We start from the raw sequence: 72,089 nt of genomic DNA, 5'->3' as shown, positions 1-72,089 counted from the left end.
AATATTTAGCGAGTCATGGAACATAAATCAAAAACATAGATCAAATGCCATGGAAGAGGGATGTTCATTGCAGATGATAAAAATATTGTCTAGTTGAGGTCAAATTTGAGTGTAACAGTGAAGTTACCTCATCATGTACAGCATGTATAAGTGAAATCAAGTTAATTGTTGGATGTTTTTACTGGCCTTATGATTCCGCTGTGACAGTTTTAGAGTCATTCACAGAAAGTCTATGATCAGGAGTGCGCAAATATGAAGATCACAAAATATTAGTTGGAGGCGATTTTACCTGACCGACTATAGACTGGGACATCTACAGATTCACTGCAAGGGATAGACAGACAGACTGTCTCCCAAAGTACTTTTGAACACATTTTCTGAAAACAGTCTTGAGCAGCTAGTTCAGCAGCCAACATGCAATGGAAATATTTTAAACCTTTGAGTTACAAACAGACCTGACATTATCAATGGCATCATTATAGAGATGGATTAGTGATCATGGTATCATAGTAACTATGGTTATTAAAGGTAATAGATTAGTCAAGAAGGCTAGGAGACTATTTCTGCTGGGGAGAGCAAATAAGCAGTTGTTGGCATCCCACTTAGACAATGAATTGACATTATTTAGTTCCAGGATGATGGACATACAGGAATTATGGGCAAAGTTTATACAGATTGTAAACTGAGCTCTGGACAAGTACGTTCCCAGTAAGTGGAAAAATCCCACAATGGTTATGCAAAGAAATTTGGAAAATGCTGAGAAAGCAAAGTCTCGGTTCTAAAGGGAATGCAAAAATGCTAATAGGCTTAAGTTAGCAGAGATTCAGGCATCTTTAAAAAGACTGATGCACAAAGCATACAACAGCTACCACTGTCATACCTCAGTAAATGATCTTGCCGAGAACCTGAGAAAATTCTGGTCCTTCATAAAATCGCTAAGTGGGTCTAAGGCTTATATCCAGTAACTCATTGACCAGTCTGGTGTGGCAGCAGAAGACAACAAAAGGAAAGCTGATTTTTTAAAACTTTGCATTTAAGAAATGGTTCATGCAGGAGAATCTTACATATATACAGTCATTTGACCATCAGACAGACTTCTGTACAGAGGACACAGTAACAGGCATTCCTGGTATAGAGGAACAACTGAAAGAGTCAAAAACATGTATATCACCAAGTCCAGATGGAACCCCAATTCAGTTTTACAAAGCATACTCAATGGCACTGACCCCTTACTTAGCTTGCATTTATTGTGAATCTATTGCCCAGTGTGAAGTCCCAAATGACTGGAAAAAAATGCAGATGATGGGTAAAAGAACAGATTGCAAAATTGCAGACTTTAGCATGAATTTGATGTAGAATTCTTGAACGTATTCTCAGTTCAAATATAGTAATTTGCCTAGACATGGAAAAGCTTCTGTCCACAAATCAGCACAGTTTCTGAAAGCAGCACTCTTGCGAAAATCAGCTTGCCCTTTCATCACTATATTCTGTGAGCTATGGATGAAAGGTAACAGGCAAATTCCATATAAGGTTTCCGAAAAGCATTTGACACGGTACCCGACTATAGGTGTTAATAAAAGTACAAGCATATGAAATAGGTTCGCACATATGTGAGCATCTCAAATATTTCTAAATAATAGAACCCAATATGTCATCCTCAATGGCAAGTGTTCATCAGACAAGGGTATCATTAGGAGTGCACCAGGGAAGTGTGATAGGACCACTATTATTTTCCGTATACATGAATCATCTGGCAGAGAGGATGAACAATAATCTGCAGCTGTTTGCTGATGATGCTGAGGTTATGGGAAGGTATCATCATTGAGTGACTGTAGGAGGATACAAGATGCCTTAGATAAAATTTCTAATTATTGTGATGAATGGCAGCTAGCTCTAAATGTAGAAAAAATTAAGTGAATGTAGATGAGTAGGAAAACAATCCTATGCTATTCAAATACAACAGAGTAGTGTGCTGCTTGACAGTCACATCAATTAAATATCAAAGCATAATGTTGCAGAGCAATAATAAATGGAACAAGCACATTAGGGAAGGTGGAAGGTCACCTTTGGTTTATCGGAAAAATTTTAGGAAATTGTGGTTCATATGTAAAGGAGACCGCATATAGGACACTAGTGAAGCCCACTCTTGAGTACTGCTTGAGTGTTTGGGATCGGTTTAAGGGAAGACATTGAATCATTTCAGAGGCAGGCTGCTAGATTTGTTATCAGTAACTGAACAACAAACAAGTATTATGGAGGTGCATCAGAAACTCAAATGGGAATCCCTCAAATGAAGGTGATGGTCTTTTTGGGGGACATCACTGAGAAAATTTAGAGAACTGGCATTTGAGGCTGATTGCATAATAATTCTACTGCGGACAACATACATTTTACGTAAAGACCACAAAGATATGAGAAATTACGACTCATACAGAGGCATATTGACAGTCATTTTTTCCTCGCTCTATTCGCTACTGGAACAAGAAAGGAAATGACTAGTTGTGGTACAGGGTACCCTTCATCACTTACCATATATTGCTTGCAGAGCATTTATGTAGATGTAGATTTGTTAACAACATTTTTCAATAATATGATAGCCATAATCAGACACTGAATAATTCCAAATGGTTGATTATCACTCAATTCTTGTAATTTTTTCTCTCACCAAAGCATATTCCTGAGCATCAACAGTCAGATAATGGCAGATAGCAAATAGTGCAACAATGTGCCTACTACAAGCAGACTTAACTGATACATCTGTCTTCTCAGTTTTCATTGTTACCAAATACTCTGGTACATGGCAGAATGGCATTTACTTCCCAAAATTTTGTAAGTAGAAGGGGTTTCTTGATGTGCTAGACTTGTTTCTCTGCTGGGTCCACATACTTCACTAGTATGATGGGCACTCAGGACATTAGTGGAAGTGAAGAATTTCTTGGCTTGGTGACATCCAATCTACTCCAGATTCTAACAGTTACTGTATAAGAAGAGAGGGGAGAGAGAAAAGTTTAATGTCTCAATGATGAAGAGCTCAATATAAATGGAGTGCATGCTCAGAATGGAGAAGGAAATGAGAGAAAATCGGCTATATTACTATAATAAAATTGGCAGCAACTGTACTTCAGCAAAACAGCCACAGAGAAATTGAATCTGATAACCAGACTGTGATTTGTAGTCCACTCAATTCACATGCAAGTCTAGTGCCTTAATGACTATGTTTACTCCTTAAGTGAAACTACCTAGTACTCTTGATGACAGATACTCACATTGTGGATGGGAATGTTACATGTGGAAGACTCTTGTCTGATTTTCAATACAAGAAGGTTACATACTAGATGCCTCTCACTTATTTTCATACCACCCGTATGTGTAAAACATGAATACAGTACTCCAACGAACAAACATCCCTCATAGCCTTCCATGTGATACTGGTCTGAACGCCACCACCAACAGCTCTGACACAATCCCATAGTGCTGCTTACTGGCTAGAGTATTGTGTACACACTGTAATGTCAAAAGTGTGCAGTTATAACATATACGAATTGGAGACCGTGCTATTGCTGTCATATAATTTTAAACTATAGGAGATATTTCACTTTATGAATATGGCTGAAATTCACGTCGGCACTACAATATCCACTGTATTAGAGAGGGCAGATATGCAAAATCTATCTAGTCTCCACAAATTAACTATTTCCTTTATTACAGGTCCTCTAATGTGTGACATTTATGGGATGTGTGGATCACTGTTTGGTTTTGCATCAATATGGACAATGACAATGATAGCACAGGACAGATACAATGTAATTGTGAAGGTAAATGTAATAATAACTAGCATGTAAAAGTATATTCTGACATTTTCATTAAAAATTACAGACAATTAACAACTCTTACAGGGATTATCTGCTAAACCAATGACAATTAAAACAGCTCTCATTAGAATAGCACTGATCTGGTTCTTTGCTATTGGATGGACTTTGGCCCCACTCTTTGGGTGGAATAGGTAAGCACGTCAGCAAAATACAAATATCAGATGATATAGTAGAATACAGAAGTTGGGCGAAATAACTTGAATAATCCAGTTTTACTGCATGTCCATTATCTTCTAGGCAGTATTACACTGCTAATATGACACATTGTTTATTATATGTAATCCTGTTCTTAAACTTTCCAAGAATTACCTTGGTTGTTGACAGATCGCTCACGCTTTCTTCATTGTTTCATTTAACACTGAAGCAGTGCACTAACATAAATGAAGTACATGAAAGAACATCTACATTTTCAAAAATTGAAAAGATGCAGCACTATCATTAGCCACAGCCGCATCACTAATTTCCTTTGTCAGCAACCACACACTTGTTTCTGTAAAACTTGAGATTAGACATAATTAAGAGCTTTTGATTTTGTATGGATGCTCATGAATTTGTGGCACATTACTATCAGCAAAGTTCTCTTTCGAATCAATGTGGTATTGATTACAGCCAGTTGTAGGTACAGCTGTCAAATGGAGATCAGGAAAGAACTGTATTCAATTTCCACATCTTTAGGTCCATCACGTAAGTCAGATGAGACTGGAATACTAAGAATGATTCACGTGAAGCATTTGTCAAAAGGTTCTCATAGCGAATGAGCAAGACTGCAAGTGTAGATCTGAGACTAGCATCAAGTTATCTATTTGGATCATAAACTGTCTCAATATGACATGTAGCAACACCTGTCATAGTTTTGAATGACACTAACTATATACTAAATGTATTGTCCAGGAAAGCAAAAGGTTGGGAGTAATGGTGGTTTCTGCAGCAAGCAAATTGTATAGATAATGTGGACACTTACCTTGTGGTATTTCTTGCAGAATATTGGGCTAAATACAACATACTTCACTCACAAGCACTGCGTGAATTCAGAGAAACCTGTGAAAGCTTCACCACCAGAGGACTCTTAACAACTGTAATAAAACTAGCTTTGAGACAACTGGATTTTTCAGTTTTATGTACCACATATTGTGTGTTTTTGCTGGAAATGGTTAGTGTGTAGAAGTTAAATATTCTTCAAACTTTTTCATTATCTTTTAACTGTTTTTTCAAGGAAATTTTGTTAACTAATATTTTTCACAGCATGTGTACAGCAACAATACAGCTGTTGTGCACAACAAAAGAGATCTACAGTATGTTTTAATATTCTTTTTTTCTTAATTATATTTGTAGGTATGTGCCTGAAGGAAACATGACAGCCTGTGGAACTGATTATCTGACAAAAACATGGACAAGCAGAAGCTACATTCTCGTATACTCTGTATTTGTCTATTTTACACCTCTGTTCACTATAATATACTCCTATTACTTTATCGTACAGGTAAGTGATATAATGCATATTTATGCAAAGAATGAACATCTGAAATTTCTAAAGTTACACACTGAACATAGTTTCATGTTTCAACACACATCAAATTAACATTATATTTGCTCCCCTTTCACCGCATGCATACCAGCAGCATTTGAAGCAAAACCTCAACATTACTACGACAGCTGTTCACACACCATTCTGAGAGCTAAAGCACCTTTTACATGGTGCATTTAGTATCTATCATATCTTAAATTGCCCTGTGTATTCAAACTAATGAATCAGATTGCAGTAGTCTGAGTTTTAGACAAATGTGAAACTACTTGTGCCATGGAATGGGCTACTAATGCAATAGTAAAAACCAAAACATGTCTGGTATTCTATTACTTCTAAATTCTGACTCTAATTATGGAAATCACCACTGAAGGAGTAAATGCAGGGAAGCAAAGCTATTTTTCTTTGGTATTATTTACATATCCTTATTCTAACATCTGAATGATTAGTAAATGCAACATAATTTGTAGTGGCACTGATACAAGAAATTAAAAATAAATTGCATCACATACTCAGTTATTATATTTACTTTAACACATGTTATTCCTACTGAATGATCATATTTATATATATATATATTTTTTTTTTTATTTCTAGTTTTATAGTAAATATCATTTCTGTATAACACTCAGGACTTCACTTATGAGCCAATGCCATTGCCAAGACTGACTGTTAAAATTTTATTGCATCTGTCGACATAAGGAAAGAATGGAAACAGTGTAGCCAATGTACACCTATCATAGTGAAGGGAATGTTAAATGTTGAGCTAGCACATACATATAAAGACAGAAGCAAGAAAATAGAGCAAAATGTAGTAACAAGAATCAAATTAGATAATTTCTTTCTGAAAATCAAAGATGAATCCTTGTGTACTTCATACAGTAAAGATACTTGTCTGGTTTCCTTTAGCAAACTTAAGTCAAAGCCTGAATAAGAATCTGATATTATGACTTCCACTTTGCCTAAGCAGTAAACAGAAATTAACAATGCATAGAGTAAAGGAGCCAGGCACACATTATTGGAGTAGAATGAGATTTTCATTCTGCAGCGGAGTGTGCGCTGATATGAAACTTCCTGGCAGATTAAAACTGTGTGCCTGAGTGAGACTCGAACTCGGGACCTTTGCCTTTCGCGGGCAAGTGCTCTACCATCTGAGCTACCGAAGCACGACCCACGCCTGGTACTCACAGCTTTACTTCTGCCAGTATCTCATCTCCTACCTTCCAATCTTTACAGAAGCTCTCTTGGAGTAGATCGTCTGGCATTTTTTGGTTTGATACTCTGTATTTATGATCCTTGTGCAACTTGTGGGGACTCCATAACATAATTTTTGTCCTATTAATATCACTATTTGACTGAATATTAATTGCCATCATCATTCAACTTTGACGGAATTCAACAGATCTTCAAAGTACTCCTTCCAAATCTTTTTGAGCTCATGCATTTCCTCCACAATTCTTCCATTATTATCCATGATCCTCAGGCACTCGCTTCTGTCGTTCCTTTTATTTCTTACCATGGTGTAAAGTACTTTTTTGTTCCCTTCCTGTCCTCTTCTAACATTCTTGTCCATTTTTCCATCCACTTCTTCTTCTCCGCCCTTACTATGGTCTGTGCCGCTTTCTTGCTTTCCTTATATTTTACCATAGCTTCCTCTGTTCGGGTCTGGAACCATTCTCTGAAGGCTTTGTTCTTTCGAAGTACTGCCTCTTTACATATGTTGTTCCACCATGGGGTTTCCTTACTTCTCCTCTTTGTGCTAGTTCTTCCGCACACAGTCTCAGCTGCCTCAACTAGAGCCCTCTTAAAATCTCCCCATTCTTCTTCCACTGTTCTCTGATCTTCCTTTGGCAGCTTCTTCCTGATCAGTGTCTGGTACTGGGTCCTCCGTTCACCCTCTTTCAGCATCCATGTCTTCAACCTTTTCTCATGTATGTCTATTGCCCTCCTATCTTTTTTCTTTCTCAGGGCGGCTACCAACAGCCGATGGTCACTGTCTAAGGCCTCAGATGGAATGACCTTAACATCTGTGAGGCTGCTCATCATCTGCCTATCCACTAGTAACTAACAGCAATGGAGAGCCTAAGGCAGCAGACGATTATAATAGTGGGGAAATTGATGATCTAACTTGGAATGAAGTGGAAGAAGCCATAAAGAGGATGAAAGGGGGCAAGGCACCAGGTTGGGACGAAGTAACAGTGGATATGATACGAGCAGCAGGAGAAGTAGGAACCCAGTGGCTATACAGAGTGCTGAGGGTGGTGTGGAAGGAGGACAGAATTCCTGAGGATTGGAAGAAAGGAATTATAGTCCCGATCTTCAAGAAAGGGGATAAAAGGAGATGTGAGAACTACAGAGGAATCACCCTGCTATGCCACTGTGGAAAAATCTATGAAAAGATCCTGGAGAAGAGAATAAGAAGCAGTATTGAAAGTACACTGCAAGAGGAGCAGTATGATTTCAGACCGGGAAGATCAACAACGGACCTCATATTTGCGGTAAGGCAACTGCAGGAAAGGCACTATGAGTACGGGAAGGACTTAATCATGGCCTTTTTAGATATTGAGAAGGCGTATGACAGTATCTATAGGGACAAGCTCTGGGATGTGCCGAACGCAAAAGGGATAGATGAAGAGATAACACGAAAAGTCAGAAAAATGTATGAGGGAAGTGAGAGTTGTGTGAAAGTGGGGAGGGAACGTACTGCATGGTTCAAGCTGGAAAATGGGCTGCGACAGGGAAGTGCACTTTCGCCTTTATTGTTTATTATTGTTATGGATGAAATCCTACAGCAAGTATCAGATGCAATTAGAGATCATAAAATGAAAGCAGTGTTTTTTGCCGATGACCTGATGTTATGGGGAAATTGCGAGAAGGAGGTGCAAGAGCAGTTGGATGTATGGGAGGCAACGGCAGCACAATATGGAATGCATTTCTCTGCAAAGAAAAGTGAAATAATTGTCACAAAAAGGAAGAAGAATAGGCCAAATGTGGATATAACTTGTGGAGGGGAAAAACTACAAGTGGTAGAGAACTTCAAGTACCTGGGAAGCACGATTGAAAGTAAGGGGGGAAATGCAATGGAAATACATGAAAGGTGCAGAAAAGCAGCGCAGTTCTTCAAATGCATTAGGGGGCTTATTTGGAGCAAGGAGGTGCCACAGAAATCCAAGGGAATTATATACCGAACCTACTTTGTCCCCATATTGGCATACGGAAGTGAGACATGGGTAATGCACAAAAGCGACAAAAGTAGAATACAAGCTAGTGAAATGAAGTTCCAGAGGAGCAGGTTGAGTGTAACAAGACGAGACAGATTGCGAAATGTGTATGTGAGGGAAAGACTAAAGGAGGAACCAGTACAGGACAGGATAGAAAAATCAAGACTGCAGTGGTATGGACACATGAAGAGAATGGATGAGGGAAGAATTCCAAAGAGGATGTTTGATCTGCAACTGGAGGGGAAGAGGCCCAGGGGAAGACCAAGAGATAGATGGGTGAAGGGAGTGAAGGAATGTGTGACGAGAAGAGGAGAGAACTGGACGAAGATGGAAGAGGGGGAATGGTGGAAAGACAGAACACGATGGAGAGGCTTGTGTTCCCGACAGACCCAGCCAGTGGCTGGAAACTGTCCAAGATGATGATGATGATGATGATGATGATTCAACTTTGACGATTTCTGGTGATCCTCTTAATGGTTTATTGCTCACTGTGTAAAGCATTGATTAGTGTCCTTATCTCCAAGCAGAACAGGAATAGAAGTTGAACACACATAAAATACGTTATCTGAAACAACAATACAGTTCTTATTTCTAACCTCTGTAACAAAAATATATAAATTATTCAAAAACAGGCACATATTAAATTACTGAATATACAAACTTCTTTTTCAGCACACTCGTGACACCATATACATTAATCAGTTTCAATTGTAAAACTATTTCTTTTTTTTAGGCTGTAGCTGCCCATGAGAAGAATATGCGAGAGCAGGCCAAGAAGATGAATGTAGCTTCACTACGATCATCAGATGCATCAAATACCAGTGCAGAATGCAAACTTGCAAAGGTAATGTGTCCTGCAGACAATGGAACAATAGAAAAACAGAAATCGTGTAGAAATCATTGCCTGATAAGAAAATTAGTTGATGTAAGTGTAACAATTCAAACTGCTGTGTGAAAATAAGCAAGCAAAGATTTTGTAGCAAATATCATTTACATAAGATGGCTCTGTGCCAAAAGTTGCAGTCGAGATAACATTTACACCACCTTTGTCACAATTTTTGTTGAAAATATGGATACTGTAAAAAAAAAAAAAAAGCCTAAATTTTGGCTGTTCTTTGCAGTTCAGCATTATGAAACTTTGTACAAATTTATGCAAATTTGAAACAAATGTTATAAATATATTTTTTTATAATTTTACCTGCAGGTTGCTCTAATGACAATCTCCCTGTGGTTTTTTGCCTGGACACCATACCTGGTAATAAACTATACTGGCATCTTTGAGGGTGCAAACATCAGTCCTCTGGCAACAATCTGGGGATCATTATTTGCAAAAGCCAATGCTGTCTATAACCCAATTGTATATGGAATAAGGTGAGCTATTTCCTTGACAGTTCATAATAAGAACATATAGAGTGAGTCAACAACAGCTAGATGTAGTTCAGTTTAGATCCATCTATATTTTTAAGTCAAACAGTTGGTCTTTACAGAGTACACACATATACAAGAAGACCTTTACACTGAAATGACCAAGGTTTACTCAATACGAAATGTAGCTGAAGAACAAGGATTAGTGACTGCCTACAAGCTGCAACACTGTGAACTGAAACAACTGTGGGCTTTTAATATCTGAGTAAAAACATGTTTGTGAAGTTGTTGTGACAGATTGAAGAGATTTGAGACATATGATTACTTGATTGAGAACAAGTAGCAATAATGAGGATGTTAATGCACTTTTCAATGTGCTTGGTGTGTTCGCTTCGAACAAATTGTGAATCAACTCAAAGTAATCTCTGTGATTTCCACAATGTCTGCATATAAAAAGTGAAAGACTACTGGTTTACCAATGCCTGTGATGATGTAACTGTAATACTCATACAAGGGACAGTAAAACAGTTTCTGTTCAGAGCCCATACAGTCCAGAACTGGTATGACAATCAGGCAAATCTCTCATGCTTGTTGAGGCAATCATCCTACTGATTTCAATGTTGAACGTATCTGTTGGGTAAAACACTGTGTCCTGCTACATGAAGAAGTCCATAATTGCCTGCTGCATGTCCTCATTGCACAGCAATCATTGATCCATCAAGACCTTTTTTAAAGGACTGAAGGCATGCTAACTGCAAGGGGAGAGATATGGACTATAGGACAGGTGCCCAAATGTCTCCCACATGAGTTGGTGTAACTTATGCATTACAACATTTGTAATATGGGGACATGCATTCTCATGAAATAGTAGCAGCAGGTCTTGTTGCAGAGGTTTTTGACAGGCACACTGCCCCATAAACATTCTTCATTTCCCAACGGATATCTACCAGTGTTTGTCCTTCAGCAGGTTGAACAGAACAACTGTATGTTGGTCCTGTGTGAACACATTTGGTAATAACATTTCCATAGTTCACACTTCTGCATATATCACATGTGCAATGGAAAGACATGAATGTGACACTAATCCCTTACCTACATGTTGGTGATTACAAACCCACATTGGAGTCACGTTATGTTGCATATACACTGCAGCAACACCCTCAAACAGAATCTTTTTTATTGCCTCTTATATTAAATTTTGTCCAGCGTACTCCTCTCCTGAATGTACAGTTAATGTGAAGATCCTGAGCTACATTTCTTTAAAATGGAAGAAATAATATTAAATTATTCTTGTTTAAAATGCTGAGAGTGGCAGTTAAGTTGTGATCTGCAAGGGACTGTGAATCATCCAACACTAAAATGGTACTCCTAATCCAAATTTAAAACTGCGGACTATTATGTGTAAAATAATATTAGCAGGTATAATAAATTTGATATTGCATCTCCGATGCAGAATCCTTAGATTCGGAGTGAAAAAGAGTGTCACAGACCATGCTGAAACTCTTATATAAGAAACAACAATTATCGGAGTGAAAAGACATTGCACTGAATGACAGCAATCAGGAAGGCATTTTTTTGGCGTGTGGTAAGGAGATGGTCAATAACTGTACAGATTGAAAATCTAGTAATAATTCTCTCTCCTCTTCATAATAGCTATCAGTTCTACAGGGCAGTCATATACTCTAACTGTGTGTAAGTTAATAGATAAATCAACATGATTTCTATAGAGTTGTCAAAATTATTTTGTTTGTTTTATTATTTTGGTGCATAGGGTTCACTCAGATAACAAAAACTGAGGCTCAGTTAAAGTATTCAGATGGATATTCAGGGGTAATGACTGTGGGTGCTATGAAATCCAATCAGTCCTGCGTATAAAACTAAAACTGAAACCTTAGCATTGTGAAGGCAGCAAGAAACATGTGGTCTCTCTTCCATTTCTTGGAATGAATTCGTTCAAGTTTATGTGAATATTACAGAAGCATAAATCAAACTGATTAAGGCAAAATTACACACTTTTCAAGATTATCTTGGTCTCTTAATACCTGGTTTCAAAAATATACCATAGGAATCTGGTGCAAATTATGTAGGAGAGGATATTTTCACTAACAGTAAAGCTGTGGAATACTCCTGAAGTACAAAGCTGAGGCAGCATGAAAAGTCTGCTGACACACAACACAAATTAATGCAAACAAAATAGTGACCGACAGCACAAAAATGCTGTTGTGTGCCTCAGACAGGTGGAATGCACTAATCAAGGAGATAGTGAATACTTGGAGTGGGTGGCATAGACCAAGAGTGCTGTTGGAGGAATGTCAGAAAGGGCAACATAAACACACAGCAATACATTGATGTGTGCATGTTTCTCTTTTGCTAATGAAGGCTGTGGCTGAAAGCTTTATGTAAGTTCTTTTAATTGTGCCTGTCTGCAATTTAACATGTCTCCTTTACAGTAAGCAGCAATTGTCTTTTCCTACATTGTTGATACCTGGAGTTTCTGTTGGTTAACCATAAATTTCATGAATATATAACTAAACTGTCAAACTATAAGAGATGTAGCATAAATCTAAACCAAAATAGCAGTTTTTAAGGCACTTTTTTTAATTCATTATTTTTCCCAAGAAGACAGTTTCAAGAGTAGTGGTGGTGAGTGTGGTTTGATGAAATGATACACTCACTATCAGTAGAGCGACATACTGCAATATACCAAAAAACAAAATCATGAACTGAACAGAACACAGCTGTCTAACTATTAAGTTTATTGATAACAGTAGCTTCCCATCCATACGGGCTTTGTAGATGCCAGAATGAAAGATAACCTTTAACAGTATGGATTGTCTGAACTAGTACATTAGGCAACAACCTGCTTCTGTACATTATATAAAATACCAATTTTCATTAAAAGCAGTTTCTTGAAAGATCTGGAACTTCTGCTATTTGACTTGTGTATCAAAATTGAAAAAGTAACACGGAAGGAAAATCAGCTACTAACATCCTTAGCTTATGAAAGAGCATGCTGCTTCTTCATTTCAGGAAATAGGCAGCTGTTTATTCCAGCTTTGCACCTTGAACTGACTTCCACACACTCTCTCTTTGGATTCTGTTGCCCACTGGACAATACAAGATGACTTCTTTAGTTAGCTCATCATACATTCTTTCTAAATGTTTTCATTTATGTTCATACTGTTGCATTTTTGTGTGTTTATTCACCTCTAATTTCATATTTTAATTAATTTGTTTATTCAGTAGAGTGCAACTTTTTGCTTTCAACTGGAAGTTCACTTAGGCAAAAATTGAAATTTTTGTCTTTCGAGGCAGGACCCAGTTTTCACACCTGTAAGGTATTGTAGACAATGCCATTGTTTTACAGAATTTTAGTGATATGCTCCTTTTTGTTTTGGTCTTCAATGTTTGGATTATATTAAATATTGTGAGATTTCAGATGTAACTCATGCCTCATCATAGAGTTACATTGTGACACTTGCTTTCAATTTGTGACCAATGTATATCTATTGTCTAATTATATAGATTCCTTTGAAAGTCACAGCTTTCACCTTTTGTTTTGGTATTTTCATATTATATTTTTAGATACTCTATTCAGTCGGCAAAGTGATGTTTGCAGGTAAACTTAATTTTCCTGAATCATAATTTGATCATCAATAAGAAAGGAAGGTGTACATTTACAGTATTCATTTTGATTTTATGCAAAGCAGTCTTACCACAGAATTCAACAAATATTGTCAATATAAACACCAAATAATGACAGAAAATGCTGAGTAGTATACATTAAAACAGGATTCTATCATTTTAATACACACAAGTGTGGCTCCATCTGCCCCCCCCCCCCTCCCCCCACTCCCTCTCCCCCTTTTTCCAAAGCTGCAAAACCATTACTCAGTCATATTTCTGTCAATTGCATTTTGATAACATGCTATGGATTTTGTTGAATCTCTGTCTACTGCATTTTGATAATATATTATGGATCTGTTGAACCTCTGTCTGATCTTTATGTGCTCTGACATATGCCCAATATGCCTGTAACTTACATTTATACAGTTGAGCATAAACAAATAATTCTTATTAAAATTTTTTATTTTTAACAGTCATCCAAAGTATCGTGCAGCTTTGAAAGAGAAACTTCCATTCCTGATCTGTGGGGATGACGAGCATGGAGATGCTACATCACAAGCATCTGGAGCGACTACAGCTACAACTGTTGCTGAAAAGGCATAAAATAATCTTCCAAGCAACAAAAATTCTCATTTTATAAAATATTCGTACTGATCAAAATTGCTACAAGACAACATTAGTGCCAAAATGATGAAACTACTGTTATTACCACAGAAACATTTTGTCAACAACAATGAACTGATTTCACAAAATAATTATCAAAAATACATGAGTTTTCGAAACAGAAACTTGTGAAAAACTAGACTTTCACCAACTGGAAATAACAGCCAAAGAAAATAAAGTGCTATGACTAGTAATATGTTTTGATCTCTCTCTCTCTCTCTCTCTCTCTCTCTCTCTCTCTCTCTCTCTCTCTCTCAAAACCTTTAACCTAGACATGGTAATGAATACTATTTCTTGCGATACTACAGGAAAATTTATGATGAAGTGACTTAAAATAATAAATCACTAGTTATAAGTAAAATAAACACACATTTATTTATAAGAATTTGACTGAATGAAAACATCTTCAGCCTGTCCAGTTACAGAACAACCATTCCAGCACATATAACTAGCGACATAAACAAATGGCATCTCTTGCCATTTAAATGTGAGCTATATTCCATTCAGCTATGTTAATTTATTACAGTAATAAACAAGATTACGTAACTTATTCAACTCATGGTAGCACATTATAGTGTATTATTGTTCATGTTAACTTGTAGTTATCATAACTTACAGTAAATTACAAGTGTAATGTGTGGAGCAGACACTAAGCAAGAAGCAAAGAGGAGGTGTGCGACTGCTAATTGACATGTAATTTCTTTGATGAGAAGCACATAATCAAAACACCTATCATTCAGCTGAAACACCCAAATTCAAACTAATAATGATTTTTGTTTCACTCTTGAGATTTACTGCAAAGAAAAACTTGTTACATCTCTCGTGTTAAAACATCGCAACACTTTATGATAGTTAATACAATGATTTTGAGGGTTACCAATGAAAATTATGCATTAATTGAATTTGGTATGTAGTTTTTTAGATATGATGCCAACGTTTAAATAGTTGCTGTGACAGGAGTATACATCGTGACTGTTCTTGGCCCTGACAGACATTCTCAGTGTGTCCAGACTTGGTTGGAAAGTTACATACATCAGTACATTCCGATGATAATGCACGGAACTGGATTGGTTGTGACATCTGTGTTACCTGCATCACCTGTGTATGGAAACTGAACAATGCCACTGAAAGTGCCACATTACGAATAAAACAGCAGGCCCTACATTAACTCTGTGTTGGATACACTGAAATGAAGAGGCTGGTAATATGGCACACTGCACACAGAAATTGTATAAATTATTTTGGGAACTTAAGGCACATGAGAAAATTCCAGGCATTGGTTTGTGGCATGTTTCAGTGGAGGAAGACTGCTTGCTAATTGAAATCTCAATTGAAAACCTCCATTTAATTGCAGGATAGCTCTACGCTCAGACTCATTCCCCAGAATTGGATTACACAAGGGTCGTCCAACTTAGAATGGTATTTATACATTCACCCATCAAATATTACAAGTCTTAAATAAGCAAATCTGGAAAATCCAGGATGGAATGTAACAGTATTATGAAAAGGAAAGTTGTCACTCGCCATATAGTGGAGATGCTGAGTCACAATAAGCACAACAAAAGAACTGTCACAGTATAAGCTTTTGGCCAGCAAGGCCCTTGTCACAAATAGATGACACACGCACACGCCCATGCCCATGACCACGCCCACGCCCACGTGCACGCGCACGCACACGCACAGTGAAGTGCTGATGGGGAGAGAGGGTAGGGCAGCTACATGCAGTTGGGAGGCTAGACAGAGGGGGGAGGGGGGGGGAGAAAAGAGAGAGAGAGAGAGAGAGAGAGAGAGAGAGAGAGAGAGAGAGAGAGAGAGAGAGAGAGAGAGAGAGAGCGGGGGGGGGGGGGGGGGGGGAGGGAAGAAAACGAGAGAAGTAAAAAGGCTAGGAACATTGGTGAAATGAGGGCTGTGTAGTGTTGGAATGGGAACTGGGAAGGGGCTGGATAGGTGAGAAAAATGACTAATGAAGGTTGAAGTCAGGAGGGTTATAGGAATGTAGGATATACCGCAGAAAGAGTTCCCACCTGCGCAATTCAGAAAAGCTGGTGCTAGCGGGAAGGATCCACATGGCACAGGCTGTGAAGCAGTCATTAAATGAAGGATGTCATGTTGGACAGAGTGTTCAGCAACAGGGTGGTCCACTTGTTTCTTGGCCACAGTTTTTCAGTGGCTATTCATGCGGACATGCCCACATAAAACGCAGCACAATTCGTTGCAACTTAGTTTGTAGATTACATGACTGATTTCAAAGGTAGCCCTAGCTTTGATGGGATAGTGATGTTTGTGACTGGACTGGAGTAGGTGGTGGTGGTGGTGGTGGTGGTGGTGGTGGTGGTGGTGGTTGTGGTGGTGGTGGTGGGACAATTTATGGGACAGGTCTTGCATCTAGGTCTCTTACAGGGATATGAGCCATGAGGTAAGGGGCTGGGAGCAGCAGTTGTGTAGGGATGGATGAGTATATTGTGTAGGTTCGGTGGATGCCGGAATACCACTGTGGGAGGGGTGGGAAGGATAGTGGGCCGGACATTTCAGGGCATGACGAGAGGTAGTCGAAACCATGGAGGAGAACATAATTTGGTTGCTCCGGTCCTGGGTGGTACTGAGTTATGAGGGGAATATTCCTCTGTGGCTGAATGGTCAGAGTTTGGGAGGTTGTGGGACCCTGCAAAGATAAGGCATGGGAGATTTGTTTTTGTACAAGGTTGGGAACAGTTGAAGTGGAGGTATTGCATATGGTTAGTAGCTTTGATATGGACATTTGCTTCACCTGGTCCAACTCAACCAAACAAACCATCTTCCTACTTGTTGACCTCCATCTCAAAGATGTCTGCATCAGCACCTCTGCCCATATCAGACCTACTAATCACATGCAATACCTCCACTTCGACAGCTGCAGTTCCATACAAAGAAGACCCTTCCATTCAGCCTAGCCACCCATGGTCGTCCCATCTGCAGTGATGAGTGGTCCCTTTCAAAATATACAGAGAGTCTCATTGTGGTACTCACAGACCGTTATCATCCTCCCAACCTAGACTTATCTTTCCAGTCTCCCACAACCTCCCACCGTCCGGCCACATAGGGGCATTCCCCTCATAACTCAGAACCACCCAGGACTGGAGCAACTGAATTACATTATCCGCCAGGGTTTTGACTACCTCTCATCGTGCCCCAAGGTGAGAAATGTCCTGCCCACTATCTTTCCCACCCCTCCCACAGTGGTATTCTGCAGTCCACCAAACCTACACAATATACTTGTTCATCCCTACACAACTCCAGCTCCCAACCCTTTACACCATAGCTCTTATCCCTGTAATAGACCTAGATGAAAGACCTGTCCAATATGTCCTCCCACCACCACCTACTCCAGTCCAGTCACAAAGATCACCTATCCCATCAAAGGCAGGGCTACCTATGAAACCAATCATGTAATCTACAAGCTAAGCTGCAACCACTGTGCTGCATTCTATGTGGGCATGACAACCAACAAGCTGTCTGTCCAGATGAATAGTCACCAACAAACTATGGCCAAGAAACAAGCGGACCACTCTGCTGCTGAGCATGCTGCCCAACACCACTTCCTTCATTTCAATGTCTGCTTCACAGCCTGTGCCATGGGTATCCTTCCCACTAACACCAGCTTTTCTCAAATGCGCAGATGGAAACTCTCCCTGGAAGATATCCTATGTTCCCATAACCCCCCTTGCCTCAATCTTCGTTAGTGCTTTTTCTCACCCATCCAGCCCTTTCCCTGTTCCCGTTCCAGCACTATACAGCCCTCATTCCACCAATACACCCAGTCTTTTTACTTCTCTCCTATTCTGCTAAACCCCCCCCCCCCCTTCCCCCGCCATCCATCTAACCTCCTGACTGCACCTAGTTGCCCCATCCCCTCTCCATCTCATCTCTGCGCGCTCCCCAACAGCACTTCACTGTCTCCCACCTCTAACCTGCCATCCCGTCCCCTCTCCAACCCAGCCTCCTCCTTACCCCCCACCCAGTTGCCATGCCCATTATGCGCTGCTGCTGTTGCCTGCAGTGTGGCTTCAGCTGCCAGAGGCTGTAGTCATGTATGTGCCAGTTGCATCATTGTGTGTGTGTGTGTGTGTGTGTGTGTGTGTGTGTGTGTGTGTGTGTGTGTGTGTGTGTGTGTGTGTGTTGGGCCTTTCCTTAATCATGAGAACACACATTGCATTCCATTCTGTACAAGTAGAGTCATACCAACTGACGTAGCACATGTACAGGAGCCAGTAAATAGGGTAGAATGTTCCAAATTTTTGGGTGCAAATACTGATGAAGACCTGAACTGGAAAAACATATCACTGAGTTTCCCAAAGAATTAAGTTCGGCTACTTATGCTCTTCATACAATTGCTTGTCTTGGAAACAAACAAATCAACTTCCTGACATTTCGCATATTTCCATTCAATAATATCTTATGAAATAATATTCTGGTGTAGAAAGTACACTTACATAGAAAGAGCTGAAAGCACAAAAGTGAGCAGTAAGAATAATATGTGATGTTCATTTGTGGTCATCATGTAGGTACTACTTCAAGGAGTTACAAATTTTTACTGCACCATCACAATATGTACGAGGGTTGGAACTTCAATAGTGGCAACTATTTATTCACAACCGATACAAAAGAGTTATATGTTTCCACCTGTTAATGTCCCTCAAAGTAGTCACCAGCATTTTGTAGAACCCATTGCCAGCGATAGTATACCGATAGCAGAGCCTGTTCTGTTGATGGTTCGAATGGAGCGGTCTACTGCCTGTTGTATCTTTGGAACAGTTTTGAAGCGAATGCCATGAAGGGGTTCCTTCATCTTCGGAATCAAATCAAAGTCACAAGGACTTAAGTCTGGGGAGTATGGTGGATGATACAGTACTTTCCAGTCCCATTGACCAAATAGAGCAGCCACGGCTTGCGCTGTATGCACCCACACATTGTCGTGCGAAATGATGGGAGGGTTGTGCAGAAAGTGCGCCGCTTCTTTTGTAAAGCTGGTCGCAGGTGATGCTTCACCGTACTGGGGCTCTGATGCAATTTCAACTTTCGCGGCGACCCATAATGATGCTATTCGTTGGATTGGTGTTTTTGGTTTGGATTCATGACATTCGATTCAGAACTGCTCCAGAGATTTGACAGGCAGCAGAGCGTGCCATTCACACCATCAACAGAACAGGCTCTGCTAACGGTATACTATGCCTTCCACATTGCTGGCAACGGGTTCTACACAACGATGGTGACTACTTTGAAGGACAGTAACAGGTGCAAACAAGTAACTCTTTTTGTATTGGTTGTGAATAAATAAGTGCCACTATTTAAGTTCCAATCCTCATATATTCGCTACTGAAATTTGTCATAAGTAATCCATCACAAATTGGGAAGACTAGTGGTATCCACACCTTCAAAACTAGAGGATAAAATGACCTTTATTACCCATTATTAAATGTGTCAGTGGCTCAGAAAAGAATTCAATATGCAGTTTAATATGCAACAACAATTTTTTTATATAACTTTCCCAATTACATAAAATTTCTGATAGGTGCCAAAGTAAATTTTAAATCTAATCTAAAATTATTTTCTCCTCAACAGCTAGTCCTCCACAGACAAATTTCTATTTAAAAACTGGCAGCCTATAAGAGAAACCTAGTCTTTGAGTGTAGTTGCATGTGTATGACTAAAAAGTGATATGTTCATTAATGTTAACACTTAACATGTACACATATTCTGTAAACTGACTCGTTCCACGTCATTTCGATACAAGAATCATTCACATTATGTATGGAATGTGTAACTAACTAACTAACAACACTGTCACTTTGCTGACTTGTCTCCTTTATTCCTAAATAATTCTTCATTCTCAACCAGAACTTTCCATACATTATTAACTACACTGTCGGCAATGACTAAGAAACTAGATCGACCTTACAGAGAGCTGCTTCTGAAGACTATTTCTAAGGACCAAAATCTATGCTGTCATGTTTTCGTCGCACCTTATGAGTACCAGGCTAGTAACATTTATTCCTCATTGAGGGGTAAGTTTTTTGTATGATAAAAGTTAGATCCCTTCACACTTATAGCCCTCATGGAGCTTAAATTCACCCAATGTTCTGTGTATGTCTGTGAACAATGTAATACTTTTGTCTTCTGCTAGACTGGAAATTATTGTATTGTTGCTATGTTCAACTCTGATTGGTATATTTATATCATGGAGCTTATAATATTACTCAGTGTTATAGTAAAGTATCCATCACTGGTGATCCAGTATCAGCAACAATTCACTTCATAAACATCATTAATTAGTTAACATTTCCTTAATGGGCCTGCAAAGGAGCCTGACTACTAATAAACTGCAAAATTTTGTGACTGTAGGTGCAGATACCCTGTTTGTCCAAACTACATCAGCTGCCAATGATTCAGGGGTAGTGAGTCACTGCACCAAGAAAAGTGCATATTTTATTGGGTTTAGTTTAGTAGTATGTATTGTCAAATACAACCAAGAAGTGTGGCTGTTTAGCATTTGGCAGTTTTAACATGTACACATGACAACCTGTGTACTACACAGGCCCACATCAATTTTAACACCATAAAGATTTCACATGTGACACAAACCTCATATGACACAGAGGTGCACAATGTATGCCGTTGACGATGGACTGTATGCCTGAATATTGGTATGGCAATTAAATATTTCCACATGCAGCACACTGTGTACAGCAAGCTGTCTTTTTGCAGACCATATCACTGTTGGTAAGTATTGGTTTGGTAGTGAGTCATAAGCTTTTCAGAAGTCACAAAATACTGCATCCACCTGTTTACTTTGATCCACAATTTTCAACATATCATGTGAGAAGAGCGCAAGATGGGTTTTCCGAGACCAACGTTTCCAAATTTGTTTCAAGTGGGCAGAGAGATTTTTATTTTACTTTATTTCAAAAGTACTGACACTTTATTTTTAACAAGAGGCTCAAATTCAATGCCTGTAAATGAGTAATATTTCTCACAAACAAACATTCAGACAAGTGTCAATTTTTTTACGTTTCCAAGAAATTTGCAGAAGCATGGTTTGATGATACACAGGGCACTCTGCAGCAGATGTACATGTATTTTGTTCTCTCGTCTTGGGTTTTGTAGAACATATTTCATAATGTCTGCATCATTTTTTCCCCAAAAACAATTACATGATTCCCTACTTTTGTAGTCAAATGTGACCTGCTAAGGCTTTCTTCTTGGTTATAAAGATTACTAGAAAGTCTTTTTGTGTGTGGGACAAGAAGCCACCTATCACCTGTTTCGCAAGTATTAATGGAAGGCTCGTTGATACTGGTATCCTTGTCCTTTACCCATTTTGTACCATATAAAAGCATTTACAACTCCCATGTCTAGAAGGAGGCAGAGAATCTGATGCCACCATTTACAAGAACTTTGACTTAATGCGTAATGTTCTGAGTTGATTGAAGTGATATGCATCTTATATTATACTATTATATTTTGCTGCAGTTGTCAGACAACTACTACGGCTGGTAGTATCATCTATATTCTTCCTTGAAACACTTTTGGTGTGTACACGGTTGTTGGAAGTTGACAAACTAGTAACAGGTTCATTATCCGCGCATTTTATGGCAGCAATACCACTTTTGCATTGCAACAGAAATTTTACTGTTTTCATGGTATCTCTATTTCATCACTGAAGGGAGTCCTTCCCAATCTGCTCTCACAGTGCCTATAAAACAGATACCATAGTTCAACAAGTCAGGCTGATGACTACTCAGTTTCCCAGGGAATTTTCTGTAGATCTGACTTCCCCTATGTATAACATCACCTGTCTGAGCCTGCTAAACACCAAACACTGTACCTTCACTTGACTGGTTCAAATGCATCTATTGCTTAAACGGTATCTGTCATCTGAGAGGTATCATGCTTTGAGCCACAGTGAATACCTTATTGGTGTATTGCCTACAAAGTGGGCTGTTCAAAAAGTTATAGGTGGCCTGACCTTATGAAGTCTTATCATAGGATTCATCCTATTCTCACTCATGTGAATATTTTGACATATCTTTTTGAAATGTTTGCACGTCATAGGCTTCAGTATACAGGGTGTTACAAAAAGGTACGGCCAAACTTTCAGGAAACATTCCTCACACACAAAGAAAGAAAATATGTTATGTGGACATGTGTCCGGAAACGCTTACTTTCCATGTTAGAGCTCATTTTATTACTTCTCTTCAAATCACATTAATCATTGAATGGAAACACACAGCAACAGAATGTACCAGCGTGACTTCAAACACTTTCTTACAGGAAATGTTCAAAATGTCCTCCGTTAGCGAGGATACATGCATCCATCCTCCGTCGCATGGTATCCCTGAAGCGCTGATGCAGCCCTGGAGAATGGCGTATTGTATCACAGCCGTCCACAAAACGAGCACAAAGAGTCTCTACATTTGGTACCGAGGTTGCGTAGACAAGAGCTTTCAAATGCCCCCATAAATGAAAGTCAAGAGGGTTGAGGTCAGGAGAGCGTGGAGGCCATGGGATTGGTCCGCCTCTACCAATCCATCGGTCACCGAATCTGTTGTTGAGAAGCATACGAACACTTCGACTGAAATGTGCAGGAGCTCCATCGTGCATGAACCACATGTTGTGTCGTACTTGTAAAGGCACATGTTCTAGCAGCACAGGTAGAGTATCCCGTATGAAATCATAACAACATGCTCCATTGAGTGTAGGTGGAAAAACATGGGGCCCAATCAAGACATCACGAACAATGCCTACCCAAACGTTCACAGAAAATCTGTGTTGATGATGTGATTGCACAATTGCGTGCGGATTCTCATCAGCCCACACATGTTGATTGTGAAAATTTACAATTTGATCACGTTGGAATGAAGCCTCATCCGTAAAGAGAACATTTGCACTGAAATGAGAATTGACACATTGTTGGATGAACCATTCGCAGAAGTGTACCCGTGTAGGCCAATCAGCTGCTGATAGTGCCTGCACACGCTGTACATGGTACAGAAACAACTGGTTCTCCCATAGCACTCTCCATACAGTGATGTGGTCAACGTTACCTTGTACAGCAGCAACTTCTCTGATGCTGACATTAGGGTTATCGTCAACTGCACGAAGAATCGCCTCATCCATTGCAGGTGTCCTCGTCATTCTAGGTCTTCCCCAGTCGCAAGTCATAGGCTGGAATGTTCTGTGCTCCCTAAGATGCTGATCAGTTGCTTCGAACGTCTTCCTGTTGGGACACCTTCATTCTGGAAATCTGTCTCGATACAAACGTACCGCGCCACGGCTATTGCCCCGTGCTAAGCCATACATCAAATGGGCATCTGCCAACTCCGCATTTGTAAACATTGCACTGATTGCAAAACCACGTTCGTGATGAACACTAACCTGTTGATGCTACGTACTGATGTGCTTGATGCTAGTACTGTAGAGCAATGAGTCGCATGTCAACACAAGCATCGAAGTCACCATTACCTTCCTTCAATTGGGCCAACTGGCGGTGAATCGAGGAAGTACAGTACATACCGACGAAACTAAAATGAGCTCCAACATGGAAATTAAGCATTTCCGGACACATGTCCATATAACATCTTTTCTTTATTTGTGTGTGAGGAATGTTTCCTGAAAGTTTGGCTGTACCTTTTTGTAACACCCTGTATATGGCCGACCAGAGCAGTTTCTCAACTGCAGTAGTGCACTAGTCATGGAAACAAAGTGATACCCTTCAAGATATTCATCCCAATCCAGACATCTAACTCACCTACAGATAAATTTCTCCACTTGTTTGCCATCTCACTTATAGTCTAACTGGCTTGTTATTTTTGTTTCAGTTGCTCTGTGTGAAGACTTGTTTGCTAAACCACATGCTCCAGTACCTCAGTGGTAAATAAAAAACAGAAGTCGTCTTTCTCTGTGTGGTATTTTGTCAATAACTTACTCAACAGCTGGTTCTCCTTGTGTAGCTTGGTGAAGCAAGTCAAAAACAGTGTCATGTGACCATTCTTCATCTGCAAACCACTCTTCACCACTTACAGCACAACTAGAAACACCAATATCCAGAGCGCAGGTACTGTTTAGACTACTATCGTTACCATGGTGTGGAAGCAAATGCGGTCACAGCCATGCACAATGCCTGAAACAAATTCATGATCTGGGCCTTCATCAATTTCTGTTTCATAATTATCAGGATTGCCAGACAGTGAAAACAGCAACTCCAATGCTGCTTCTGGTGTGAATTTCTTTGTATAGACTTGCTTCTCAGAATTATTCCAAAAAAGGTAATGAACAGTTGCAATATGAATAATATATGATAAACTAATTTTCATAATGTGTTAACATTGATTCAAGTTTACTTACCACAATGATTAAAACAATCGTAGGAACTCTATTACCACACAATAAAGAAATGAGCCAGGACACGTCACAATAGTGTGTACTGTAGAATAAAGCAATGTGTTCGGGCTCTACATGTGACAAATTTAGTGATGTCATGATAGATTGTTGCAGCATTTTTATGCACACCTTGTATAGTTTTTTTTTTAAAATACACCTTGTACAGTGTACTACCATAAGACATCAGACCCATTCAGAGATGGTAGGGCACATTCCTATGAGCCTAGTAAAACTATCGAGCTGGTGGTAAGTATACTTCCCACAGTCCACAAAAAGAGAGATTAATTCTGTGCTAACTACACGTCCCATTTGTGATGAAAAAATTGCTTTGGTGGTGCACATACTTCCTACTGGCCTTTAAAACAATCTTATTTGGTGGTCTGTATACTTCCCATGGCCCCTGTAAGGTACAAGAGACACTTCAAAACAATTAAAATCTATATTTCATAACACACACAAAATACAGCTACTGCTGCGAACTACTAATTGATGCCAGAAGTGTACAGAGCTAGTACGTCATGTTTTTGCGGTCTTCAGTTTGAAGAGTGGTTTGATGCAGCTCTCCAAGCTACTCTACCCTGTGTAAGCCTCTTCATCTCTGAGTACCGTATTTACTCGAATCTAAGCCGCACTTCTTTCCGGTTTTTGTAATCCAAAAAACCGCCTGCGGCTTAGAATCGAGTGCAAAGTAAGCGGAAGTTCTGAAAAATGTTGTTAGGTGCCGCCACAACTAAGTTCTGCCGTCGAATATATGTAGCGCTACACAAAGATAAATTACTGGCGCCAAAACCTCTGCGCCGGTAAATACATTTTTAAAAAAAAGGTGGAAGATGAGCTTTTTTTTCCTCCGCTCCGAGTTTCGACCACTGCATTTTCATACATTATCCAACGAAGTAAATACAAATTCCGTATTGTTCATCTTCGAATGTCGCAGCTTTTCAATGTACTACGAAAATCCGACTGGCAAGACTGTTTGGGATGTTTGTCAGAACCCTACGTTCTGAATTTTTTCCTACCTGTGAGAAGAGATGGTTGCTAATAGGAACTTTTATGTATTGTGAATCACATGCAGTATTCTCTTCACCATAAGAATAATACGAATATAAACATTTGGCCATGTATTGTTTCATGTTTGCTGCTATCTCATTTACATCCTGTCTGCCTAATAAACTACGAAACTTGAGTGAGACAACAGCAAACGAGGAAGAATATACATATCATGTCATGTTTATAATCGTATTATTCTTATGCCTAATAGTGGTACAGTCAGAAATGAAGCACGGCAATTGACTAGATTTTTAAATCTAAGATGACTAATTTCTGTGCAGAATATAATGTACTAAAGAGGCGTCTGCAAAGATTTTCAAACGGAGAAAAATTTTCGCTAAACTCTCGTTCAGAGCATCTTCTATCATACGCAGTCTATTATTTGGTTCTTGTTGGTCATTATCGAAGAAAGCAGCAGTGTAAGTAACAACAAACAGCAGTCTCTTGCCATTGTTTCGCTAATGAGACGATTCCTCTCTTTTGTTTTTTAATTGTAAGCGGCGGTAGCGTGCACAAAAGCAAGCCATGCCGCGAGCGGCGACAGGTCGTAAACACACATTATCAGAATGCGACGAATAATACATGACACAGTACAGTAATGCATTTTCAACGTAGAGTGACGTAAACACCTAAAACAAAGAGAATGACACTTATCAGATCAAAGAAAAATAAGCAATCAATTCAAACCATACGAAGCACGTGAAAAAGGAAGGGTACCCTTATAAATACGGACGGGGCGCCTGACGCATAGCAATGGCTACCAGGTAAAGCTTAACTGCTAAGCTTACGACTCGAACCAAACTACTGTAGCTGTATCGTCATTCATTCGACCTAAATTGTGTCTCATATTACAATGGGCCAACTTTGTTTCGATTTGGAGGTGCGGCCTAAAACTTTTCTCTCCCCTTGTAATTTCGAGTCTCAAATTTCAGGTGCGGCGTAGATTCGGGATTTTTTTTTTTTTTTTTTTTTTTTTTCCTCCTTGATTTCGAGTCTCATTTTTCAGGTGCGGCTTAGATTCGAGTAAGTACGGTAACTACTGCACCCTACATCCTTCTGAATCTGCTTATTGTACAAATCTCTTGGTCACCCTCTACAATTTTTACCCCTCACACTTCCCTCCATTACTAAACTGGTGATCCCTTGATGTCACAGAACATACCCTACAAATTGATCCTTTCTCCGAGTCAGATTGTGCAACAAATTTCTTTGCTGCCCAATTCTGTTCAGTTCGTCCTCATTAACATATTTATTGTCAACGGATGGATAAATAAAATAAATAAATAAATAAAATTAGTTAAGTGATCCACTCATCTAACCTTCAGCATTCTTCTTTAGCACCACATTTCAAAATCTCCTGCTCTCTTCTCATCTAAACTGTTCATTTCACTTCAGTACATGGCTACACTCCATACAAATACTTTCAGAAAATACTTCCTGACACTTAAACCTATACTTGATGTTAACAGATCTATGCTTCATGTTAACAAATTTCCTTCTTCAGAAATTCTTTTCTTGCCATTGCCACTCTACATTTTCTATCCTCTCCTAACCAGCCACCATCAGTTTTTTTGCTGCTGAAATAGCAAAAACTCATGCACTACTTTTAGTGGTTTTTTTCCTTCTCTAATCTAATTCCCTCAGCATCATCTGATTTAATTCGACTACATCCCATTATTCTTGTTTTGCTTTTGTTGTTCTTCATCTCATATCCTCCTTTCAAAACTCTGTCCATTCCGTTCAGCTGCTCTTTCAGCTCCTTTGCTGTCTCTGACAGAATTACAGTCATCGGCAAACTTCAAAGCTTTTGTTTCTTCTTCCTGGACTTTAACACATTGTGCATCACATTTAGAAAAAAATTGGGGAATTTTTTTTTGTGATGAATATTTACTGTATATGTTGCATATATGCCATATCCATTGCAAAAGTTCTTTTGAAGCTGTTGGTTAATAAATAAAATAATGATTCCAAATGGCATTATTAGAAATTACAAAACAATTACTCAAAAAAATGAATACATAACTGTATTGCAAACTTACCGTATTTCTTTCCCTTGCCCTTGAGGAACTACATAAAGTTGGTTCCATAACCAAGAATTTCAGTATACACAGAATAAAACTAAACACAACAGTTATTGTTCACTCACAAATGCAGCAGAACAACTCACAACACTACTCTGTTCTGCACTTCAAACAAATGGCGAGTCATGAAAGCCAACGCCACTGTGATCTGTTGGCCACACTTGGAACCATGTGAAGCGATGCCAAACGGTATCATTGAAGCATTGGGAAGCTCAAAAAAGCCAGGAATACTTAATGATGCCATATGGAATCTCAGATGCAGAAAGGGTTAATTCCTACTCCAAATGTTTCTTTTATTTCCTTTACTGCGTACTCAAAGTGCAGATTGAACAACGTAGTGGATAGGCTACAACCCTGTCTCACTCCCTCTTCAACCACTGCTTCCTTTTACATCCCACAACTCTTATAACTGCCGTTTGGTTTCTGTACAAGTTGTAAGTAGCTTTTCACTCCCTGTGTTTTATCCTTGCTACCCTCAGAATTTTGAGGTTATTTCAGAGAACATTGTCAAAAGCCTTCTCTAATTCTATCAATGCTACAAATGTAAATTTGCCTTTCCTTAACCTATCTTCTCGCTCTATCAATGCTACAAATGTAAATTTGCCTTTCCTTAACCTATCTTCTCGCTAAGTCGTAGGGTCAGTATTGCCTTGCATGTTCCTACATTTCTCCAGAATTGAAACTGATCTACCCCAAGGTTGGCTTCTACCACTTTTTCCATTCTTCTGTAAATAATATTCATGCTAGTATTTTACAACCACGACTTATTAAACTATTAGTTCGGTAATATTCACACCTGTCAGAACTTGCTCTCTTTGGAATTAGAATTATTATATTATTTTTGAAGTCTGTGGGTATTTCACCTGTTTCATACATCTTATTCGCCAGATGGAAGAGTTTTGTCATTGCTGGCTCTTCCAAGGCTATCATTAGTAGCAGTTTCAATGGAATGTCATCTACTCCTGGGACCTTGTTTCACCTTAGGTTCTTCTGTACTCTGTCAAATTCTTCTAGCAGTACCATGTCTACCAACTCATCTTCATCTACGTCCTCTTCTATTTCTATAATTTTGCCCTCAAGTACATCTCCCTTGTACAGACTTTCTATGTTCTACTTCCACCTCTAAGCTTTCACTTCTTTGCTTAGGAGTGGTTTCCCATCTGTACTCTTGATATTCATACAGGTGGCTATCTTTTCCCCAAAGGCCTCCTTAACTTCCCTGTACACTGTATCTGCCTTTCCCCTAGTGACATACGCTTCTAAATACTTACATTTGTCCTCTAACCATTCCTGCTCAGCCATTTTTCATTTCCTGTCAATCTCTTTTTTTTTTTTTTAATGTTTTTATTCCCTGTTGCCAGCTTCATTTACTGTATTTTTACATTTTCTCCTTTTACCAGTTAAATTCAATATCTCTTGTGTTATCCAAGGATTTCTGCTACACCTTCCCTTTCTTTTACCTATTTCATCCTCTATTGCCTTCACTAAGTCATCTCTCAAAGCTACCCATTCTTCTTCTACTGTATTCCTTTCTCCTGCGTCCGCAGCTCGTGGTCGTGCGGTAGCGTTCTCGCTTCCTGCGCCCAGGTTCGATTCCTGGCGGGGTCAGGGATTTTTTCTGCCTCGTGATGACTGGGTGTTGTGTGCTGTTCTTAGGTTAGTTAGGTTTAAATAGTTCTAAGTTCTAGGGGACTGATGACCATCGATGTTAAGTCCCATAGTGCTCAGAGCCATTTGAACCATCCTTTCTCCTGCTGTTGTCAATCAATCCCCACTGTTCCCTCTGAAACTCTCAACAACCTCTGGTTCTTTCAGTTTATCCAGGTCCCACTTCCTTAATTTCCTACCTTTTTGCAATTTCTTCAGTTTTAATCTACAGTTCATAACCAATAAATAGTTGTCCGAGTCCACATCTGTCCCTGGAAATGTCTTACAATTTAAAAGCTGGTCCTGAAATCGCTGTCTAATCATTATATAAACAATCTGAAACCTTCTGGCGTCTCCAGGTCTCTTTCACATATACGGCCTTCTTTTACATTTCTTAAACCAAGTGTTGGCGGAGATTAAATTACGCTCTGTGCAGAATTCTATCACATGGCTTCCTCTTTCATTCCTTACCCCCATTCCATATTCACCTACTACATTTCCTTCTCTTCCTTTTCCTCCTATCAAAATCCAGTCACCCACGACTATTAAATTTTTGTCTCCCTTCACTATCTGAATAATTTCTTTTATCTCACCATACATTTCATCAATCTCTTTGTCATCTGTGGAGGTAGTTCGCATATAAACTTATACTACTGTGCTAGGCGTGGGCTTCATGTCTATATTGGCCACGATAATGTGTTCACTTTGCTGTTTGTAGTACCTTACCCGCTTTTCTATTTACTTATTCATTATTAAACCTACACCTGCATTATCCCTATTTGATTATGTGTTTACAAACCTGTGCACACCTGACGAGAAGTCCTGTTCCTCCTGCCACCAAGCTTCACTGGTGTTAAGTATACTTCCCACTGCCTGTGAAGAGGTTAAAACTCCCGTGAAGACTAGGGTTGCTCCCATTATGAACTATTCAACAAGGTACATATCTGCCCGGTGCTTTGTCCGCTATTATTCTAAACATACACTGTGTGATCAAAAGTATCCGGACACCTGGCTGAAAATTGCTTACAATTTCGTGGTGACCTCCATCGGTAATGGTAGAATTCAATATGGTGTTGGCCCACCCTTAGCCTTGATGACAGCTTCCACTCTCGCAAGCATACGTTCAATCAGGTGCTGGAAGATTTCTTGGGGAATGGCTCCCCATTCTTCATGGAATGCTCCACTGAGGAGAGGTATCAATGTCGGTTGGTGAGGCCTGGCAAGTAGTCGGCGTTCCAAAACATCCCAAAGGTGTTCTATAGGATTCAGGTCAGGACACTGTGCAGGTCAGTCCATTGCAGGGATGTTATGGTTGTGTAACCACGTGTTGAACGATGCAATCGCCATCCCTGAATTGCTCTTCAAGAGTGGGAATCAAGAAGGTGATTAAAACATCAATGTAAGCCTGTGGTGAGATAGTGCCACACAAAACATCAAGGGGTGCAAGCCCCTTCCGTGAAAAACATGACCACACCATAACACCACTACCTCCTAATTTTACTGTTTGCACTGCACACACTGACAGATGACATTCACTTGTCTTTCGCCATATCCTCACCCTGCCATCGGCTTGCCGCATTGTGTACCGTGATTCGTCAGTCCACACAATGTTTCTTCCACTGTTCAATCGTCCAATGTTTACACACCTTACACCAAGCGAGGCATTGTTTGGTATTTACCGACATGATGTGTGGCTTCCGAGTAGCCACTCGACCATGATATCCAAGTTTTCTCACCTCCCACCTAACTGTCATGGTACTTGCAATAGCTCCTGATGCAGTTTGGCATTTCTGTGTGATGGTCTGGATAAATGTCTGCCTATTACACATTACAACCCTCTTCAACTGTTGGCGGTCTCTGTCAGTCAACAGACAAGGTTGGCCTGTACACTTTTGTGCTGGATGTGTCCCTTCACGTTTCCACTTCACTATACATCAGAAACAGTGGACCTAGGGATGTTTAGGAGTGTGGAAATCTCGCATACAGACGTATGACCCAAGTGTCACCCAGTCACCAGACCACATTCGAAGTCCGTGAGTTCGGCGGAGTGCCCCATTCTGCTCTCTCATGATGTCTAATGACTACTGAAGTCGTTAATATGCAGTAGGTGGCAGCACAACACACCTAATATAAAAAACTTATGTTTTTGGGGGTGTTCAGATACCTTTCATCACATAGTGTAGTCCCACCACATTCTTCTACAGAGTGCTAAATTTTCACATTTTGTTACATCTGAAGGTGAAAGTGATGGTCAGGTACCGCAGTTATGAATTATTGCCCAGCCACGAAAATGAACCTTGCCTCAGCAGTTTCAATTACAATATCAGTAAATTAGAGTTTCTTTTCTACTGTAATCAATGAACACCTCCACTTCCCATTAGCCCTTCTTTTCTACATACTTAGATTTACTAAAACTTTTTTAACAAAGATAAAAATATCATTACCGAAATGGCGATACACTATCTCGGTAGACGGAGATACTGCAGGACAAGTAGGCAGATGGCTGGATCAAGTAAAGACGATTACTGTCCTACTTCTTCACATTATATTAAGAATGAAAGACTGCTGTGGATAGATACATCTACTCAAAGATTCAAATAGTTAAGAAATGAATGAACAAATGAGATCACAAGTAAACTGACTAATGTTGGTGAAGAATGAATTACACTTAAAAATAAAAACAAAAAGCATATATTTTATTTGGAATATATACGCTTTACAGCATTTGAAACCTAAAAAAAGACAAAAACAATTATGCATGTAACAATGTGAGCAAAACACTGGAAAGTATTGTCCATTACTTCTAACATATGTAATTTTTCTCTTGCTCATTTGATTTCAGATACCAGACAAACTGCAATAACTGTACTGCTTCCAGCAATCAGAACTTTATCCAAATCATGTCATTTCTCTTTGGCACCAACTCTTCTGTAAGAATATGCATGTAATTCTGGTCTGTAAGCTCCACAGTTAGCAACATATTTGCTTTCAATATGAAAGCACTGTAAACAGGTGTGAGAGAGAGCAAACAGGATATTTTCTATTTAAAGCTCCGTAAAACCCTGCGTGTGTGCTGACTCTTTGCTTCACGGAGGGCTTCTTCAAGTACTTGTGTAATATGAAGTAAATTATTTGGATCTGTTTGAAGGCAAATATTGTTATCACCCTTACCAGCTTCTGTCAATGTAAGATTCATTGTTATAAGGGGAGTTACCTGTTGCATTAATGATCTTGATGCTACCTGAAAAGAAAAGGAATACTTACAAACCATTTTTATCTCACACATAATATTTTTTGTTGTAACAAAGAACAAATAATATGCTATATTACTTTCTCCCAAAGGCTTCAGTGTAATTGCAATTTATGGTAAACACATGATCAAACAGTGTAATGAGTATATTTCAAACAATGGAAAATCAGGATGGACTACTGGTAATATTGTAAGAAGGATACATTGCTACTCACCATACAGAGGAGAAGTTGAGTTGCAGATAAGTACAAGAAAAAGATTGCTACACATTTGAGCTTTCAGCTAATAGGCGGCCGCCTCCTAACACACACACACACACACACACACACACACACACACACAGAGAGAGAGAGAGAGAGAGAGAGAGAGAGAGAGAGAGAGAGAGAGAGAGAGAGAGAGACTATGCCTGATGAGAGAATCAATCTGTGGGTGCCTGATGGGAGAAGCAATCTGTGGGCAGGAAGGGTTAAGAAAGGGCTGGGGTGGGGAGGGGGAGGGAAAACAGGATGGAGGGAGGGAAAACAGGATGAGGGGAGGGGTGGGGGAGTGTGTACTGCTGCTTGTAAGAGTATATAGACACATGGTAGGGAAAGGGTAAGACTGCTAGGTTCATTTGTGAGGTTTGAGTGCGGGGGGGGGGGGGGGGGGGGTGGAAGGGGAGCACAAAAAGGAGAGACATAAAGGAGGGGAAACAGACTTGTGGGCGTATTGATGGAATAGAAGGCTGTGCAGTGCTGGAGTGGTACAGGTAAGGATAGGTGGGTGAAGGACAGGGACTAGCATAGGTTGAGGCCAGGGGGGTTATGGGAACATAGGATATATTGCAGGGACAGTTCTCGCTTGGGCAATTCAGAAAAATTGGTGTCGGTAGGAAGGATCCAGATGCCACACACTATGAAATAGTCAATGAACTGAAGCACAATGTGTTGGGCAGCATGTTCAGCAACTGGATGGTCCAGTTGTCTCTTGGTAACAGATTGTCAGTGGCTATCCATACAGACAGACAGCTTCTTATTCACATGCCAAAGTAGAAAGCAGCACATTAGTTGCAGCTTAGTTTGTATATCACATGACTGCTTTCAAAAGTACCCCTGCCTCTGATGGGGTAGGTAATGTCTGTGACCACACTGCAGCAAGTGATGGTGGTACGACAATGTATGCATTATGTCTATTTCAGAGATATGAGCCAGGAGGGAAGGTGGGAAGGATAACAGACAGGATATACCTTATATCAGGGTATGACAAGATTTAGTCAAAACCCTGGTGAAGAATGTGATTCAGATGCTGGTTGGTACTGAGTCATGAGGGGAGTTCTCCTTTGTGGCCAGGTAGAGGGCATGTGGGAGGGGCAGGTGACTAGAGAGGTAAGGCATGGGAGATTGTTTCTTTACAGGGTTGGGAGGGTAGTTTCAGCTTGCGAAAGCCTAAGCAGATCTCTGATATACTTGGCGAAGGACTCCTCATCACTACACATGTGATGTCCATAGGTGGCTAGGCCGTATGGAACAGACTACTTGGTGTGGAATGGTTGGCAGCTGTCAAAGTGGAGGTATTGCTGGTGTTTGGTAAGTTGATTTGGACAGAAGTACTGATGTAGCCATCTTTGAGGTGGAGGTCAATGTTGAGGAAGGTGTCATGTTGGGTTGAGGAGGAGCAGGTGAAGCGAATGGGGGAGAAGATGTTAAGCTTCTGGAGAAATGTGAATAGGGTGTCCTCACCCTCATTCCAGACCATGGAGATGCCATCAATGAATCTGGACCACATGAAGTGTTTGGGATTCTGAATGGTCACAAAGGATTTCTCTACATGGTCAATAAATAGGTTGGCACAGGATGGTGAAACACAGGTGGCCATTGCTGTATCATGTATTTGTTTGTATGTAATGCCTTCAAGGGCGAAGTAATTGTGATTGGGGATGGAGTTGTTCATGGTGACCAGGAAGGAGATTGTACATATGGAGACAGTCGGGCACTGACAAAGGTAGTGTTCAATAGCAGTAAGGCCACAGACTTAAGGGATGTTAGTGCACAGGGAGGTGGCTTCAATAGTGGTAAAGGAACAGGAACACAAACTATGGAGAGTTGGTGGAAGAAATGGTTAAAATCTTTTTATATATCAGAATAGATTATGAGTGATAGGAGAGAGCAGAGATTCTCTCAGTGGGAGCACAGAAACTAGCCACGGTGGAATGCCCTGAGTACTGTAGTTGGTGTTTTGTACTTGTGACTGCTGCTGAATGGCACTGCATTGTGTTCAGTAATGAATTGCTATTTTGTACCATCCCAGATGACTGTCGTCAGCAAGTATGTCACTAAACTAGTTAAACATCCCATTCTCCAAATGTTTTGGGAAGGCTCAGTGGTATTACTCCTGATATCATGGTGTGGGGAACTATCAAGTATAACTTCAGACCATGGGTAGTAGGGACTAGAGACATCAGTGGGCATAACAGTACATCACAGTCTGAATGCATCCTCACATGTGACCTCCCATGAGTCACTATCGTGGTGCCATTTTTTAATAGGGCAATACTCGCCCACGACATGCATCTCTATGAACTGTCTGCGTGATGTTAAGGTACTTCCATGCCCAGCAAAATTTCCTGATCTGCCTCCAATACAACATGTGTGGAACCAGTCTGGATGTCAATTCTGCAGTGTCAGTAACCAAGATATCAAGAACTAGTAACAACATTTGTGGGTCAGCTTGCCCCAGGAGAGGATACAACAGCTTTACGACACCGTTCCCAACAGACTCAGTGCATGCATCCATGACAGAGGGGTGCGATGTCATTCTTAAAAGTGGGCAGTGGGCACATACTGCCACGTTCTTTGTATATTTGACTCAATTTTTTAATCACTGAAATAACGTCACATACATTCTCAACACATTCAGATTAGTTTCATTTCCTCCTCCCCTTCTAGGTCCTTCATTTGTAAGTGTATCTATAATCTAATTAAAATTATTCATTAGTCAATATCTGCTATAGGCTGCAACATCATGGCTGCAACAGTTGTCAGCTGCCTGTTGAATAAGACTAGTGCAAATTTAAATGCTTCAATCACTGATACACTGCAGGCTTACTAGAACATCAGGTACTGTGTTGTATTCAATCAAAGGAAATGAACAAGCACTTTTGTACCACTGGATAATTCATGCATGAAATTGAGAACACTGGCAGGAGGAACTAAGATCCTAGAAATGTAGTGTCAACATACAGACATTTTAAATCACACTATAGGTACCATCCTCATCTTAGTTTTCATTTAATGAAATGTCATTCTTACTCACATTGCTGTCTTTAAGCGGGCAGTACACACACACACACACACACACACACACACACACACAGTGAATATGACTTCATCAGTTTGTGTTGTCAATTTAACTGCATGGAATAATGCTGCAACAGCTCAATACAAACAAGACAAAAAAGGAGACAAGGGGAGGGGGAAGGGGGGGGGGAGAGAGAGAGAGAGAGAGAGAGAGAGAGAGAGAGAGAGAGAGAGAGAGAGAGAGAGAGAGAGGAGGGGGAGGGGGAGGGGCGGGTTTGGGGAGGGAGGAGGAGGGGGAGGGGCGGGTTTGGGGAGGAGGGGTTTGGGGAGGGGGAGGGGCGGGTTTGGGGAGGAGGGGTTTGGGGAGGGGGGAGGGAATGGGAGTGGGTGGGGATGGGGAGAGAAAGGGAGTGAGGAGGGGGAGGGAAGGGGAGGGGGAGAGAGGAGAAGGGGGAGGGAAGGGGAGGGGGAGAGAGGAGAAGGGGGAGGGGAGAGCAAGGGAGAGGGAGAGAGGAGGAGAAGGGGGAGGGAGAGAGGAGGAGGAGGAGGAGAAGGAGAGGGGAGGGGGAGGGAGAGAGGAGGAGGAGAAGGAGAGGGGAGGGGGAGAGAGGAGGGGAAGGTGAGGTGAGGGGGAGAGAGGAGGAAAAGGGGGAGAGGGAGAGGGAGAGGAGGAGGAGGAGGAGGAGGAGAAGGAGAGGGAAGGGGGAGAGAGGAGGAGAAGGTGAGGGGAGGGGAGGGGGAGAGAGGCGGAAAAGGGGGAGAAAGGAGAGAGGAGGAGAAGGAGAGGGGAGGGGGAGAGAGGAGGAGGAGGGGAGGGGGAGAGAGGAGGAAAAGGGGGAGAGGGAGAGAGGAAGAAAAGGGGGAGGGGGTGGGAGGGGGTGAGAGGAGGAGAAGGGGGAGGAGAGAGAGAGGATGAGAAGGAGGTGAGGATAGAGGAGGAGAAGGGGTACGAGAGAGAGAGAGAGAGAGAGAGAGAGAGAGAGAGAGAGAGAGAGAGAGAGAGAGAGAGAGAGGATGAGAAGGAGGTGAGGATAGAGGAAGAGAAAGGGGGGAGGAGGGAGGAGGAGATCAGGGGGAGAGGAGGGGGCAGTCATATAAGTAATAAATCTGGAAAGACAGCATCAGTCGTAGAGCAGCCGCACATGCAGCAGCATCGAGATAGATTAGTTATGCCGCGTTATTTTAGGAGGAGTAGGCATTCACGTCTTACACTTTTTAAAGCAATAGACAACATTTCTATTACTACCAAGGATTATGTAGGCCCCAAAGTCATCTTGCATGGGCCATTGGTGTTTTGCGGTGCAGTTTTGAACTTCACTCTTGCTAACAAGGATACGAATGGACACGGTAACAGCTGGGTCACCGTTGCTCTTGTACGTGGACCAAAAGTCGATAAAGTAAAAGGGCTATATAATTTCAATTCACGTGATGTCATCGCTTATCGGACATTTCAGATTTGTGAAGTTTTCAACAGAGATAAGGATTCATCGTATTGCATGTTGAGTATGCCTTTAGTTCTCAGGACCAGGAATCATCCTAAAATAAATGAATCGCAATTTGTCTCAGTGTGGGTGAAAGGTGTTGACAACTGCAAAAAGATCTTAAACAAACATAAAACTAGTTTTATGTGCAGCACTATGTTTTCTTTTATTGTGGCTTTTTGAGCAATTTGTTTTGTGGTTTTTAATATTATCAAAAGTGTTTATTACTTATTTCATTATCTACAATATTGGCACTAGCGCATATGTCAACTACTGTCTCTGAACTCTTCCTCTTTTTAACGATCTGACTTTCGTTGGGTTCTATTTCACTGCTTTTTATTACTGTAATGTCTTTTATATGTTATAAGCTCATTACAGACTTCAACTATCGTATCCCCCTTTATTTTATGCTGTTCAATTAATTATTGAAAGCTAGGGTATGCCAACATTAGTGACATCTGGTGAACTTACAACACAAACATTTTGTGGCTACTGTACGGCAGCTCGTTTTGAACAGTAGTGCTACTGATAACATGACTTGTGCCTATGATGTTATTTATGTACATTTGACGATGCTGGTGCTGATTTTGCATTTAACATTTGATGAGGCCACTATGCCTGCAGTACATTAGGACTTTGTTTTTATAAACAGGTATGCCTCTTCATACTTAAAGCGCACTAATGCATATATTTGTCAGTAGTACTTTTCATTATGATCTACTTATTGTTTTTAAGCTGTAGACAATCTGTGAGTGTATTTACGTTTTTTCCCATTTTTGCTGCAGATCTGATGATGGTCATTATTGACCAAACCCGGTAATCTGTTCACAAAAAGTTTGTGACAGTAGACGTAAATAAAAAAAACCTTCTCTCTCATTCACTTCATCTGGCCCCCTCTACCCAACAAACCACCTTCCTGGACATTGACCTCCACTTCTCTAATGGCTCCACCCACGTCTCTGTCCACATTAAACCCACCAACAGTATCTGCATTTTTGACAACCTACAGCATGCTGAAGAAGGCCTTCATCACTGACAGGCGATACCCACAAATCTAATCTGCAAACAGATTTCCCATGCCATATTCTCACAAAGCGACAATCACCCCACCCACCCCCCCCCCCCCCCCCCCCCACCCCAAGAAGTAGCTACAAAGGAGTGTGCCCCTTGTGACTTTGAGCAAAAAAGGCAGTCATCAGAACAGCACACAACATCCTCTCCTTGACAAAAGAAAGTACATTATTCAAAATCCAAAACAAAAGTAATGCTCATTGCCTTTTCTGCCAACAAATGTGGTGGTGCACCAATAACACTTTGCTGTTGGCACGTCTTGTACAAATTTACTTGTTTGGCCCCAGCAGCACTAATATGGATTACTGGGCTTGTCGCCAGCCACTTGTCACCTTTCTGTTGATGACAAGCTTCAAACGCATTGACTTTTGCATGCTTTAATTTTCAAGAAATCCTCCATTTTGCCGTATCGTTCCACAAATTCAAATTTTCTTTTCAAGTAACTTCTCTACAAGTTCTACACTGTAGTAATAAATATCCATACAGAGGTGATGCCTTTCCATCAGAAGGTGTCAATAGTTCCGTCACTGTTGTTGCTAAAGGCTGTCCAGTGCCGGAATATATCTTAAATGAGGAAATGTATCCCATACTCTAATCTCACAGCATCCGAATGAGTATGCCGTATTTTGTAATTTTCGACATTTGTAAACTTTAAAACTTGACCGTCCATGCTACGGTGTCATTCCTTCATCAATTGAGATGTTTTGACTTAGGTTAAACATCTCTTTAAACTTCTTGGAAAAATAATCAATTACGAATTGCACTTTGACAAGCTGGTCGGCAATATCTGATTTATTGTTGCAGTCAGAAAAATGTAAAAATGATAATATTTGTCTGAATCGGTTGCGGGACATCGTTTTGCGAAATGTTGATGTGCCAATCAACAGCTTTGTCGACCAATAATCATCAATCCTTGATATTTTACAATTCCCATAAGGATAGCAAGCCCAAACTATTTTCTAAGTTCGGGTCGGGCAATGTCAACAAATTTGGCATTTTTAAAATCCAGTTTCCTTCTATTGCAATTTTGACTGTAGTACTTGTTGGTTTCGTTGCTAATATATTCAAATAGATCATTCCCAATATATAATTCTACAATATCCTTGATGCTCTGTGTATCTTTGGGAAATATGTTTGGACCCAGTGGTCCTTCAAATTTATTATTGGTCCTCAGTAAATCAAAGTCTGACCACTGTGCACTGTCTTCTTCATCTGATTCAGCCAAATTAGTTGGCAACCTTAGCATTTGCCAAATTTTTATTGAACGTATTTCACTATCTTTCTATGATTCTGCTTCACTTCAAACTTTTTTTATATCCAATGTCTTCTTCCCGATTGACTAAGTTGTCCGGAAAGTTAGACAAGACGTTCGTACATTCTGCGTAAAGAATCATATTGTCTCTTTCGTCCACAATGCTGGAAGGGCTCAAGTACCTATAAAAACAAAAATCTTGTTGATGTGTGTAACTTATTGTTACCTAAACAAAACATCAACAGAATGCAAAAGTTCCTAAGTGCCGTCGATGGCCACTGCATGATACTATGCTCATGACACCACTGTGGTGTCGCCAGCCACTGAGCGATGCTATGCAGACGACACAACTGCAGTGTCATTGGCTGTTGACTGCTATTTCGCACACAACACCACTGTGGTGTTGCTGGATGGCATAGCATTAATTTGTATCAGCTGGACAAACTTAACAGCCTTTCTATGTGCAGGTTTTGAAATGAGTAAGGGGAGCAATCTGAAGAAAAGTCCAGTGAAATGGCAAGGACGATGGACACTGAATCATAACAATTCTCCCTCCCACACATCACTTGCTATGGGGACATGGCTCACAGATATGAACATTCTGCTCCTCTATCAGCCTCCCTATTCACTGGATTTATCATTGGCAGATTTCTGGCTCTTTCACAAAATGGAAAAGGGCCTCAAAGCTAACTGTTTTGCCTTGTAGAAGATATCAAAACCAACCTTATGGCTAAACTTCACAAGCACCAAAACAGGACTTTCATCATTGTTTCCAGCAATGGAAAGAATGGAGAAACTGTGTGTGTGTGTGTGTGTGTGTGTGTGTGTGTGTGTGTGTGTGTGTGTGTTTGAGGTATAATAAGTTTCTTGTATTTCACAAAAATTTTAGTTGTTGCATTCTCAAACTTATCGAATCGCTTACGTGAAACAAAACAGCAATTTTAGAACTTGGTCTCTTCTTGGATAAATTTCTAAGAACACACATGATCACACCCTGTGAGTGTGATAATCTCCTGTAGAGCTTCAACTCAATGGTTCTGAGCATGAGCACTTGCATTTGCTTGAGTTCTTGTTTGTGGCCACATCTGAAGACATTGCAGAAGTGGCATGGTGATAAGTGAGATAAATAGATACACACAACACGGTTGCACCAACAACAGGAAAGTGTGACTTGTAAATGCAGCAATGGTGAATTTTGTAAATGCAGCAATGGTGAGTTTTTATTATGTGACAGCAATACAATCTTCACATTTTCGTCTGCAGCTGAAGAAATCTTATCTTTTTACAGAAAAAGATGAATTTGCAAAATGCTTAGTGAGCTACAAGACACTGGATGTTGTTGTTTGCTGTTGTTGTGCTCTTCGGTCCTGAGACTGGTTTGATGCAGCTCTCCATGCTACTCTATCCTATGCAAGCTTCTTCATCTCCCAGTACCTACTGCAGCCTACATCCTTCTGAATCTGCTTAGTGTATTCATCTCTTGGTCTCCCTCTACAATTTTTACCCTCCACGCTGCCCTCCAGTACTAAATTGGTGATCCCTTGATGCCTCAGAACATGTCCTACCAACCGATCCCTTCTTCTAGTCAAGTTGTGCCACAAACTCCTCTTCTCCCCAATTCTATTCAATACCTCCTCATTAGTTATGTGATCTACCCATCTAATCTTCAGCATTCTTCTGTAGCACCACATTTCGAAAGCTTCTATTCTCTTCTTGTCCAAACTATTTATCGTCCACGTTTCACTTCCATACATGGCTACACTCCATACAAATACTTTCAGAAACAACTTCCTGACACTTAAATCAATACTCGATGTTAACAAATTTCTCTTCTTCAGAAACACTTTCCTTGCCATTGCCAGCCTACATTTTATATCCTCTCTACTTCGACCATCATCAGTTATTTTGCTCCCCAAATGGCAAAACTCCTTTACTACTTTAAGTGTCTCATTTCCTACTCTAATTCCCTCAGCATCACCAGATTTAATTTGACTACATTCCATTATCCTCGTTTTGCTTTTGTTGATGTTCATCTTATATCCTCCTTTCAACACACTGTCCATTCCATTCAACTGCTCTTCCAAGTCCTTTGCTGTCACTGACAGAATTACAATGTCATCGGCAAACCTCAAAGTTTTTATTTCTTCTCCATGGATTTTAATACCTACTCCAAACTTTTCTTTTGTTTCCTTTACTGCTTGTTCAATATACAGATTGAATAGCATCGGAGAGAGGCTACAACCCTGTCTCACTCCCATCCCAACCACTGCTTCCCTTTCAAGTCGCTCGACACTCGTAACTGCCATCTGCTTTCTGTACAAATTGTAAATAGCCTTTTGCTCCTTGTATTTTACCCCTGCCACATTCAGAATTTGAAAGAGAGTATTGCAGTCAACATTGTCAAAAGCTTTCTCTAAGTCTACAAATGCTAGAAATGTAGGTTTACCTTTCTTTAATCTTTCTTCTAAGATAAGTTGTAGGGTCAGTATTGCCTCACGTGTTCCAACATTTCTACAGACTCCAAACTGATCTTCCCCAAGGTCAGCTTCTACCAGTTTTTCCATTAGTCTGTAAAGAATTCGCTTTAGTATTTTGCAGCTGTGACTTATTACACTGATAGTTTGGTAATTTTCACATCTGTCAACACCTGTTATCTTTGGGATTGGAATTATTATATTCTTCTTGAAGTCTGAGGGAATTTTGCCTGTCTCATACATCTTGCTCACCAGATGGTAGAGTTTCGTCAGGACTGGCTCTCCCAAGGCTGTCAGTAGTTCTAATGGAATGTTGTCTACTTCCGGGGCCATGTTTCGACTTAGGTCTTTCAGTGCTCTGTCAAACTCCTCACGCAGTATCATATCTCCCATTTCATCTTCATCTACATCCTCTTCCATTTCCATAATATTGTCCTCAAGAACATTGCCCTTTATAGACCCTCTATGTATTCCTCCCACATTTCTGCTTTCCCTTCTTTGCTTAGAACTGGGTTTCCATCTGAGCTCTATGTACTCTTCCCACCTTTCTGCTTTCCCTTCTTTGCTTAGAACTGGGTTTCCATCTGAGCTCTTGATATTCATGCAAGTGGTTCTCTTTTCTCCAAAGATCTCTTTAATTTTCCTGTATCTATCTTACCCCCTAGTGAGATAAGCCTCTACATCCTTACATCTGTCCTCTAGCCATTCCTGCTTAACCATTTTGCACTTCCTGTCGATCTCATTTTTGAGACAGTTGTATTCCTTTTTGCCTGCTTCACTTGCATTTTTGTATTTTCTCCTTTCATCATTTAAATTCAGTATCTCTTCTGTTACCCAAGGATTACTACTAGCCCTCGTCTATTTACCTACTTGATCCTCTGCTGCCTTCACTATTTCATTGCTAAAAGCTACCCATTCTTCTTCTACTGTATTTCTTTCCCCCATTCCTGTCAATTGTTCCCTTATGCTCTCCCTGAAACTCTCTACAACCTCTGGTTCTTTCAGTATATCCAGGTCCCATCTACTTAAATTCCCACCTTTTTGCAGTTTCTTCAGTTTTAATCTACAGTTCATAACCAATAGATTGTGGTCAGAGTCCACATCTGCCCCTGGCAATGTCTTGCAATTTAAAATCTGGTTCCTGAATCTCTGTCTTACCATTATATAATCTATCTGAAACCTTTCAGTATCTCCATGGTTCTTCCATGTATACAACCTTCTTTCATGATTCTCGAACCAAGTGTTAGCTATGATTAAGTTATGCTCTGTGCAAAATTCTACCAGGCGGCTTCCTCTTTCATTTCTTAGCCCCAATCCATATTCACCTACTATGTTTCCTTCTCTTCCTTTTCCTACCGTCGAATTCCAGTCACCCATGACTATTAAATTTTCGTCTCCCTTCACTACCTGAATAAGTTTTTTATATCATCAAATATTTCATCAATTTCTTCATCATCTGCAGAGCTAGTTGGCATATAAACTTGTACTACTGTAGTAGGCATGGGCTTCATGTCTATCTTGGCCACAATAATGCATTCACTATGCTGTTTGTAGTAGCTTACCCGCACTCCTATTTTTTTATTCATTATTAAACCTACTCCTGCATTACCCCTATTTGATTTTGTATTTATAACCCTGTATTCACCTGACCAAAAGTCTTGTTCCTCCTGCCACCGAACTTCACTAACTCTCACTGTATCTAGCTTTAACCTATCCATTTCCCTTTTTAAATTTTCTAACCTACCTGCCCGATTAAGGGATCTGACATTCCACGCTCCGATCCGTAGAACGCCAGTTTTCTTTCTCCTGATAACGACGTCCTCTTGAGTAGTCCCTGCCCGGAGATCCGAATGGGGGATTATTTTACCTCCGGAATATTTTAACCAAGAGGACACCATCATCATTTAATCATACAGTAAAGCTGCATCCCCTCGGGAAAAATTACAGCTGCAGTTTCCCCTTGCTTTCAGCCGTTCGCAGTACCACAACAGCAAGGCCGTTTTGGTTAGTGTTACAAGGCCAGATCAGTCAATCATCCAGACTGTAGCCCCTGCAACTACTGAAAAGGCTGCTGCCCCTCTTCAGGAACCACACGTTTGTCTGGCCTCTCAACAGATACCCCTCCGTTGTGGTTGTACCTACAGTACGGCTATCTGTATCATTGAGGCACGTAAGCCTCCCCACCAACGGCAAGGTCCATGGTTCATTGTGGACGGGGGCGGGGGGGGGGGACACGGGATACTTTTCAGAAATTCAATTTACAACAACTTTACATGTTACATGTCTTGTCACATCAAAGCATATGGAACTGGAACATGTGAAGGACCCAAGAGTGTACAAGCAGTCTTAAAACTTGAAAGTAAGCTCTCTGAAGAGGAGCATAAAGACAGAAAAATGAAGTGAGCCTGCTGGTCAGGAGAGTTACACAACTGCAATACTTTTAGCAGAGTTCTTGCAACTTTTCACTGACAGTGATTTAATAAAAAAACTGGTTAGTAGTTGCAGCTGAACATTTATGACCAGTTCAGAAGAACCATTTTGGATGGTGCTACTACCAAACATGGCACTTATGCATTGCATACAGGATATGGCAGTCAGCTTGCAAATCTTTGTAAAGAGTTTTTTTGTGTATTCTGTAGTAATTGAAGAAAGTACAGACATTAAGGACACAGCCTAGCTAGCTACCTATCAAACATGTAAACAGTGAACAACAGGTCATGTAAGAGCTTCTGGGCTTAGTAACAATGTAGAATATGAAAACTCATGCGATCTATTGTTTTCTGTATGCACAGACAGAGTGCAGCCATCTTGTGAAATAACGGAGGGGATTCGTAGTGCAAGTGAATGACTAAATGGAAAACCTTCCAGTACCCAATGAAATCACAGGCGTTCATTGCAAGCTTCACCTGAGGAATTTATGTGCAAAGAATGTCACTTTCAAAAATGTAATTCAAGAACTTTTTTGAAAATATCAACAACCAGTACAAAATTCTTCCTTATTGCAATGAGGTGCAGACCTTATTTGGGGCCAATTGCTAAACTGATTTTTTTTATCTTTTGGATCAAAGTGCTATTTTTCTCGAAATGAGTAATGGGTGTATTTCTAAACTCAAAAAAGTACTCATGGAAAAGTGATCTTACATTCCTTGTCAAAATAATCAGCCATTTTGAACAACTTCAGCACTTTATTTGAGGGCAAGGATCTACTGATAACTCATTTCTTTGAGCAATTTGTCCAAAGTTACAGTTTCATTTTTGATGCTTGTGCATTAAAAATGAAACTGTCACTTTGGATGAATTAGCTGGACAAAGAAAATGCCTCAGAATCTAGTTCCTAATGTGCACAACATGGCTGCAGTCAAATTATCAATGTATGGTTCAATCTATACCTGGGCAACTGTTTTCATGAATGAAGAACAATAAAATATCAGATGATCACCTGAATTGCACACTGCACCTGTAATGCACATGAAAGGATGCACAGAGAGGACCGAGAGTGCAAGACTTGGTTAAAAATCATTACATTTGTAATATCTGATTAACTGAAATGAGCAATAATAAAATTAAGAGGTAGCTGTACTTTTTAAGTTTTTTGTTTTCTATATAGCAGTGAAATCTCATTTACTGTGACTTACATGCTACTGGTTGCAAAATAAATTAGCCTCAGAAATATGTGGAATTGCATCATTAAATGCATTGTTCCCATTCAGGTCGCCACATGGTTCCCCACCCTTCCCTGTGATAAGAGTGGTTGCAGTGACTGGTGCTCAATGGCCAGTGGTTGCCAACTGCTTGCAGAGCACATTGGTTGTGAAGCCCTGGCCTAGTGCAGTATAAGTGTCAGAATGCAATATCAGTTCATTTAATAATGTCCAGGTTGTGAATTCCTCAGGATAGGGGCACTATCCCAGAAACTGGGATTTTCACATGTCACCAAATCAAAGGTGTATTGTGAATACCTCAACCTGGGTAAAACCACTACAGCCACAGTGTAATCCCCTGAGTCATAATGTGAACTGAATAGTCTCCAAACAATGTAAAGTGCAGCTGACAGTTTTAGGAAAGTTCCAGGTTTGAGTCCTGGTCCAGCACACAGTTTTGATCTGGCAGAAAGTTTCAGCTCTCTGATATATCTGCCATCATTTATCACTGCCTAACAATAAAGGAACATACTGTCACTCATATATATCTGCTCATTCACCTATTCTATTCTACGGTGACTTTCATCTCATGCAAGACAATGCAATGTATGGCTCCATCACTGCAGGGCTGTTACAGAATGGTTTGTGGATCACACTTTGCAGATGACTGCCTTTGTTGCCTCAGTTACATAGAGCACATCTTGGACACACACACACACACACTACTGAGTGAACTGTGCTTGCACTAGTTCAAGCTCCAACATTTTCATCTATGGTGATGGATGAATGGTCATAGATCAGGTTGGCCCTCCAACAATAGATCTTTTAAAGATGATCTTAGGCACTCACAAAATACATTTTGAATGTGTCAGTCAAATGCACTGCACAATTTCAAAATAACAGTGTGTAATTTATTACACTACATTATCTATCAATACATCCAAAAGCTAGTATGCTTAGCAATACCATTAACACACACATAAAAAGAAAAACTGGCTTACTTGAGCTTCAAACCTCCATTCAAGATTTTTATAATGTGGAAGACTAACTGTCATATTAGAGAGAACATCTCTGATCTCAGACTTCACTCCTTCATAAAATGAACACAGCACTTCTTGATGCTGGTCAGTAAACCCCAGTGTTACTAGAGTGTCCTTAAAGTCAGCTGCAGTAAGCTGCAAAACAAACATAGGATTAGACAAATTTTGATTTACGTTGTTTCAAAAGTCAATATGTTTGCAGGAAAGTATAGGGCTGGGCTTGCAGAACCTAAGCCTGTAATAGTGTTACATATATCCATCCCTCCACACCCAATACTCTTTCTCAAAACAGTGACCCAATTAGAGTGAGTAGTTGTGTCAGATATGTTGGATGGGATGTACACAGAAGACACAAGGAGACCAAAAGGTAAGAGGAGACTAAGAAGTAGATTAAGGAACAATAAGGGGGAAGTTAGAAAATGTGAGTAGGAGCATCTCGCACTGGTCCACATCAGGCTAATGGCCTGGATCCTTACATGATGATAAAGGAAAGAGCAAGATGAAACATGATAATTATGGAAGCAGTGTGTAGATTACCCATGAACAATGGTCCCTACTAATGTGGGATGGTTTACGTGCCTCAGTGATACAGACAGCCACAATGGAGGGGTACTGTGGAGCAACCATAATAACCAGTGGTTTCTGAAGCACGGCAGCAGCCTTTTCAGCAGTTTCAGGAGCAACATTCTGGGTAACTGACTGATATGGCCTTGTAACATTACCACCCAACACAGCCTTGCTGTGCTGGTATTGCAGATGGCTGAAAGCAAGAGGAAGCTACAGCCCTTTTTTTTCCCCTCCAGGGGTACACAGCTCTACTGTATGGCTTAATGACAATCACATAATCTTAGGTAAAATATTCCAGAGGCAAAATGGTCTCCCCATCAGGATCACTGACATTCTGTGAGTCAGGGTGTGAAATGTTAGGCAGGTTAATGAAATTAAAACAGGAATGGATAGCATGAAGTTTGTTACCATGGGTATTAGTGAAGTTCAGTGGCAAGTACAACAGGACTTCTGATCAGATGAGTGTAAGGTTATAACTACAAAATCAAATAGTGATAACGCAAGAGCCGCAATAAAAAAGAAAACAGCAATGTGGCTAAACTATTTTGAACAGCGTGGTGACTTATCACAGACAGGCATGAAGACAACAACCACCACCGTAGTACAAGCTACAATGTCAACAAACTGATGAGACTGAAATAATGTAAAATGAGATAAACGAAATTATTCAGGTAGTTAAGGGAGAAGAAAATTTAATTGTGATGGATCACTGGAATTCAATAATGTGAAAAGAAAGAGAACGAAGGAAGAGAACATTGGGCTGCGGGGGGGGGGGGGGGGGGGGGGGTGGAAGATCCTTGAAGAATTTTACACACATTGTAATTTAGCCATTGCTAACACTTGCCTTAAGAATAATGAAAGGAGGTTATGTATGCATACACTTCCAGGGGCTGATGTGGACTCTAAGATGTATTGGTTATGAACTGCAGAGCGAAAATGAAGTCATTGCAAAAAGGTGTAGGAAATTAAGGAGATATGACTTTAATAAATCAATGGAACCAGAGCTTGTTGGGAGTTTCAGAAAGAGCATTAGGCAGCGCTGGACTGAAACAAAGAAAAGGAAGACAATAGAAGGCAAATGGAGAGCTTTAAGAGGTGAAATAGGAAAGGCAGCAGAGATCATAAGTAAAAAGACAAGGTCTAGTAGAAATCTTTGGATGAAACGAGATACTAAATTTAACTGATGAATGGGGAAATTATAAACATGCAGCAAAGGAAGCAGGCAAAAGGGAATACAAACATCTAAAAATGAGATAGACAGAAAGCAGAAAATGGTAAAGCAGGAATGGCTAGAAGACAAATGCAAGGCTGTAGAAGCATGCATACCTATGGGAAAGATAGATGGTGTCAGAAAATCAAAGAGGCCTTTGGACAAAAGAGAGGCAACTGTACGATATCAAGAGCTCAAATGCCAATGCAGGATTAAGCAAGGAAGAGAAGGCTGAAAAATGGAATGAATATATAGAGTGTTTATAAGGGAAACAAACTAGAAGACGATGTGAGAGGAAGAGAGGGAGAAGAAGATGAAGATTATGTAAGAGGAAGAGGAAGAGACGGAGAAGAAGGTGAAGATGACATGGGAGATGCAATACACATTGTGTTAGTGAATTCCTGAATTCACCCAAGCATAAATACCTTTTTCAATTTGACTCCAACACATCAGAAGATTATGGCGTAGGACAGAACTGAGTCAGAGTATGCTATCAAATCTGTCTGCAGGTTAACACAGGGAGAAGTACATGAAATGTAGTCATAGTCGCAAATACGAACAACCATCAGCTGTGTAACGGAATGACGACAATGAAAATTTGTGCCGGACTGAGACTCAACCCAAATTTCCCTCTAATTGCATGCTGCTGCCTTACCACTACGCTGTCCGAGCATGTCCCATGGCCAGAACCAAACTTCCATGTGTCTACAAAATGCACTCGTACATTCATTATGTACATTCCCATACAAAGGAGCCAAATTTAAATGGAAGTTGCCTGCCTGGTGTCGGTGGATTAATATGATATTATAGTGCCTGTGTTGTTCAGAATTATGATGCAATGTTCCTGAAATCTGAACAATCACACAGATAATGTTTTAGGGAAAGCAAATCAAAAACTGACTTTTATTGGCAGAACAGTTAGAAGATGCAACAGGTCTACTGAAGAGACTGCTTACATTATGCTTGTCTGCCCTCTGCTAGAATTCTGCTGTGCGGTATGGTATCCTTACCAGATAGGATTGATGGAACACATTGAAAAAGTTCAAAGAATTTAAGGTTGTTTTGTACTATCACAAAATATGGGAGAGTGTGTCAGGGATATGATGTGCGAGTGGGGGTGTCAATCATGAAAACAAAGGTGTTTTTGATGCATCAAGGCTTTTTCAAGAAAGTTTTAGAGAATGGAATGGCAGAGGAATAGTAAAAGTGTTTTGATGAATCCTCTGCCAGGCACCTAATGGTGAAATGCAGCATAGCCAAGTCAGAGTAACTCGAGGTGCACTACCTCAAAGGTGCAATAAGATTTACTGTTACTTCACCTGATGTTCCTTGGTGTTTGCCTGGAGTGTAGCGTTGTGCAAAAGTGAAACACTGATGATAAGCAGTTCAGGCAAGAAAAGAATAGAAGTTTTTGAAATGTGGTGCTACAGAATAATACTGAAGATAAGATGGATTGAATAATAAATGAGATACTAAATTAAATGGGGGGGGGGGGGGGGGGGGCGGGAAGAAATTTATAGGACGTCTTGACTAAACAAGGAACTGATTAATAAGACACATTCTGTGGCATGGAAGGAAGTGTGGGATATAAAAATTGTACAGAAAGGGAGAGGGCAAGGCTATAATGCAGTAAGCAGCTCCAAATTGATGTAGGTTGTAGTAGTTATGTGGAGGTGAAGAGGCTAACAGCACAGTGTAGCATGGAGAACTGATCTCAAATCAGTCTGCGGACTGAAGACCACCACCACCACCAACAACAACAACAACAACAACAACAACAGTAACAGTATCAGTACAGAGGACTCAGTATGAGAGAAAGGCTCTGAGACAGAGAACATTAGCTTTAGATATACTTTTAATTAAAATGAAAGGTAACAAGAAGTCTGATGGCCACATGGAATACTGCTCAATGGTTGCAACAAAGTTCATATAATCGGGCAGGTAGGTTAGAAAGTTTAAAAAGGGAAATGGATAGGTTAAAGTTAGATATAGTGGGAATTAGTGAAGTTCGGTGGCAGGAGGAACAAGACTTTTGGTCAGGTGACTACAGGGTTATAAATACAAAATCAAATAGGGGTAATGCAGGAGTAGTTTTAATAATGAATAAAAAAATAGGAGTGTGGGTTATTTACTACAAACGGCATAGTGAACGCATTATTGTGGCCAAGATAGACACAAAGCCCATGCCTACTACAGTAGTACAAGTTTATATGCCAACTAGCTCTGCAAATGATGAAGAAATAGATGAAATGTATGACGAGATAAAAAAAATTATTCAGGTAGTGAAGGGAGACGAAAATTTAATAGTCATGGGTGACTGGAATTCGTCAGTAGGAAAAGGGAGAGAAGGAAACATAGTAGGTGAATATGGATTGGGGGGAAGGAATGAAAGAGAAAGCCGCCTAGTAGAATTTTGCACAGAGCATAACTTGATCATAGCTAACACTTGGTTCAAGAATCATAAAAGAAGGTTGTATAGCTGGAAGAATCCTGGAGATACTAAAAGGTATCAGATAGATTATATAATGGTAAGACACAGATTTAGGTTTTAAACTGTAAGACATTTCCTGAGGCAGATATGGATTCTGACCACAATCTATTGGTTATGAACTGCAGATTGAAACTGAAGAAACTGCAAAAAGGTGGGAATTTAAGTAGATGGGACCTGGATAAACTGAAAGAACCAGAGGTTGTAGAGAGTTTCAGGGAGAGCATAAGGAAACAATTGACAGGAATGGGGGAAAGAAATACAGTAGAAGAAGAATGGGTAGCTCTGAGGGATGAAGTAGTGAAGGCAACAGACGATCAAGTAGGTAAAAAGACGAGGGCTAATAGAAATCCTTGGGTAACAGAAGAAATATTGAATTTAATTGATGAAAGGACAAAATATAAAAATGCAGTAAATGAAGAAGGCAAAAAGGAATACAAACGTCTCAAAAATGATATCGACAGGAAGTGCAAAATGGCTAAGCAGGGATGGCTAGAGGACAAATGTAAGGATGTAGAGGCTTGTCTCACTAGGGGTAAGATAGATACTGCCTACAGGAAAATTAAAGAGACCTTCGGAGAGAAGAGAACCACTTGTATGAATATCAAGAGCTCAGATGGCAACCCAGTTCTATGCAAAGAAGGGAAGGCAGAAAGGTGGAAGGAGTATATAGAGGGTTTACCCTATACAAGGGCGATGTACTTGAGGACAATATTATGGAAATGGAAGAGAATGTAGATGAAGACAAAATGGGAGATAAGATACTGCGTGAAGAGTTTGACAGAGCACTGAAAGACCTGAGTTGAAACAAGGCCCCGGGAGTAGACAACATTCCATTAGAACTACTGATGGCCTCGGGAGAGCCAGTCATGACAAAACTCTACCATCTGGTGAGCACGATGTATGAGACAGGCGAAATACCCCTAGACTTCAAGAAGAATATAATAATTCCAATCCCAAAGAAAGCAGGTGTTGACAGATGTGAAAATTACCGAACTATCAGTTTAATAAGTCACAGCTGCAAAATACTAACGCGAATTCTTTACAGACGAATGGAAAAACTAGTAGAAGCTGACCTCGGGGAAGATCAGTTTGGACCCCGTAGAAATGTTGGAACACGTGAGGCAATACTGACCTTACGACTTATCTTAGAAGAAAGATTAAGAAAAGGCAAACCTACGTTTCTAGCATTTGTAGACTTAGAGAAAGCTTTTGACAATGTTAACTGGAATACTCTCTTTCAAATTCTGAATGTGGCAGGGGTAAAATACAGGGAGTGAAAGGCTATTTACAATTTGTACAGAAACCAGATGGCAGTTATAAGAGTCGAGGGGCATGAAAGTGAAGGAGTGGTTGGGAAAGGAGTGAGACAGGGTTTTAGCCTCTCCCCGATGTTATTCAACCTGTATATTGAGCAAGCAGTAAAGGAAACAAAAGAAAAATTCAGAGTAGGTATTAAAATTCATGGAGAAGAAGTAAAAACTTTGAGGTTTGCCAATGACATTGTAATTCTGTCAGAGACAGCAAAGGACTTGGAAGAGCAGTTGAACGGAATGGACAGTGTCTTGAAAGGAGGATATAAGATGAACATCAACAAAAGCAAAACGAGGATAATGGAATGTAGTCAAATTAAGTCGGGTGATGCTGAGGGAATTAGATTAGGAAATGAGACACTAAAAGTAGTAAAGGAGATTTGCTATTTAGGGAGTAAAATAACTGATGATGGTCGAAGTAGAGAGGATATAAAATGTAGACTGGCAATGGCAAGGAAAGCGTTTCTCAAGAAGAGAAATTTGTTAACATCGAGTATAGATTTAAATGTCAGGAAGTATTTTCTGAAAGTATTTGTATGGAGTGTAGCCATGTATGGAAGTGAAACATGGACGATAAATAGTTTGGACAAGAAGAGAATAGAAGCTTTCGAAATGTGGTGCTACAGAAGAATGCTGGAGATAAGGTGGGTAGATAACGTAACTAATGAGGAGGTATTGAATAGGATTGGGGAGAAGAGAAGTTTGTGGCACAACTTGACTAGAAGAAGGGATCCGTTGGTAGGACATGTTTTGAGGCATCAAGGGATCACACATTTAGCATTGGAGGGCAGCGTGGAGGGTAAAAATCGTAGGGAGAGACAAAGAGATGAATACACTAAGCAGATTCAGAAGGATGTCGGTTGCAGTAGGTACTGGGAGATGAAGAAGCTTGCACATGATAGAGTAGCATGGAGAGCTGCATCAAACCAGTCTCAGGACTGAAGACCACAACAACAACAATGTATTATGGGATCATCATATTGAGGGATACCTTAACAACAAGGAAGAAAACTGCCTTCAAATGCATGATGCTGTCATCTACCACAAACAACAGTGATGATGAAAATGAAGTATCAGTCAAAACATATAGGAAATTAGCTAACACAGTCTTTGGATGGCCCACGTTAACCTTGTCACAATTCTAGCAAACTTGTATTTTCAACCAATTTTACAAATAAAATTACTGACTTTTCCTATTTCCATTCACTAATGTGTTATGGGATCATCATACTGAGAGGTACCTCAACAACAAGGAAGAAGAGTTTGTTGCACAGAAGTGGGTAATAATGGTAGTTTAGAAGAAATCTCTCTAAACAACTAGCCATTCTGACAACCGCTACACAATACCACAGTGCATTTACTATCTTACAAGTTTGTTGTCACCAGTCAACCACAGCTTAAAGACATTCATGAATATAATAATAGAAGTAAAAAGATTTTCACCATCCATCACTCAGCCTTAATGTGGCACAAAAAGGAGTGGTGTATTCAGACACAAAATTCTTTGAAACTTACCCAATGATGTATCTCTCTCTCTCTCTCTCTCTCTCTCTCTCTCTCTCTCTCTCTCTCTCTCACACACACACACACACACACACACACACACACACACACAGAGAGAGAGAGAGAGAGAGAGAGAGAGAGAGAGAGAGAGAGAGAGAGAGAGACTATACACTGGTACAGACTAATGCAGATTGACTAATTGGAGGTCTGTACACTCGTTATAATACCTCGCGCATTCAGGTATCACTGCGTGAGTGTGAACCGCGAGGAGAAAAGGATCTACGTTAGCAGCAATCTCATTGGCTGCGTTACATATTAATACGCGGATCGGCGGAAGCAGAATTTGGTCCGTCTCTTAGGCAGTGCCATCTTGTAGTGCGGAGATGGACGAGCGCTGCGCCTGCGCTGTTGTGCTTAGCGGGGCGCGCTCTGGTGGGAAAGTTGTGTACGCACTGACTACGCGGATCTATGTACACAACAGTTTGGGACACCCATTTTTGTGTTTGTGACAGACGAAATGAGATGTTGCTACATATGAGCCCAGGCAGCCCAGAACATACAACTTTATTAAGTTGCTGAACAACACAACAATAGTGATTAGGTGCATAACTGGGTGCTGGCTTAGAGTCCATCACTGCATACTGTGATGCTCTACTATTGGTTGTAACTAGCCACAATCAGTGGTAGAATGAAATCCCACAAGGTGGAGAGCCTGGAGATGATGACAGAGGCAGTATCCCATAAAACGTGCCGAGGAGGCACTCGGCGAGGGACCAGTGCTTTCACATGTGGCCTGCGATACGCTTCTCAACCTTAAGCAGTGGACACTCACTGGAGGTGCCGCGAGCTGCAACCAGTATTGATATCACAGTGACTGGAACACTTGGCAAAGGGAGCTCCGTATTAAGGGACCACAGAAAGTCAGCTATAGATTGGTCGAGTGGTGACATGGCCAGGGCATGGATGGATACAGGGAATAGTACTTGGAGGCAAGTGACTGGGGCCATCAATGTAGTGTTAATGTCAGCTCTGTCAGTCCCACCTGTGGCAAGGGTCGCATCATAAGGAGCCAAGGCAACTGTTGGAGACATGAAGGAAAATAATCCTGCATGTTTATGTGTACCTGTGATCACCTGAGGCCGTGCAGCAAGCAGCCATGGACGACAACCACTCTCTGCACGTGGCTGTATGATTGTTAATAGGATCACAGACACTAGTCGTATGACACAACACCCATAGAAGAGCCTGACTGTGTCAACTGTATGAACAGAAAGGAAACTCCACAATGTTCAGTTTGTGCAACTGTTTATAAAAATGGCTGCGGTCAAATCTGAATCTAGCTACAAGGAACAACCAGGGCCTAGAAGCTTGAAAATTGGAAAAAAGATTTTGTTGTCTGAAGAACATGGCATAAATTATTGCATAATTTTAGCTTTCTGTCCAGTTGATTGTTCTATTTTCATTGCTAGTCTTTTATCAAATCTCTAAATAGTAGATGTTATTATCCTCTGCCGTGAGTTTGGTCCACTGTTTTCGCTAGGTTTGGGAGTGGCACACTTCACCCTCAAACAGGCAGCCAGACCTATATTTTGTCTTGTTCAGCCTCTCCCCTTCACACTGAGATTGTCAGTCTAGGAGGAACTTAATAGACTGCAGGGTCTTGGTATCATTGAACCAGTCACCTCTAGCCAATGACCTACACCATTAGTTGTCATTCACAAACTTCCAGTTTGTGTGGAGATCTGAAGTCCACCATTAACACTCAGTCGATATTGGATTCTTATCTGATTCTTCACACCAAAAAAAGCCTCATGAAACTGGCAAGTGGTGAATGCTTTTTTCAAAAATTGATTTGGTGGAGGCGTACCTACAGTTTCCCCTGGATTCCGCTCCCCAACACCCCATTCGGGTTACATCATTACACGAGCTTGCCTTTTGGCATAGCAAGTGCCCTGACTATTTTTCAGCGATTCTTAGAATAGTTAACATGCAACATCCCCTGTTGTGCAAACTGTCTAGATGGCATTTTAGTCACAGGGTTCCCAAGGCAGGAACATCTTGACAACCTTTGGAGTATCTTCACTAAACTGCAAGAGGCAGGCCTTAAGTGCAACCTGCAGTCAGAGTGTTTTCAGGCAGAAGTAGAATATGTGTGTTGTCATCTTTTGAAGAACAGTGTCCATCTTACATATGATCATCTAAAGGCTATTGCCAACACTCCTGCGTCACAAAACTTGAAACAATTCTAAGCATTTTTGGGAAAAGTCAGTTACTATTCAAAATTTATCTCCAATACAGTGGATGTCATTCACCCCTTAAACAACTTATGGGAGAAAGGTGTTCCTTTTGCCTGGTTGGTGGACTGTGCCAATGCATTCGCCCTATCAAGTTGCTTCTACTGCCTTCCCCGTTTCTTGGTACCTTTGCACCAAGTAAAGAGTTGGTTCTTGCCACAGACACGTCCCACTATGGACTTGGAGTGGCTTTGTCTCATAGGGAAGATGATGTATGTGAACAACCTCTGGCATATGCCTCAAAGATGTGGACAGCTACTCAAACAAATTATTTTCAAATAGAAAATGAAGCACTGGTGACTGTCTACGCAGTCTGCAAGTTCAACATTTTCCTTAGTGGAAATGAATTCCATCTCATCAACAACCATAAACTGCCTGTGGCACTTATCTGCCCCCTTTCTCTGGTTCTCGACAGGACCACACAAAGACTGCAGCAGTGGGCTTTATTTCTGAGTGTGTATCAGTGCAAGAGTCATCGTCATCTCACTGTTCATCATGCCAATGTAGATGCGCTGTCACGCTTACACATTGACCCTGACTCTGAATTTGACAAAATGAAAATTAGGTGCTTCCAAATCAATGACCATGTGCACCAGGCATTGGATAGGCTCCCACTCACAGTAAAGTGCACAGAGAAAGCCACTCAACAAGATGCAGTGCCCTGTCAGGTCTCCCATTGTGTCTCTAAAGATTGGCCCGAATGGTTATTCACTAAGGAATCAGGTTTGCTCCGCAACTTTTTCCTTCTTCGTAATCAGCTGGCGATGGTTGATTGAACACATCTCCTTATCACACATTCAGACAAGGTCTACACTGTTATCCTGCCAGTCCTATGATAGCATATTCTTGCACTTCTCCACTGTGGTCATTGTGGCATAACCCATTTTAAAATGCTAGTGAAGCATTTTCTCTACTGGCCTGGAGCTGATTCACCAATTGAGAAGCTTGTCTGTGTGCACAAACAGTGTGCCAAGCATCAGGCAGCCACCACATAAACTTTTGCTCCGTGTCCCACTCCTGATCACCTGTGGGACCCAGTCCGCGTTGACTGGCCCACAATTTGCATCTGCACTGTTCAGTGATTTCTGCATCTGGAGCAGTATTACCTCACATCCACACCACTTTACCCCAATCGAATGATGATGTGGAACACGTGGTGCATACATTTGGGGTGCAATTGGCAAAGTGCTTGATGGACTCGCCTGCTGATATGGCATTGTGTCTGTTCCTAAACATCAACAATACCACCACGATAAAAGACCACAGCCCAGCAGATGCTGCTACACCTGTTCCATCCTGCGTCATGGCCTGTGGCATAGCTGCACCCTTCTTGATATGCTATGGGCAATCCAGCCTGGGCATGCACTTTCAGTCAGTGGCCAATACGGGCACTGTCTACGGTTTTCGAGATGCACAGCTGGCAAACATTCACTTCAGTTAGCAGCAGGTCACCTCTCTCCTACTGTCATAATTAACTCCACCCTCAGTCACAGCAGGCACCGTCAGAGGGACCTCCTGCAGGAACAACACCCTCCCACTGCCCCCTATTCATCAGAGCCTCTGGGCCGATGTTACCCAGTCATCGCAGCTTCTGTCTCTTGCCACTGCACGGTCCACAGAGGCCCCATGCGAGGGGCCATCACCGAGGCAAGTGCACCATTGTCTGGAATACAGCCGACTGCACACCTCGATGGGCTGGAGACAGCAGACAGCCAGTCCCCGCAAGGGTGGTGCCTCTGCAGATGCTGATTAGCCAATGGAAGCCAGCACTGTCACTCTGCAGTTGCCACTGCACTGCCGCCATCAACACTATCATTGTTGTCGGGACACCTGGGTGGATCGGGTGGCTTCCTTGTCTGTGCCAATCTTCCACCAGCAGCAGTCTGGCTAGAGTGGTCCTCCTTTTCTGTGCACTGATAGCTGTGGAGCCAGCTCTGCGGAAGAGAGGAGGGATGCGACGGTGCCCCCGTACAATCCACAACTGCAGCATTTTAACACGACAACAGCAGCAGCCAGATGAAGCAAATGTGCCACCGTCACCCACACACAGTGTCCCGGCCAGAAAATATGAACGTGCTGGGCCACTGACAGCAGGGCCTCGCCCTCTTGCACCTTCTCCACCATATGCAAATGTTCTCAAGTCAGACCAGCTCCGTGCCAGTGTGCAGTCAGTACTCAGACAGTTATTAGTTATGTTAATGTTTCTCTAACTTTGTCATTATTCGGCATGCAGTAATTAGCTGATGTAATTTTTGTGCATTTAGTAATTGTCAATAAAGAGTGTGGATATAGAAAACAAACCCTAGACTTTTGGATTAAAAGAGAGCCATCATGACTATTTATAAAATTGTAAATATGGTATAAAGCTACAATTACAATTCGAAGATAAAATCTTTTTCTGGTTAAGATTTTACATAATTATCTGAATTTATCACTGTGTACTGCCACACAAGATAATGGTAAACGTTGGGCATTATTCAACTGAGTGTATTTTAAAAGTTACGAAGTTTTTAAATTACCTTAAATCATCATACTTGGCCACACTATGTATAGGGATGAATTCTATAGTTGCTACTTGCTTGGTGACATTTTTAGTTAAGTATGTACGATGCTGCTTGTGTTTTAACTGAACCAAGAATAGATGACTACAGCTATGGCTTTATTGGAGGATCCAGTTTAACAATCACATGAAGCTAAAATATGACAGGCAAACAGTTATCTACATATAGTACTTATTGCTTATTACTCCATTACTATTGTCTCACTACTACTTCTGTAACTCTTCTGTTACTGTGAAATATACAAATAAAGTTGAATATACTGTCAATTATTTCTCAAATGAATAACTGTGCTACTTAAAACTTTCCCTTATTCCAAATATGTCTACAAATTTTTTCTTATGACTACTCTTCAGACATGTGCAAAGCAGGAAGTACCTCATGTTTACTGCTTTCTACAAGCAGGTTGACAAGTCCCTCAACAACATTTCGTATTGCTTCGGGCTGAACCCCAAGTTTATCTGAAATAATCAAATATTTTAAAACAAATTTGCTATATCTTTCATAAAAATTAGATAACAAGTTACTTATAAAATACTAACTTGCAGCAGTATGGTACAACTTCATGTTTGCACCTTTACGTAGGAAGTCCAGTGCCAGCTTGCAGAAGTCTTGCAGAACTGTAAAACATAAAATTTCAATACATTTATGTGAGTGGTACACACACACACACACACACACACACACACACACACACACACTTGCTAGAAGTCAGGTGATGTGAATGTAATTAGTATATTGGTCCTGTATGACATCAGCCAGAAGCGTGATGCCCAGAATATGATTTTAGCATCCACATTTTTTGCTTCCCTTCAAAAAAGGAACCACACTGGCATTCACCGTAAATTATTTATGAAAAACATGGAATATGAAAATTGGATAGAACATGTGTAGAAAACTTTGGACATCAGAATGTTTTATGGCAGTCAATCATAAACAATACTTTAAACTATCTGAAACCCTTAACCAGGTGTTCTGCACAAGATAAGAAATCTGATTACTGAGTGGTCCATTAAGACTACAACAATGTGAGGAGCTATCAGACAATGAAACTATATATTAGATCTATACCACCCCCTTGAATTTTTGGTTCACCTCCTTCCAATACATTAGAAATTTCAGCATGTTGTTTTACAAGAGAACCATCAACAATATAAAAGGTGAGGCAAAAGATGTTGTTGTTGTTGTTGTTGTGGTCTTCAGTCCAGAGACTGGTTTGATGCAGCTCTCCATGCTACTCTATCCTGTGCAAGCTGCTTCATCTCCCCGTACCCACTGTAACCTACATCCTTCTGAATCTGTTTAGTGTATTCATCTCTTGGTCTCCCTCTAAGACTTTTACCCTCCACTCTGCCCTCCAATACTAAATTGGTGGTCCCTTGATGCCTCAGAATATGTCCTACCAACCGATCCCGTCTTCTAGTCAAGTTGTGCCACAAATTTCCCTTCTCCCCAATTCTATTCAATACCTCCTCATTAGTTATGTGATATACCCACCTAATCTTCAGCATTCTTCTGTAGCACCACATTTCAAAAGATTCTATTCTCTTTTTGTCTAAACTATTTATCATCCATGTTTCACTTCCATACATAGCTATACTCCATACAAAAGCAAACGACAGGAAAGGCTATTTACAATACTATCAAATAATTTCAAATAACCTGTCATATCACATTACATATGATGACTACATAGCATTCAACAACGTGCTCCATCGCCATCCTTGCTGAATATAAACATGTGCATTTAATCAGCTTAACAGTGAAGAACATCTGTCAGAGACAGCTAGGAGGGTCACAACTGTGCAAGAAGAGCCAACAAACCAATGCCACCACTCATTCTGTCCGTCCTCATACTGCTTCAAGTTGAGGGCATTCCAAAAATTACACAGTCATTTGGATGTCCACAGCAAAGAGTGAATGATGAAAATTGTTCCTATTAATGTTTAAAACTCCCCAAAGCAATGTAGATAATGCTCAGACAAATAATTTAATAAAGATACATGAGGCAGCAAATGTCAGGAAATACCTCAAAAGTGGATGTCAAACATTGAACGTGTGACGTCACTTTATGACTTGCTACTGCACTTGCAATGGTGGAGCCTGTTGGTCTGTCACACAATCATCCCAACCCAAGTCAAGTATTTACCTCAGTGTGGCTCAAGCTTATGTGTGTGACTTTAGCATTTCGTGTCATGGTTTTTAGTCTTGCATCTGGTAGGCAGTATTATTATTATTATTATTATTATTATTATTATTATTATTATTATTTTCATTTTATTAGATATCCTTGTGTCTACATTTAGGTATGATTTATTATTGTATTTAACAGCCTCATGGTCTCCACTGGTTCACTGCACAGAGCAGTACAAGAACAATCTACCATACTGCATCACAAATAAATAAATATAAGCCTCCAATTTGAATCACTAGCAGTAAATGATCTGCATATTCTTTATTAAATAAACCCTGTATAATAAAAGAAGGGACAAAAGGAAAGAAACACAAAATCAGAAAAGATTTTGTTTGGTTACAGTGAGGACAATATTTCTGCAACTTCTATGTTTACAGCAGATCTCATTTACAAAAGGTGTTCAAAAACAGAGTAGCCAAGCAGAGCAATGTGTAACAATGCCCCCTACCAGTGACAGTAGGATCGACAAGCCCAGTCGCTTCAAGTGCAGTGAGCTATGGGTAAGCCATGTCACCTGCCACTGTCTCATGTTTAACATTTGTCATCCATTTTTGGGGTATTTCCAGACATGTGCTGTAAGAATCTCTCTTGGAGTTGAGTGTGTCAAAACTTAATAAGTCAAGGTTGGAATAACCTGTTGCCCTGGGGGATTTCAAGATTTTATTGCTATGTACCAGTGCTAGGTCTAGCCAGAGGAATACCCTTTAATGCTCTGCTGGTTTCCTTCACAGTGTCCTCAGATACCATTTTTCTGAGTGACTAACAAATCATTACATAGATGTATATTCACTCCTTAAGACATTGGAATGGATGTGAAGAGAAAAAAAATAATTGAAATGTAGCCAGTAGAAAATGATTCAAGATACCTTATAATAGGTACAAAACCAATGCAAGGATGGCATTCTGCAGTACCTGGATGAATTGAATGCAGAAAAGTTAATCGGCTTCCAAAGCAAAAACAGTTTCGTCCGAACACCGTAATGTGGGAACCATCCTTAATCGCACATTGTCATCTTGTTGCTGACTACAAGGACCATGTGTCTATGGTAAAGCAAATGGTTTAACGCTCCAGTGTGTGCACCGTGGCATACACACCGCAAATTTTAGTTTTCTGAGTGTCCACTAGCTGGTGCTAGTTGTTGGTTTCCATGGAATCTAGTATGCAATCTTCATCATAGATGGAGTGTGGAACCTCGTTTGAAATCAGACATGGCCATTGTTCTGTTGCAACAGCAATGTTAACTTCAGTTCTGCCTCTGTGGTGCGATTGCCGCAACGCGCCTAGTCATGTAAGTATTTGTTCAACATTACATGCTTACAATTTGTTACACACATTTTCATCATTTATTCTTGTTTAGAGTGTTAACTTGTTGTTTTGTGGGCACATTATATTTATTTCCAGGCAAAGTGATATTGTAAAGGATCCTGAAGAGAACCTATGAATTCTAGTGGAAATTTCAGAAGATGAGTTGACGTGTGATGAATCTGAATACAATTTTGATGGGGTGGTGGTGGTGGTTTTCAGGGGAAGGAGACCAGACAGCGAGGTCATCGGTCTCATCGGATTAGGGAAGGACGGGGAAGGAAGTCGGCCGTGCCCTTTGAAAGGAACCATCCCGGCATTTGCCTGGAGCGATTTAGGGAAATCACGGAAAACCTAAATCAGGATGGCCGGACGCGGGGTTGAACCGTCGTCCTCCCGAATGCGAGTCCAGTGTCTAACCACTGCACCACCTCGCTCGGTTTTGATGGGGAAAAGGAAACAACCACAGTAGTGGATCAGAACAGTCTTAGGATGAAGATGACAGTCAGGAAACAGTAGCACATGATGTTACGGAAGGTAACTATACATTTTATATTGGAAAAGATGGTGAAACAGTTTGGATTAGTCAGCCCCTACCTGCAGGGAAAACAAGTGCTAAAAACATATCAGAAATTTGCTCAGCCCGAAAGGGACTGCCAGAAATGCACTTACATCTTTAGATGCATTTTATCTTTTTATCACTAAAAACATGATAGAAGACATCGTAGCTCATACCAACAGATGGATTGAGAAAAAAAGTAATGATACCGACTATTCTAGAGCTCGTCACTGCAAAGACACTTCAGCAGAAGAAATTCATGCTCTTTTCACTGCACTTTTTTTGGCTGGCAAAAAGAAAGGACATCATGCCAACTGTTGGCATCTGATGGTACTGGTATGACTATCTTATGACCACTTTTCAGTTATAAACATTTCCTTTTTCTTCTTAGAGCAATTAGGTTTGACAATATAGAAACAAGAATTGAATGAAGGTCTACAGATAAACTGGCTCCTCTTAGTGAGTTTCACCAAGAATTTGTAAATAACTGTATTGCTCACTATAAGGTCAGTGAATTTGTGACAACTGATGAAATGCTGGAGGCTTTTAAAGACCATAGTGGGTTTGTACAGTATGTTCCATATAAGCCTGCAAAGTATGGTATCAAAATATATGCCCTTAGTGACACAAAAACATGTTATAGCCTGAATTTCAAAGTGGTAAACAGTTCGCTTGGCCACATCTAAAATCAAATAAATCTGCAGATATTGTCAAATAAATCTGCAGATATTGTCAAAAGACTGGTAACTCCCACAGAGGGCATGAACAGGAATGTTACGACTTATAACTATTACACCAGTTATAGTCTAGCTCAGAATCTACAAGATAAAGTTGACCACCATCGGAACTTTGAAATAAATATTTAAAAAAACTAAGAAGGAAATTCCACCTGAATTTCAGGCTAGTAACCACAAGGGAAAGCAAATCAGCACTCAGTGGCTTTCAGTATGATTTCTGTTTATCTTCAACTGTCACTTAAAAAAAAAAAAAAAATCAAAAGTGGGAAATCAGCAATAAATTTGGTCTATAACAGAACCATGGGAGGAGTGGATACTGTGGATCAGATGTGTGTGTCATACACCAAGCAGAATAACCAAGAGATGGCCGCTGGCATTATTCTATCAACATCCTGATATTGCAGGAATAAATTTGAATGTCATCTTTAGCCACAACCACCCAGATAATAAAAACAGACGACGGCTTTTTCTAGAAAACCTATCATCTAGGACAAAGAGTGAAACTAACGAATCTTCCGAAAGATATACAAATATTCCTTGAAAAATTCAGAAAAGGAGGCCCATTTCATGACAAACCTGGAATATGTCACGTATGGGGACGACATAAAAACGTCATGATGAAGACATCATGTGACAATTGTGGAAGTAATGTCTGCAAGAAGCATTCTCGTCAGAACGTTGTGTGTTTCTCTTGTGGTACTAAAGACCAGCAGATGGAAATTTGTTCTGGCTGAAGATGTTTATTTATGTAACCTACATTAATAGAGTTGACTGATTTTTTTCTTTTACTTTTATCTGAAATAAATAATTAATGCAATGATATGCTGTTTTATTTCAGTTTTTTCCCTTTGGTTTGCCTAAAACTGAGAACAAAGTGAAGACAAAATTATGGTGGAAATGCCGCGGCATGCCCACTCGCGTGAAATCAGAAGGCACGCCCACCAGAGTGTTAAGCAGCAAATAGGCTTCTAACAGTCAAAAAAACCATCCAGCCATGTTCAGTCTTTAACACACAACACTGGAAAATAGTGACACTTAGAAGGGTAAGGATAGAACATTGCCTATTGGCTTACAGCTTCCTCATGTCATGAGATGATCATCCAGTGTGTGAATGTTTAGGAATCACACTTTCTGTACAAGACACGTAGATACATTATTCCAATCTTGCCTTATTGTCTCGAGTTCTGATATACTCAGCTCCAAGAGAAACTCTTACAGAATCAAAAACGCTTGGTCATTTCTGATAGTCATATCAAAACTGGACAATGAATCACATCAGATGCTAGTGCCTATTGCAATGTTAGTACTTTTGGATCTTGTCTTACGAAATGGAAGTGCTGATATATTCAGAGCAATGGTTCTCCAGGCTCTGTAGGCAAATTCAGAGCAGGGTAACAGCAACACATGCCTGTTGAACATTGAAATAACACTGTCCACAACTTTTAAAGTTGATCTATTTAAATAGGCATTGCAGGTGGTATGCCCTTACCTTCCTCTGAGCTTTGGACTGACTGACCAGCCAGTTACAGAGGGACCCCAAACCAATGTGCAACCAGGAATTTTTTCACATTAACAAGTGATTGTTGGAGGTGAAGGAAGCAATAAGTGACAGGAAACATCCTAGAACTGAACACCGACTGGATCCCAAACCTTTTAATTTTTAGTGAGACATTCATTGAGTCAACTAGTCAGTGGCAAATATCTGTCATCTTCAAATAGTTCTACATGTGTATACCAAGATACCATTCATACCAAGATATTTACTTGCCTTTTCTTAATATATAGTGGTATTTTGTTCCTTCCATGTTAGAGGCTATTACACTTTCTGCTGGTGAGTTGCATTCAAATGTCTGCAGGGCTGCATAGCTGTCCCTCTTGGTCAAGTGGCATTTTGCGTTCCATTATAGGACAGGTTGTCCATTCAGCTGACAATGATCTTGGGATGGATGTTGGAAAGATTGGTGAATCACCAGTGATGAGATCCACTATGTCCTGTATACTGTCTCTCAGTGTTCTGACACAGCCCAGTAATTGAGGTGTCCTACATGCCTGTTAAACATCAATCCGAAAGTCCTTATACATACTGTTTTTCCAGTAAGCTGAAACCATTTAAGGGAATTGGTCACTTGAATGCAATAATTTGCAACTTCCCACCGATCAGTATCCCCAAGAATAGGCTACCAGAAGGAAAAATAGACAGCTGATACCAACCCTATTGCAATGCTGAGTTATGCCTCTAGAGTGATTAAACAAAAATTGCATGATGTCACCAACAATTCAGCTGAGTACAAATGAATGAAGTCTGCATGTATGGGAAAGCAATTGTTATTTCTGACGTATATGCATTGATTTCAAAGTGGATTGATACTCAACCATGTGTGTAGAGGCTTTAAGATATATAGAAACACTAAATGCAAGTGGGAGAAAGTTCCAATCTCAGTGCAACAAATATCTGTAACACATTACATTTAGGGATGTTGTTCGACTAAGTCTACAACAACTCCCTGACACTTGCCATAAAATTCCATCAAGATCTGTGTGTGTGTGTGTGTGTGTGTGTGTGTGTGTTGCCTGGATCCTTCGATATATGGGCTAATATATATCAGTGCAGAAAAAAAAAAAAAAAGAGTTGTTGATCATGGACTTATCAATTAACAAATCATATTTGAGTAAATGCTAATAGTTTTGGATTGGAGGAATGAAGGAATAGGGATAGATGCATGTTAGGAGAACAGGTAGACACAAACAGCCAGTTTTCATATGTTCACTATTCATTACAAAAATGTATTTGAGTATAAGACTTTATGTGACAACCCTGGCAGCAGGTGTCACAGAACTTACAGAATGTTATGCACACTAACTATCTCCAACACACAGCAGAAATGAAGAGGACTTGTCTATAGAGGTCTCCATGAACCTTTATGTCTACAAGATCATGTGGTAGCAGCACACATTCTGACTGCCACTGCTTGTAATTCAAGGTAAGTGGAATTCATGAAGAGTGATGTATGTCATTAGAAACATAATCACTCTCTCTTTGGACCTATATATGCATGGGATTTGGATTAAGGATCATGTCTCGAGATCGACACATCCTGGTTTACATTAACGAGACAAAACATTATAACCACTGCCCATCACAAAATTGAATGCCAGCCAGTTGCATTGTGGATATATATCTTCTCCAACAGAGATTGCAGCTTCCAGCAGGATAACTGCCATGTCACCCATGTCACAAGGATGGAATCACACTACAGCGGTCTCATGAGCATGACAGTGAGTGCATGCTGATTTCTTGCCTGCCAAGTATGCTTGATCTAAACCAAATGTAATATACCAGGGATACCATCAGCTGTGTGGACTCAAACCACCAGCATGTACTATATGGAAACAGCATGACCTGTACAGGTACAGGCACTCTCTCTCTCTCTCTCTCAAATCAATTATTTTCAGAATCTTCTTACCATTGAAGAATGAAAATATTTGAGCTCCAGCCTAGACATCTTGAAACACAGCACTCTGATAAAGAGAAAAAGATAGTAACTAAGATCAAAGTCTGTAACAAGGTGCCATGTTCAACAAACTTATGGTTAAAACCTCATCAAGTTAGTTTCAATATAAAGTGAGAAACATCAATCAAAATCAAACAGCTAAACAGAGGACAACAGGTTTTGAATGTTTTTATGCTTAATAAATTTCACTGTCTTTCAGAAGCGACAGAAGAGATGGAGTATAACATCTCATTGATACTATTCTTTCTAATGAAAGTGCTATATCTCAGATGAAATTGTTGGCAATGAAAATGGCTGCGACCACACTGGAGGAAACATCCTACATGACCTGATTTTGAGTTCATCCACAATCCTAAATGGTAGACTAGTGTCTTCGGCACATTCAGTACTGGTGTACCAACATTCTGCTATTACACACATGAAACTAGACTATTCATTCTTTAAATGATTTTACTATCAGTTCTCAATGTAAAAATTTTAGTAAAACTTTGTAAACAGCTGACAGTCAAATGTATCACACTTAAGAGATAAAAAAAGGATATTAGTCAAAGTAATATGTTTGTCAATTGTAAAAATTATATCTGCATCTTCCCTTGTCATGGTCTCTTTTACTTCGAAATTATTTACGTTGTGTCATAACATTCCTTACCACATTTTTTCAATTTTATCTTTACAAGCATACAATGTATACGCCCTAACATGTCGTTCAAATAATAAACTTTGGTTGGTACTGTTCAAATTGTGGTGCTGGATATATCCCACTCTAGCCCCCTACGAACTACAGAGGTCATGACAACATATATTGTGTAGTTTATACGACAGTTTAAAATATGTGCATCTAATACTCTGGATAGATGTTCTGAAGCTGGTATGGTTCCAATAGATGAGACAAAGTTTGCTGTTTGGAAAATCCTTCCATAAATTTTATATATATATTCGGTGGAAATATAAATTGTGCTTAAGGTAATGGCAGCGTCATATAATGAGGCTTTCTTGCACTTTTATAGTTACAACACACCAAGTATCTACTCAAAATTAACGTGGTTACAAATGTATCAATACACAACTTTTCAATTATATTTCTCTACGAGCTGCAAGGTAATCATCTGTTATCAACAGTCTGTTAGAAAGGTGCATAAATGTTTTCAACTCCAGTTTGAGGTTGTATACCATACAATACTTCTGATGCATCCTACGCTACTGCACACCGGATTCAGTAGGCAGAGTGTAACATTACTTCAGCCGATGTCACGCGGCCAAGTACCTGTTACGAAATGAGTATGCTTTTCTGTATGAAATATGAGGGCGTACCTTGAGGAGTTTGAGCAATCAACAAACTTAAATGCTTTTTGTGGTCATCTGTTAGTGTCAGCAGCATATTGGAGGGCACTGTTATTCTGAAATACGATATGCTCTAACAAAAAATCTCTTCACAATTCTCAACTAATTATTCTTCCACTGCAGTTAAGGAACAATTTATCTGTACCCTATCCTTTACGAAGCTGACTTACTGACAGAAGACAGATGCGAAAGGTAAACAAGTCTTCATCAAAGTTCTTATACATCCATCAACAAAGATGCCCTACTAACTTTACAAACTGTTGCTGGCAAGGCAAGTTCGACACCTGCGTGAATGGATCACTCGATGTTAGTAACTTATGACAGAATTGGTTTTCACCTTTATTGCACCTTGTTATGGAACGAGTATGCACTTGTGCTCTGAATGATGATACTTCTTGCCACTGAGTGCCAGGCGTTTCACAATGATTTGCAGAGTATGGATGCCGATGTCGATGAGTAGGCGTACTCTTTGAACTCGTAGTGATTAGAGCATTCTTTCTTGCTATTGCTAAAAATTGAACTGTAGTAGCTATGCAAACGTGTTCACGCGTTATTTACAGATACTTAAACAATACATTTTAGCTGAAATGCACGTACTAGAATCATCCTCTCCCATCGAGCGAGGTGGTGCAGTGGTTAGCACAGTGGACTCGCAATTAATCCCGCGTACGGCTGTCCTGGTTTAGGTTTTCCGTGATTTCCCTAAATCGTTCCAGGCAAATGCCGGGATGGTAGCTTTGAAAGGGCACGGCCGACTTCCTTCCCCAACCTTCCCTAATCCGATGAGACCGGTGACATCGCTGCCTGGTCTCCTTCCCCACAACAACCCAACCCAACCCATCCTCTCTAATGTACATGCCTGTAGCCTCCATGAAATGCATGGAAGTATGATAATGGGTGCGACCAAAAATAACGTATAGGTAATATACTTAAAATGCATTAAAATCGAGCTGTTCACACATGGTTTCGTAAGCAGTAACAAATAGACTTGAGTCTTCAGAATGCCATGCGAAGATACCAGCTAGTGTTTACACGAAACAAAAATACTGAGCGACATCATTTAGGTAACCCCCTCTCCCCCCAAGACATTACGTATTCGAGCAAAAATTAAGCAGAATACGAGCAACATATTTACAATGCAATTCAAAGACCTCATTACCCTCAAGAAGATTTTAATCAAGGACACAATGCGATGTAACATGCTTCTTTGTGACATTATGTCAGATGACTTTTAGGTTCTGACATGTGCTAAAGCGTAAATATTTCCACTGATAAAAGCCACACAGTCGAAATTGCAATACTAGATTTGAGAAATAAAGAGTTTTATAAACGAAAGGCGACCATGACGCATGCACAAAATCTTATGTGACTGTGAACCTCAGCGACGAGATGTTTATCTTTGTTCTCTGTTGAGTTTTCTCAAATACTGTATATTAGGTTGCTGCATAAGTTTGTAGTGTATTTGTTTTGCATGTTGGCATTCTGGTTGCTAAGGTTTTTTTTATCGATTTCTATTTCTTATCTGTAGTTCACTATTATTATTTGAATTTACATATTATCATTTTGTCATTTGGAGAAAGTGTGTAGAGGTGTGGACGCTAGGAAATGGAGTGCCAAGTGGAGAAATCCGAGTGGGGATATTGTCATTGGAAAGATCACGGCAAGAAAATGGTTTTCTCGAAACTTCCTGGCAGATTAAAACTGTGTGCCAGACCGAGATTCGAACTAGGGACCTTTGCCTTTCGTTGGCAAGTGCTCTACCGACTGAGCTACCCAAGCATGAAGGTCCCAAGTCCGCTGCAGAGTGAAAATCTCATTCTCGTTTTAAGGAGGATTGTTTTCACATTAGTGGCTCTCCAAATTCAAGAAGATTTTCAGTATTTGATGAAAATCGTTTAAACACTTTACTCCATAATGATGCACGTCATTGTACTTGAGAATGGGCAAATGTGACGAACAGTGATCCTTCCACTGTTTAGCACATTTGCATGCAGTGGGAAAGGTTCAAAAAATGGGTGTACAGGTACCGCATTCTCGAAGCCAAACTCACAAACCTCAGCAAGTAGCCACATGTGCGTCTCTACTTGCTCGTTATCAATTGGGTCTTGAACAACACTAACCATTCCTATCCTGTATCGTTACTGGTGGCGATAAATGGTGTCTTTACGCTAACATAAGAAAAAGAAAGGAATGGCTGAGTCCAAACAAAGCACGAGTCTCTGTACAAAGATTTGCTTGCAACTTCAGAAGATAATGTTATGCATCTGTGGAACAGTGACGGTGTGGTTTACTAAAAATTGCTTCCTCGAGGTGTAACCATCACTGCTGACATTCATTGTTAACAACTGAGACGACTTGCAGATGCAGTCCAAGAACAACGACCTGGAAGATTGTGCGAAGTGGTGCTTCTCCACGAAAATGCGTGCTCTCATTCTGCTAGACTGACAAGAATACTGTATAGGAGTTGGGTTGGGAAGTCATTCCGCATCCACCTCACTCATCTGATCGTGTGCACCCTCAGTTTTCACCTTTTCTATTCTATATCGAACAGCAGTCAAGGAACTTCCTTTCCAGATGAAATATGCTCCGAAAATGGCTCGATGAGTTCTTTGCCTCAAAATCATGTGATTTCTTGAAGTTGTGGAATCGAAAAAATCACAGTGTTGGCAGACTGTTGTAAATAGTGAAGAAGAATATATTATTGATGAATAGATCTCTGTTATGTGTATCTGGTGTGATTATTAATTTATTAATTTTCATTTTCCTTGTTGCTGCACATTGGCTCATATTAGTTGTAATGTTGCGTTTGTTTTGCTAATTTAGATATACTGCTGCTTGCTTTGCCAATTTGCATTTTTTTGTCATTGCTGTTTGTGTTAATTCTTTTGTGATGCTGCATTGCCTCGTCTCTGGTATATACAGGGTGGTCCATTGATAGTGACCGGGCCAAATATCTCACGAAATATGCATCAAACGAAAAAACTACAAAGAACGAAACGCTTCTAGCTTGAAGGAGGAAACCAGATGGCGCTATGGCTGGCCAACTAGATGACGCTGTCATAGGTCAAACGGATATCAACTGCGTTTTTTTTTAAAATAGAAACCCCCTTTTTTATTACATATTCGTGTAGTGCGTAAAGAAATATGAATGTTTTAGTTGGGCCACTTTTTTCGCTTTGTGACAGATGGCGCGGTAATAGTCGCAAACATAGAAGTACGTGGTATCACGCAACATTCCGCTAGTGCGGACGGTATTTGCTTCGTGATACATTACCCGTGTTAAAATGGACCATTTACCAATTGCGGAAAAGGTACATATCGTGTTGATATGTGGCTATTGTGATCAAAGTGCCCAACAGGCGTGTGCTATGTATGCTGCTCGGTATCCTGGACGACATCATCCAAGTGTCCGGACCGTTCGCCGGACAGTTACGTTATTTAAGGAAACAGGAAGCGTTCAGCCACGTGTGAAACGTCTACCACGACCTGAAACAAATGATGATGCCCAAGTAGGTGTTTTAGCTGCTGTCACGGCTAATCCACACATCAGGAGCAGAAAAACTGC

At 40.3% G+C, this 72,089-nt stretch overlaps 2 protein-coding genes across 5 annotated transcripts in view; one reads left to right on the top strand and one right to left on the bottom strand.

The window, feature by feature from the left end:
- LOC124776428 (opsin-1-like) overlaps positions 1-14,464 on the top strand; it is a 17,237-nt gene extending 2,773 nt beyond the window's left edge. The window contains exons 4-9 of the mRNA XM_047251423.1: positions 3,709-3,815; positions 3,897-4,003; positions 5,205-5,352; positions 9,349-9,459; positions 9,820-9,986; positions 14,081-14,464. Of these exons, the coding sequence (XP_047107379.1) occupies positions 3,709-3,815; positions 3,897-4,003; positions 5,205-5,352; positions 9,349-9,459; positions 9,820-9,986; positions 14,081-14,210 (770 nt within the window). The 3' untranslated portion in view covers positions 14,211-14,464. The remainder of the gene's footprint in view (positions 1-3,708; positions 3,816-3,896; positions 4,004-5,204; positions 5,353-9,348; positions 9,460-9,819; positions 9,987-14,080) is intronic.
- A 17,672-nt stretch (positions 14,465-32,136) lies between these two features.
- On the bottom strand, positions 32,137-68,757 carry LOC124777767 (COMM domain-containing protein 2). Of its 4 annotated transcripts, XM_047253271.1 has the most exons (6): positions 68,495-68,746; positions 65,440-65,720; positions 59,421-59,498; positions 59,257-59,339; positions 46,907-47,080; positions 32,137-32,702 (listed from the first exon to the last, which is right to left on the bottom strand). In XM_047253271.1, exons 2-6 carry the CDS (start codon positions 65,474-65,476, stop codon positions 32,502-32,504), a joined length of 573 nt encoding a protein of 190 aa, XP_047109227.1. In that variant the 5' UTR covers positions 65,477-65,720; positions 68,495-68,746; the 3' UTR covers positions 32,137-32,501. The 4 variants fall into 4 exon arrangements, with proteins under 4 accessions (XP_047109227.1, XP_047109229.1, XP_047109226.1 ...); XM_047253273.1 differs by lacking the exon at positions 65,440-65,720 and having other exon boundaries at positions 68,695-68,757; XM_047253270.1 differs by lacking the exon at positions 65,440-65,720 and having other exon boundaries at positions 68,495-68,745.
- Between the last annotated feature and the right edge of the window lie 3,332 nt (positions 68,758-72,089).

Source organism: Schistocerca piceifrons, chromosome 2, assembly GCF_021461385.2.
Source record: "Schistocerca piceifrons isolate TAMUIC-IGC-003096 chromosome 2, iqSchPice1.1, whole genome shotgun sequence".
Classification (NCBI taxonomy): Eukaryota; Metazoa; Arthropoda; class Insecta; order Orthoptera; family Acrididae; genus Schistocerca; species Schistocerca piceifrons.
This window is presented reverse-complemented; position numbering and strand designations above follow the sequence as displayed.

Bases quoted from the DNA above. Each gene is read 5' to 3' on its own strand.
- LOC124777767 (XM_047253270.1), bottom strand. From the start codon at position 68,561: ATGCTGCTGACACTAACAGATGACCACAAAAAGCATTTAAGTTTGTTG. The intron at 59,340-59,420 runs GTTAGTATTTTA...TGATTATTTCAG, and splicing joins GTTGTACCATACTGCTGCAA to ATAAACTTGGGGTTCAGCCC. The intron at 32,703-46,906 runs GTAAGCCAGTTT...TTTTCTTTTCAG, and splicing joins AATGGAGGTTTGAAGCTCAA to GTAGCATCAAGATCATTAAT.